This window comes from Micromesistius poutassou (genome assembly GCF_964030765.1).
Source record: "Micromesistius poutassou genome assembly, chromosome: 11".
Taxonomy (NCBI): domain Eukaryota; kingdom Metazoa; phylum Chordata; class Actinopteri; order Gadiformes; family Gadidae; genus Micromesistius; species Micromesistius poutassou.
This window is the reverse complement of record NC_140281.1, coordinates 13523727-13594224: the sequence shown is the minus strand read 5'-3', so window position 1 is coordinate 13594224 and position 70498 is coordinate 13523727. Positions and strand designations below refer to the sequence as shown.

General features: G+C 44.3%; 2 protein-coding genes across 3 annotated transcripts; one reads left to right on the top strand and one right to left on the bottom strand.

Moving 5' to 3' along the window:
- Positions 1-11013: 11013 nt before the first annotated feature.
- shha (sonic hedgehog signaling molecule a) lies at positions 11014-16865 on the top strand (the record flags this gene model as incomplete). The annotated part of the gene is made up of 3 exons (XM_084475249.1): positions 11014-11313; positions 14223-14484; positions 16183-16865. 3 exons carry the CDS (start codon positions 11014-11016, stop codon positions 16863-16865), a joined length of 1245 nt encoding a protein of 414 aa, XP_084331375.1.
- A 4345-nt stretch (positions 16866-21210) lies between these two features.
- Positions 21211-53556, bottom strand: rbm33a (RNA binding motif protein 33a). 2 transcript variants are annotated; one of them, XM_084475344.1, is made up of 19 exons: positions 53416-53556; positions 51515-51590; positions 48159-48207; positions 47095-47171; positions 46727-46976; positions 42199-42387; positions 41674-41836; positions 41292-41500; positions 39515-39842; positions 38908-38969; positions 36357-36480; positions 35377-35729; positions 34283-34696; positions 31741-32031; positions 29774-30538; positions 27720-27854; positions 27382-27552; positions 26508-26596; positions 21211-25938 (listed from the first exon to the last, which is right to left on the bottom strand). In XM_084475344.1, the coding sequence occupies exons 1-19, from the start codon at positions 53432-53434 to the stop codon at positions 25890-25892; spliced, it is 3813 nt and encodes a 1270-aa protein (XP_084331470.1). In that variant the 5' UTR covers positions 53435-53556; the 3' UTR covers positions 21211-25889. The 2 variants fall into 2 exon arrangements, with proteins under 2 accessions (XP_084331470.1, XP_084331471.1); XM_084475345.1 differs by having other exon boundaries at positions 29801-30538.
- Positions 53557-70498: the final 16942 nt, after the last annotated feature.

Genomic DNA, 70498 nt, shown 5'->3' with positions numbered 1-70498 from the left:
GAGGCCCAGTTTTGTTACAGTGATGAAGACGCTGCAGCGCATCTGTCACGCTGCACTAAATCTAGAGCTCTGTTTACCTACTGGCGTCCTTGAGCAGGAAGGTGAACACGACTGGCCTCATTCACACCACAGGGAATACATACACACGACTCGGCCCACAGACACACACGCACACACCCGCACACGCACACATATGCATAAATACATACACACACACCCACACACACACACGTTCACATACATACATACACATACACACACACACGCGCGCGCACACACACATACATAGATACATACACACACACACACACACGCACGCACATGCACACACACACACACACACACACACACACACACACACACACACACACACACATACATAGATACATACCCAAACACACACACTCATCCAATTACAGGACACAAAACAATTTGGACAGGGCTCTATGTGTATTGTAAACCACTGGTATGTAGTTCTCATGGCTGTTCGGGGTTCCTGTGTGTACGTGGAGTTAGTGTGTAGTGTGGAGCAGGTATGGGCTCAGGGACTCCAGGGTCACTGGATCTCTGTAGAGCTCAATCCTGTCCTGTTAACATTCCAGATGGCGTGGCCACGCCCCCTGCTTCTTGCTCCCCTCCCCCCTGCTGGGTGACACACGGCTGCTTGCCAATCAATCAGCTAATGGGCCTTATTCACCTGGCGGCCGTCTTGGCTCCATCTTCCCCCACCGAGCTAGTTTTTAGAACCAAGATGGCCGCCTGCTAATCAATCAGCTAATTGGTGTCTTATTTTAGGGTCGACTGTTGGAACATTCCTCTGGCCAATACACCAAGTAATCCTGCTGTAGGCCTCTCTCTCTCTCTCTCTCTCTCTCTCTCTCTCTCTCTCTGCCTCCATGTCTCTCTTTGTACCTCTCTCTCTCTCTCTCTGTCTCTATGTCTCTCTTTGTACCTCTCTCTCTCTCTCTTTAACACTCTGTCTCACTATCATTCTACATCTCTCTTTCTCTATTTCTTTCTCACTCCCTCTCTATCTCACTCTCTCTTTCTCTCTCATGTTCTCTGTGTTTGATGCGTGTTGGTCTGTTACCATGGGTAACCGCTGCCTGACAACCCCAGCCTGAGATCTGACCACAGGAGTTTGAAGAGAACCAAGAGAATACAGTCCAGACCCAGGACAGAGTCCAGTCCAGACCCAGAGCAGAGTCCAGTCCAGACCCAGGACAGAGTCCAGTCCAGTCCAGATCCAGAACAGAGTCCAGTCCAGACCCAGAACAAAGTCCAGCCCAGATCTAGAACAAAATCCAATCCCGATCAAGGACAGCGCCAACCAAATTATTATTATTTTTATTATATGATAAGATAATATGCATCAAACACTAGAAGTTATCTGAATCTATTCATAACAGATGATATACTCCAGGTACACTTTGTGATATTTATATATGCTCTATATTTATCTGTACTGTTTCCCCCTGATAGCTTCTGTAATAAGCCTTCTGTGAGGCTGTTGCGAGGCTGTTGTGAGGCTGTTGCGAGGCTGTTGTGAGCCTGTTGTGAGCCTGTTGTGGCTGTTGTGGGGCTGTTTAAACCTGCTGTTTGACAGGCACCTCTGGAGGCAAACTGCACTGAAGATGGATTTGAGGAAACGGGTTCAGGGATAAATGCTCCACAGCCATAATGGAGGTTCGCTGTTTCGGGCCCTCACTGCCCCCTGTTGGCCCCCAGGCCACCTGTTGGTCCCGGAACCCAGAACTCAAGTTACTGGAGTTACTTATGTTACTACTAGGAACTAACAGTACTGGACTAAATACCAAGAAGATCATCATAGATTGTGGATATTACACACACATACATTAATATATACACACTGACATGCATGCACGCACACACACACACACACACACACACACACACACACACACACACACACACACACACACACACACACACACACACACACACATACACACACACACACATACACACATACACACATATGCACATGCATGTGGAGATGGAGGAGATGTGGGAGGAGGTGGTGGAGGAAGATGAGGAAGAAGAGGAGGCAGGAGATGGAGCGAGGTGGAAGAGGAGAAGGACACGGTGCAGCAGGAGGAGGAAGAGGAGGCAGAGGAGGATGAGGAGCAGGAGGAATAGTTGGAGGAGGAGCTGGAAGTGGAGGAGGTGGTGGAGGAGGGTGTTGGATGGAGACCAGAAACTCTGTAGAGAATGTGTCATCCTGGAGGGTTGTGTGGTTCTGTCAGATGTTCTGATGTGATGTTTACCTTCTGGTTCACCTGTCGGAGCCCAGAGCGAGAGGTGGACCTCAGACTGATATCTTGAAGTTATAAAAAGCATCAGGAGACCTGATGAAGCACGGCTGGGAGCGCCCGCTCAGGTCATCAGCCTGATGACACTAATGAGGTCAAGGGCCGTCTGGTCGGGCCATCTCATAGGTCAAGTTCAGACAGACGTAAAGACAGACTGCGAGAGAGAAAGAGATACAGAGAGAGACACAGAGACAGGCAGATAGAGAGAGAGACAGGGCTACAGAGAGGGACACAGAGATAGACAGACAGAAAGACAGACAAACAGACAGACAGAGACAGACTTACAGACCGACGGAGAGAGAGAGAGAGTGAGAGGGAGACAGAGAGAGAATGAAAGAGAGAGAGAGAGAAACAGGGTGAGAGAGAGAGAGAGACAGACAGAGAGAGAGAGAGAGATCAGGGCAGGTGACTGAGGTCACCGGGGGTGGTCAGTCCCGTTTGGTAGTCTGGCGTGTGCGTGTGTTTTTACACACTGCTCCGTCACTTTTCATGATGCTCTGTGGAAACACCTCCGCACCGCCCATGACCCCTGACCCAGGAAGCGGAAAGCGCTCCTCATATGGAGCTCCGTGGAAACAAAAATCATCCGGTGCAATGACTCAACAGCTAGGCTCGGAACTGCGTCGGTTTGGGGGAGTTTATTGATCGAGGTGCGGTGTTGAGGCTGGACATGACGTGGGAACTCAATATCATAGAACTGGGAGGCAGTGCAGAAGTTCACTAGCAACCAAAGGTAACACAGAGAACAACACGGGCAGAAACGGGACATAGACTCACGAGACCCAGGGAGGACTAGCAGCTCATGGGGCCAGACTGATGACGGTCCTGATCTAGAAGTCAGGAGACAGGGATACATGTGAGGAACTGAGGATGGACGTCAGGACCAAGGACATGAGGAAGGATGTGAGGATATATGTCAGGTTGCGACATTAAAGAGCTCATTAAAGGCTGCACCTGCATCCTTCACCTGTGATCCGATGTCTCTGATCCCTCCCCCCCTACTCCAGCACCACACCCCCCTCCTCCCCCTCTTCCCCAGCACACACTAAAGATAAAGGCATGGGGGGGGGGAGTTGGGGGAGTGGCCCAGCTAGGAAGGGGAAGTTGGCAGTGGTTAAGTGAACTGCTAGGCAGCGTGGTTTCCGAGTCGGCTTGAAAGCTGGTCAAGTCTGGTCAGGTTTGGTCCGGTCTGGTCCGGTCTGGTCCAGTCTAGCCCAGGTTTCAACCAGGGGCACTCAGAGCCAACGCTGTTGCAGGAGTGTCCGTCACTCAGGGAGGATTCAGGCGGTGGTGGGCTAACGCTGGGTCTTATATGTACACAGATAAATCCACTGATTGAAACGTCTGGAACGGCAGGATGCGTTCCAACATGTCCCTCACACGTGTGTTCTTCCCGCGCTGTCTGACAACACTGGGATTCGGAGGGCTGAAGTCATCTGGATTTACACTAGCTGGTCTGTGTCTGTGAGGGTCGGCCAATAGGAAGAGTTAAAAACGTGCAGAGCTCTAAAGAGCAGCCAATAGGAAGGGCCGAAGTCAGGCTGAGCTGTGAGGAGCAGCAAATAGGAATGGTTGAACCCGCGATGAAGGTAAAGGAGCAGCCAATGGGAACGGTCGCTGCAATCTCGGACTATGACCCCTTGCAAAGCGGGAAACAATGTACTGCCTTCTGTTCACTGTAGACAGATAATAACACCTATATATATATATATATATATATATATATACGTATGTAAGTATTTACCTAACAATACAAGCATAGTATATATTAGTAGTGCTATCTCTCTATCTACCAATGGAACGTACACTGGCAGGGCCGGCCCAGCACTACACTCACTAAGCAAATAACCATAAACCGCTCGGGGACTTCAGCGGCTCAATGTTTGACTGTTTATACGGAATGGAATAAAGGCAGCCTCACCGCTATGTTTCATGTCAACTTTTAAAGGTTTTGTGAGAGTTTCAAAGTGTTTTAAAAGGCCTCTTCAAAGGAAGGTGACAGAGGCTAAACTCTGCCAATAGGTTGGATAAGATTGTGTTTTGGCCGAGAGTCAGTGGGTCGCTAGAGGTTCTAAGGTGTGAGGGAGAAAGGTGCATTCTCGGTAACAATCAACCCAGCTACATAGCGAACACAGGCTAACAATGGCTATCTAACACTGGCCTAACATTTACTAACACTGGCCTGACGTTGGCTAACACTGGCAGGCTAGCAGACCCAGGCTAGCTAAGACAGATCCCTCATCACTCAATAACCTCTTTAAAAGCTGTTAGCATGACTGCTACAATGTATGCACACATGCCATCACATGCACACACGCTTACATCGCTACGTCTGCTCTGAGCTCAATGTTTCTCCCGCAGCTTGTTTGGAAAAAGTAGATACTTCACTTTCTATACAGCAGAACATTCACGTTTGTCTATATTATTTTTATCCTAAAAGAAATTGCAAAGTGTTTGACATAATTCTTTGTCTCAAGACAGAGAAATGCTTCTGAAAAAATAGAAAATAACATATAATATATGACACAAAAATACAGTCAGGAACGTACAAATCATAATTTACAAAACAATATTCATTTACAAAAACATGATCATAATAAAATGAACATATACATACAAATATATATACCTAACTAAACTACGTATAAAGTGACTCAAACTCTGTATTGATATTCTTGTGGTGGTAGTCTGGGGTTGGATCCTCTAAGAGAATATACAGAACAGGTTTATAGATTTATTCAAATTAATATTGAACTCCATATTTAACTGAACCAGAGTCTTGGTGTAATGTGTAGGACGGAGAGGAGGAGATCTGCAGGAATCTCCTGAGACACGCCCGTCTGACTGAGAAGAAGCCATTAAACGATCGTGCAGACAGATATTCACGTGCCATAAAAAGGTGTTGTTGCTGTAGCTGGTGTCGGGACTGTGTTTTGATGCTACCCGTGTGATTACAGAATCACAGTTCTTGAAGTACTCTATAAGTACAGTTCATTCTGAAGCATGTTGTTGTCAAGTGACAAATATAGAGCAGACGGACGTTAAACATAATCCAGACGAAGGGGTTTGATATGAAAGAACCAAACAAGTCAATAAGGAAAAGGAACTGATCCATAGATGGATGAGTGATTATTGGTACTTACTGGTAGTGGTTAGGGTGGAACTAGGCTGCTAAATGCTGAGTAACAGCAGGGACTGTTTCCTGGATGTTCCCACATTAGGTGAGGGGATGGCTAAGAGGGTCTGAGTGAGTAGGTCTCTAACATTACACTTGGCCAAGCAGTGTATTGTGTGCGGTGGGCTTGGCTAACATAGTCTAGCCTGCCAGTAGCACAGGATGTAGCATTGCCAGTGGTTGTTGTGTTACTTACTGCTCCTCTCCACCCATGGGAGTTATAAGAGACATTTTCTCCCTGGCAATGAGGTTGACAGACATAGCACTTGGGCCTGATTAGAAACTGAAGCATTGCCCTTGGTTTTCACAGAACACCAACCAAACGGGTCTCAGAACGAAGGTCCTCGCTGAACGTCAGGATATTAGCATATCCAATACTGCATCTCGTTACCCGGTCGGCTCTCAGGGTGACCTGCTCCGCAGAGGACATAGATCAGAAGAGTGCCTGCTTTCAAACCTTTGAAATAATAATCTTGGTGAAACGTGAGCACTCGGGGAGGATGATATGGATGGTAATTAAGAGTAATTGAAGAGGTGTTGTGTGTAATAATCAGGTGGACAGGGCAGGGCCTGTCTGGACTCCACCATCAAACGAACAAATCCCCATAGTTCCAGGATGCATGGTTCTTAGTCCAGGTACTGGATATGGATAAATCCCCAAGCACCTGGCTTTAAATAAACTATCACTACACTTTCATCAGCCTTCAGGACCATAGACATAATAAAGAGTAGACGCCGCATCGACCACTACTGCCTACTGGCGCTGACGAGCCGTGGGGCCGCCATCTTGGACCTGATTTTCACGCAGTTTTTTTTGCTGCAAAGGTCATACATGTAGCCATGATACAGGACACATGGTTTGGCTTGTTTTAATATTCATAGTGGGCTTAACAGTAATAGAATATTCTGCTATATGATATAAATCAAAACTGGGAACATAATCCCCGAAAAGGGGGAAAAACTGAGACATTTGACTAGCAATCTGATTTAAAAACATAATGTGTCTTCAAAAACAAAACTGGGACAGGTAGTTTTTTCTGTATTTAGCCAGGGACAGGCAACCAAAACCGAGACGTCTGGTCACCCAATGATATGTGATGTAGGCTATGATAGGTATTTTGCAAATCACACACTATAAATATGATAGAGAAACAGGGGCAGTAAATTCAGCTATTTTAATAAGTTGAAGAAACAATTAATATATGATTAGGCTATATATAGATATATACATAGCCTACATAAACACAGATATATATATATATATATATATATATATATATATATATATATATATATATATATATATCTGTGTTTATGTAGGCTATGTATATATTTATATATAGCCTAATCATATATTAATTGTATATATATAATTGTAATTGTATATTCATCGTATATATTAATTGTATAATTGTATATGTATATATATATATATATATACATATATATATATATATATATATATAAGCACATAAAAGCTTTTGTATGAGCTAAAACCCCTGAAAGTTTGGCAATGTGGTGCAGCCTTAACTTGTGAAACACAGACACAACCAATGACAACAAGTCTGGTTGTAGATGCCAAAACGTGTCTCCTCCTGAAAAGTAAGGCCCTGTTTGCGATGGTCCGCCGATTTGAGCAGTAATATACTGCACAGTGCTCTGGCATCTTGTGTCTTCTGCTGCTACGCAACTCTGAGTATGACCGGTCCAGGATGGCGGCCACATTTCATGCGTCCAAGCAGCCAATGCAGCGTCTACTCTTCATAATGTCTATGTTCAGGACCACCATGAGGAACCTTTGTAATGAGTGGTGTGGTCCAATAGGAACTTGTAGAATGAGACTGTGGTCCAATATAAACATTTAGAATGAGGATTTGGTCCAATAGGAACCTTTTTAATGAGGCTGTGGTCCAATAGGGACCTTTATACTGAGGTTCTGGTCCAATAGGAACTGTTATTCTGAGGCTGAGGTCAAATAGGAACCTTTATACTGAGGCCGTGGTCTAATAGGACACCTTTAGGAGGATGTCTGTGAGATTGAAATGTGTGGCTAACCATCAGGAGAAACCCGCTATACCAACACAATGTCTGTTGGAAGGGATTGCTTGAGAGAAAGGAAAAGCAGTCTTGTAGCAGCTGAGCCAGTGTGTGATTGTTCTGTCGCTCTAATCCACCCAACAAGGTTACAAAACAACAGGGACATGAGAATTACTGCAGAGATTGGAGGTCTGATGTGAAGGTTTGAAAGTATGGTGTTTAGGAGGTTTGGTGTTTTGAAGGTATGTAGATGTAGTAGTCTGTTTATCTTAAATGCAGTTGAGGGTTTGGGTCTGGCTGTCAGCCCTGTGTAGGTATGAGGGTAGTGGTGGCTATTAGAACTTCTGGGGGTTTGTGGTTCAGGAGGTTTGGGGGTCCCTGGGACTGGAGGGTTGGTGGTGTAGTGGTTTGAATGTCTGCTGGGTTGAGGTCTGGAGGTCTGGTTGCCATAGTGACATACTGGGAGCAGAACACCAATGACTCATGAACCGTTGTTGTGCCTTGGAATGGATTAGCCGTCACATGCAGCTAGCTGCTAATATGTTTATTTGTAATTCCTTCAATCCGGCCCTAAGCCATTGCACAAAATTAGCCGCTGTGACGCTTCGTTAGACTAGCATAGAAGAGAGAGCTATGCTGGCAACAATGTGTTGATACTAATGATTAAATGTGGTTCAGATTTTGTCTTGGGTAGGAAAGAGGTGGTGGTTGATATCAGGGTAAACTGGTCCTAGGAGCCATATTCACCTAGTGGCCATCTTGGTTCCATCTTGGTTCCATCTCCATCTAAATGCAAGCTGGGTGGAACTGAATGAGGAATTCTGCAATCAGTTCTCCCACCAAGCTGCATTTAGATCCAAGATGGAGCCAAGATGGCAGCAAGGTGAACAAGGCCCAAGTTGGCTCTCAGTGCAGTGTACCTGGTCTACTGCGGAGGTTTAGCTCCAAGTCATGTGAGGTCAAGGTGTTTACCTTATTTCGTGTCAGGGATCAAGACTTTGATAACAAAAGTTCAAATTATCATGTTGCAGTACCCTGCTTCATCGCAGACTGCATTAGTAATCACATGAATATATTATTTATTCCCCTCCTCAGCACATCACCCACTCTTTATTCTCCATCTAGAGCACCTGCAGCCAGGTGTCCTCATCCTTCTCCCCCATATACAGTATCTCCTGCTTTCTTTCCTCCTCCTCCTTCTCCCTCCTCCTCATTCTCTATCTCTCCCTGTTCTCTGGACCACAGGTGTGTTTCTGCTAGCACAGCTGGGGGCCGGGAGTAATCAGGTGTATACTTGTGTAAAAGCAAACAGTAGCATTTAGACGCTTTCATGGTTCACTTATTACCAACACTAATTGGCATCTTGATGGCGCCATTAGTATAATAATTGCCCACATTTTGCTGAATCAATGCGTACACTAAATCGACTAATCGTGACGGCGGATAGCGAGACTGAGAGGACAGAGAGAGAGAGAGAGAGAGAGAGAGAGAGAGAGAGAGAGGGGGGGGGGGGGGCAGAGAGACAGACAGAGGAGGAGAGAGAACCCGTGTTCATATGTCTGTCGACGAGCCAACTTTAGAGTCGCTCCTACGAAGACGGAGGACTATAGGGGAAAGTCAGACAATGACGCGCATACCTCCCCGCTGCTAGGGGCCGAAGGACCGGGCTGACCAGACTTAATCTGTCAGTGGAGTGGACTCTGGGAGGGAAGGGGTCTCGGGTAATCCCCCTGACCCAACACACCACCCTCCATCTGTGTACACTAACCCGCCGCATGCTTCCAGCCCGCTACAAGTTGCTCCGTGGTGGATGGTTTGAACCTAACGAGCACCACAGTGCTTTCTGGAGTTTTGGAGTTGGAGGGACGGCATGTCTTTACTTTTCCTTTAAATCGGTTTTTAATTGTGAATTCGATGTATTGATCCGCATTAGTCAGAAAACCGAGGTTATGGAACAGGAGCACAAGAAAGATGCACAGCGCGAGGAACCCATGAGGGATGTGTTGGATGTCAGCACATTTTGTTAGGCCTACTTCACGTTTTACTTTTGGTAGTTTTTTTGCTCCCAATTTCGAAAACTTAAATTTGATTAAGTGTAAAATTAATGAAGAGCGATGTTTTGTCTCCTTCCGTGTGATTGTAAATAAATAACTCATACTTATTGATGAAAGACCGATTTAGATTTAGATTCAGAAATAAAAAATAATTGATCTGGCTTTCGTTACTATAAAGACAGGACAAAAGAGTCAGAAAAAGAAAAATCATATTAAATATAGCCTAATATTATTAAGGAATGTAGTGTAGGCCTATTGCTTTTTTCGTTAAAAGTAAGACTCCAATTCGTACAAGTGGACAACTTTTTTCCTTGACAATCAGCATATTCCTTATTGGAGTTTATTCAAACTCATCTAATTATTTAATGAGAAACACATCCGGCTGCTCTGAACCAACTTAATTAAATACTCCAATAAAGCGCTGTGCTGTAAACTAACTGCATTTAGTTGAGCTTATATTGTGTAAAGTGTGTTCTGGTGGGGTTAACACTGTTTAAAGTGAACTCTTTACACTGTAGCAGTGTACTTGGGAGGTGTGTAGGCCTGCTGTATGAAACACTTATATCGGGCTCACACTGTAGGCCTACAAAGACTATTCCAGGCGGCGGAGTGTATAAATTGTACTTTGGTCGGTGTAGGACTGTAGAAAGTGTATACTCGGGGGCGGGCAGTACTGTATAAAATACTCGCGTCGGGGTAATACTGTGTAAAGTGCGGTACTAAGTGGTCTGGAAGCCGGCGTGTAGCTGATGTTTCCCAGGGTCGCTCCTCCCCTCCTCCCCCCTCAGGTGGAAGAAATCTTTTCACATTTTTTTTTTTTCACTCTTTTGTGGGATAACATCTGAAGGGTTGGTCCGCCGGGCCAATCACATGCCTCCGCGGCTATAGATCGCTGCTATAACACACAGCGCTGCGGCCGCTCGCCTCACAAGCAGCGGAGGCGCGACGAGACGTTCCGAGGCTATTTTTCTCCCCCCCCACCCCTCACACTTTCCTCGCACCGGATCGGAGCCTCGCTCTCGATGCGCCCCGTTATCCTCTGGCTCACGCGATCATCGTTTCCGCACCTGCCGCCACGCTACAAGGAGCCTTAGAGGAGGAGAAGGAGCCGTAGAGGAGGAGACAAGGACAACGAGGACCCGCGACATCTGGGAGAGAGACGAGAGAGAGGGAGAGAGGGAGAGAGAGAGAGAGAGAGAGAGAGAGAGAGAGAGAGAGAGAGAGAGAGAGAGAGAGAGAGAGTGTGTGTGTGTGTGTGTGTGTGTGTGTGTGTGAGAGAGAGAGAGAGAGAGAGAGAGAGAGAGAGAGAGAGAGAGAGAGAGAGAGAGAGAGAGAGAGAGAGAGAGAGAGAGAGAGACGCTGAGCCGCCGGTATTCCCACTCAGCCGTCACAACATCACCGACCCGCGGACGCGATGCTCGTGCTGAGCAGAATGCTGCTGGTGGTCCTGGTGTGTCTGGGGCTCGCGTCGCCCGGCGCGGGCTGCGGACCTGGAAGGGGCTACGGGAGGCGGCGACATCCCAAGAAGCTGACGCCTCTCTCGTACAAGCAGTTCATACCGAACGTGGCGGAGAAGACGCTGGGCGCGAGCGGAAGATACGAGGGCAAGATCACGCGCAGCTCGGAGCGCTTCAAGGAGCTCACCCCCAACTACAACACGGACATCATGTTCAAGGACGAGGAGAACACCGGGGCGGACCGCCTCATGACTCAGGTAAACAGCCCGAGCTGGACGCACCATCACTGCGCACCTCCACCTCCTCCACCACCTCCTCCACCACCACCCCATTAGCTTGAGTCTCGTTTAGCGGCTCGCGTGGGTTAAAGTTTAGAGATGATAGAGATGCGTTATGAAATAATAGGATAATGTGGTGGCGGGGTTTAGCGGTGTGTGTGTGTGTGTGTGTGTGTGTGTGTGTGTGTGTGTGTGTGTGTGTGTGTGTGTGTGTGTGTGTGTGTGTGTGTGTGTGTGTGTGTGTGTGCGTCTGCGTGTGCGTGTGCGTGTGTGCGTGTGCGTGTGCGTGTGTGTGTGTGTGTGTGTGTGTGTGTGTGTGTGTGTGTGTGTGTGTGTGTGTTTGAGCATGCGCGCGTGTGTGTGTGTGTGTGTGTGTGTGTGTGTGTGTGTGTGTGTGTGTGTGTGTGTGTGTGTGTGAGTGTGTGAGTGAGGCGGACAGTCGGGATGTTCGCTCGTCTTTACTGTGCGGAATATTTGAAATATTCATGCCGCTCTCTCCTCATGTCTATATTTGTACCGGAGGAGCGACTCTGCTGCCGGTGCCGCCCGCGCGGGACAGGGATGCCGGTGAAACGGAAGGTGTTCAGAACACCATATTGTAACATCCAAGCTTATCCGCTTCTTCAGAGTGTAAAAGAGGAACCCGGGGGGGTTCAGACCTCCTGAGGGTCTGGCCGTGCGCACCGGAGGATGGGAATAGGAACACATGAACATGTGACTAAATCAACATTTTACGGTTGTTAAGGGGTCGGTGTTGGATGCGTGGCTGCATGGTTGATTTTAGTTTTTATTGGTATTTGATGTTACTTGATTTCTCGTGTGTTGGACTCGGAATGGGTCTCCGAGCTTCTCTGATTTCTTGGCGCCCCGGGTGTCATGTCCGCTAAGCAGGGTCTCAGCACTCAGCGCGTGTCAATTATTCAGCGGCTCGCGGTGCCGCGGAGCGAAGCGGCCACCGCCGCGAAGACACGCCGGTTTGAGGGGGGAGGGGGGGAGTGCGCGGCGAGAAGTCCCTCGGTTCGTATACCTCGCGCGATGGGCACGAGCACCGATTAAATATTCACTCCGCCGCGTGCAGTGCTCACCTGCGTGACCCTTCTGCGGTCGCGTGAACCACTGGAGCACGCGCGCACGGGAGCCGACCGCTCCATCGCCTTTTAGAACCACCGCGTGGTGGGAAAGCCCGGAGCACCGGGAGGGAAGTTGTCTGGCACCGGGAGAGACTTTGGCACCGTGCCGGTGGAGACCGTACCCGTCTGAACTCCTGACCTCTGCTGCCGACATATCTGATAATGGATATAGATCTACTATTATGTTATAGATCTATATCTATATATCTATATATATATCTATCTATCTATCTATCTATCTATCTATCTATATATATATATATATAATACCCAGATCTACTTTACATAGGTCGATTATATATATATATATAGATCTATACATATGTCTGTATAATATAGGTCTACCTACTGGGCAATAACTGGCTGTACAGGAGTAATAAACTAGGATATATCTGGTGATATGTTTATCATTACATATTATATTATTATACATTAGGCCTACGTATATGAAGTTATTATACATTCTGTTGTATTCCACAGTGTATTCCACCTCCAGATGTGGTAGTAAGCAGCAGAAAGTTAATTGGTTAAAAGCGATATGTTGTTTTGAGTGACAGGTGTGGTTGTGAATGACAGGTCGCTGTTTTTTTTGCGACACACGACCTGATGAATAAATAAATAATTGAGTCTTTACGGTCCTTGACTCCGACAACGCAGGGTGAGCGCGTGGACTCCTCGGTTCCACATTCTACAAGTGCGTGCGGGATCAGGAGCGTGTCAGGCCCGGCAGGACCGCTGCTGAGCCCGTGATCGATCCTATAGTGTGATCATCCACAGATTGGATTGGATACTATATCCATTCCTGGACGGATAAGGGTCAAAACAGTCCAGAGAATAGCGGGATGTGAGAATGGAGGGAATGTTCTGGATGTTGAAGTGCATCCGTTTGGAAGCTGCAGATGCGCTTCAGTCCCGAAAGAGTAGAGAGAGAGAGAGAGAATAGAGAGATAATAAAGAGAGTTTAGATGGTGATAGAGAGAGAATAGAATGAGATATATTAGAGAGAGAGAATATAGAGAGAGAACAGAGAGAGGTATTAGGCGTGTTGTCCCGGAGAGTAAAGACCAAGCCTCCTCGGACGGGATTTTCTGACCGTAGAGCAGGTGCTGCTGATGCTATGAAGCCGCCTATGAATTATTGAGCCAAAGAAAACACACAGCTTGCCGCGATCAGGCCTCGCGCAATGTTTATGGCCTAATTTATCCTCATGAATATGCAAATGTTTAAATTCTTGCGCTGCGGTGCTTTGGGATGGGAGGCGGGGCTTGCACCTTTCAACCGCCACACATCCGCACGTCCGCGGCCAGTGAAGCGAAGCGGCGACTTATTAATATTTCATAACCGAAAAGCTCTCTCTCTCTCTCTCTCTCTCTCTCTCTCTCTCTCTCTCTCTCTCTCTCCCCGTCCCTTTCTCTCGCTCTTTTGCTCTCTCTCTCCCATCCCTCTGTCTCTCTCTCTCTCCCTGTCTCTGTCGCTCTCTCTCTCTCTCCCCATCCCATTTTCACACTCTCCCAATCCCTCTCTCCCTCTCCCTTGCTCTCTCCTCTCCCTCTCTAGATCTCCCCCTCTCTCCCTATCTCTCTCCCTCTCCCTCCCTATCTCTCCCTCTCTATTCCCTCTCCCTCTCTCTCCCTCTCGCTCACCCTCTCTCAGAACGCATCCATTCCACATCCTCCGACGCGCCTCAATAAAAAAAGCATCATATCTATAGATAAGTATAGAATATAACCTATCCTTTCCCTCTCTGTTCCCCGACAGAGGTGTAAAGACAAGCTGAACTCCCTCGCCATCTCGGTGATGAACCAGTGGCCGGGGTTGAAGCTGCGGGTGACGGAGGGCTGGGATGAGGACGGCCACCACTTCGAGGAGTCCCTACACTACGAGGGCCGCGCGGTGGACATCACCACGTCCGACCGCGACAAGAGCAAGTACGGCACGCTGTCCCGCCTGGCGGTGGAGGCGGGCTTCGACTGGGTCTATTATGAGTCCAAAGCCCACATCCACTGCTCCGTGAAAGCAGGTAAGAGCACCCATGCATATCATGATATATATCAATACATAAACATATGTCTTATTAAACAATGCCCACATTCAGGAGCACAAACACAATGGTCTGTGTATATATATATATATAAACATGTATGCATGTGTGTGTGTGTGTGTGTGTGTGTGTGTGTGTGTGTGTGTGTGTGTGTGTGTGTTAACGTATTTATTATCATAGAATTGAACCACAAATAACGGAAATAATAAAAACGTAGGCCTATCAAAAAAAAAAATATATGTATATATTAAAACAAATTATTTGTAGATATGTTTTATATATATATATATATAGGATCGAATAAAGATGATAATAGGCCTCATATTATAATAATATTAATAAGATCATATTTAGGCCTTAACCATAATCGAAAAAGGACATTGATCAAGTGAATAATTAATTATTAAGTATTTTGTTAGGCTTAATAGTTAGTGGGGTGTGGTAGTTCTGTAGGCCTAGTTATTGTATAGAATGAATATGCAACCATATTTACACGTAAAAAAAAAACGGCGGTTTTTAACGAATGAAAAGCCGGAAAACGAAATAAATGTCACACTATAAGAAAATAAGTCCGACGCGTGGAATTATAATATTTGAACTTAAGAATAATATATCATAATTATTCATTTCGATGTTATAATAGAAAGAAGTGTTCAGACTATAGTGTTGAGTCGCAGGTGTCTTATGATGGTATATCGCCCCACTCTGACTCTTCCAGGTAATACCAAACATATAAATGCACACGTTATTAAAGTATAACACTTAACATGGGATCTTTGTAGAAAATATTGCTTTGAGGTATTGGGTCACTATTTATCAAAGAACTGTTGATAGGAGTTCCCATTTTAAATAGGCTACGTTTTTAATCGCTGTTTAATTAATTCAGTTAATACTTTAAGGGTCGATTTTCCCTGGATTAAACAGTCCTTAAAACAACCATTGTCCCTCGTGAACGTCCACTCAGAGAGTCTGCCTCCTCCGTCCTCGTGAAGAACCTCAGTGCGCGTCAAATCCCCACGTTCTGATTCCACGCACACTTTAGTTAAGATGCGTGTCATGGGGGTCACGTGGACAAAGTTCAGCTCGTTCAGACCAAATCTGTTTTTCCACTCCTCACCCTATTTCATGCTCGGGAATGCTCAATGAAGATTAAAGGCGCACCGCCCACCCACTCACACACCCATACACAAACACACACGCACCCGCACGGAACACACAAACGAGCGCGCGCGGGGGCTCCCGGAGACAGGAATGCGGAGGGCAGCGCAGAGACAAGGGGACGAGGAGAGGAGCAGAGGGGCTGAGGGGCATATTGAAAGTATTTAAAGAGTCTGGGCTCCTCATTTAAATTCTAATCTAGCGAAAGCTTTGCAAAAGGCCCGCGCTGCGCAAACAGCCTCGCTCCTTGTCCGCGCGCCCCGGCGCCTCGTTTGTGTGACTTGTCACATGGAGGATTGTGTGCACCTGAGCAAACAGCGTGGCTGGGAACCGAGTGGCTTTTGAATAACAAAGCCCTCATTTTATTGGTTTTTAATTAAGATTTGACGAGCCAAGGCGAGGCTCCAATACGCATCCAAGTGGCTTCAGCACCGTGCGAAAAGCATACGGCGGCCCCCAGAGGGCAAACAACACGACGCGCCATTCAGCCGCTAACCGCCTCATCTTTTATCCCCACAGAAAACTCAGTGGCGGCAAAATCCGGGGGCTGTTTCCCGGGCTTGGCGTCCGTGTCCCTCGCCGACGGTGGCCGGAAGTACGTCAGAGACCTCACGCCAGGGGACAGTGTGCTGGCGGTGGACGACCAGGGGACTCTGACGGTCACGGACTTCATCATGTTCCTGGACAAGGACTCGGCCACCACGAGACTCTTCTACGTCATCGAAACGGAGACCGGCGAGCGGCTCACGCTGACGGCGGCGCACCTGCTCTTCGTGGAGAGCAACGCGACGGACGCGCGCGGCCAGATGACGGCGATGTTCGCGAGCGCCGTGACCGCGGGCCAGAAGGTGTTCGTGGTGCACGAGCCCCACGACGTCCTCACACCTGTGACCGTTAAGAGGATTTACCGGCAGGAGCACGAGGGCTCATTCGCCCCGCTGACGGCGCACGGCTCCCTAGTGGTGGACCACGTGCTCGCGTCGTGCTACGCCGTCGTCGAAGACCAACAGCTCGCGCACTGGGCCTTCGCGCCCGTGCGCTTCTCCTATTGGCTGTCCGGGCTGCTTCACCTGCACGTGAAGGGCGCCGCCGCGCACGCGGACGGCGTGCACTGGTACTCAGACGTCATGTACCGGCTGGGGAGGTGGGTGCTGAACGAGCACGCGATGCACCCGCTGGGGGTGTCGAGACCCTCGAGCTGAGCGGGGGGACAGAGACCTCGCGGAAGCTGGGATATTTATTTGTAAGACTTGACGAGACGTGTCCCTTCATCGAGATGAACGGAGCCTTAAAAAGTTTTCTTTGAATAATTTATTCTCATGTGAACTGAAGCCGGGCGCGCGCACACGTGGACAGAGCAGCGGCGTCGCCGGCGCGTTGTGCATAATCTATTTTTGTATATCAACTACAACTGTTCCCACATGTTCTCCCGCACGTCCGCAGCTGACTGTTATATTTTAGGAAGATCTCGGAGCTCGACTGCGCCGCGGTTGATAAATTATATTTTTATACAGAATTGTAAATTAGATTTTGACAGATCGTTACCGAATCACATTTCGTTATTTGAAATAGTGTAAAATATGAGAATATATTTTAATTTAAGTACAGTAGTTGGGTACTGCTCTGTTTATTATTAAGAATTTATTATTTTGTGTTTTTTCCTGCTTCTCTTCTTCTTCTTCTGAAAAACTATGAAATGCACATTCTGACAGTTCAGTAACCGTAAACGTAGAACATAAAGCGTTTTGTTGAATAAATTAATGAGTAACTCCTGTAAATTTACTAAAATGTATTTTTCTTTTCATATTTTGTAATAGGGAGATAGTTTTATAGAGACGACAGTGTGGGGGGAGGGGGCGACGTGTCAAAATGTCTAGAGTTTATTATTTATATGTTTATTACAAAATGAGATAAAGAAAATATTCAAACTTGCAGTTCGTACATGTTTTTGTCTCTCAGGAAATCCACCATGACTATAAAATATACATCTAAACCGAAACAGGTGTTTTTGGAAATGTATTTCCTGATCTACTTATCCCTTAACTTAAAGGGATCCTATTCTAACCAAATAGCTATTATCTCCACAATCATCAGACCTAGTGTAAATTTCCCATTTAATAAGCTCTTATGTATCCCACGCATCTTCGGTCGGAGATACACTAGAAAATAAAAGTTCCATTTAGGAATGGGGATTTGGCGTCTGAGCGGACAGCAGCGGCCCCAGTGTTTGATGGCGGGAACTAAACGGAGGATTCCTGCTTTGAAGCGCCTGTTGCAGGCCCGTGAAATTTCGAGTCTCTCCGTTAAATTAAACAAAGTTTGCTCTAAGTAAATAGGCCTAACTTGAGAAAAATGTTGCAGACAGATTAAACAGGAGTGTGTGCGTGCTATAGTTCACATCTCACCCACGGGCTCTTGGAAGGCCTACACGGTGGGAACTGTAAGAACGTGTAGACACAGTGGATTCTAATTGCAGCTGTTAATAATATAGGCTATTTGTGAGAAGGACTTCACAACTGCATTCACGTTTATCTATTGGTAAACGCCGACGAAGCAGCTGTAATTTAAAACAATGATTTATAAAGAGCCATAGTTGGTAGGGTAGTGATTAGGGAAACGAACCATCGCCTGATTAAACTTTATACGAGCCTTTGTACTCGCCGAGGCGGATTAAATTGGTCGCGAGCGACATCTAGCGGCCAACAGTTGGTTTCGCAGGGTGGTCTGCGTTACAGCTTGTAGCCTGAAATTCACTCAAAAAAACAATTTGAAGATTCAAACTTTGCAATTTGGACCAGTAGTCCTACTTTAGAGGGGCTTGCTGCAGACAACTGTATCCACCACCAAGTTATTGTATATAGAAGATCGAATATACAATATAAACACACACACACACACACACACACACACACACACACACACACACACACACACACACACACACACACACACACACACACACACACACACACACACACACACACACACACACACACACACACACACACTAAAAGGACAGCAGATGTTCGGCCTCAGAAATAAAGTTTGCCTAACTGGTGCAGCGAGCTATTGGGCAGGGCTGTATAAAAGGCAATATAATATCACAGGGTCGTTTGAACTATAATCTGTTGGTTAAATACAATTAGGCTGTTGGACATCATCATCATTCAAATATCACTTAATATAATTCATAAAATATAACTTCTTTAATATTACATAACAGAGTAGTCATACTAGATTATAAATATCAATCTTAAACTAGCCCTACTGGTGTATAACATCATGAATATCATTCATAAAGTAGTCCTTCTAGAGTATAACATGAATATCATTCATAAAGTAGTCCTACAAGAGTATAACATGAATAACATTCATAAAGTATTCCTACAAGAGTATAACATGAATATCATTCAGAAAGTAATCCTACTAGAGTATAACATCAAGAATATCACTCATAAAGTAGTCCTACTGGGATATAACATCATGAATATCATTCATAAAGTAGTCCTACTAGAGTTAAGATCAAGAATTAATTCATAAAGTAGTCCTACTACAGTATAACACCATGCATATCATTCCTAAAGTAGTCCTAGGGTATAACATCATGCATATCATTGATAAAGTAGTCCTACTGAGGTATAACACCATACATCTCATTCATAAAGTAGTCCTACTGAGGTATAACACCATACATCTCATTCATAAAGTAGGCCTACTGAGGTATAACACCATGCATCTCATTCATAAAGTAGGCCTACTGGGGTATAACACCATGCATATCATTCATAAAGTAGGCCTACTGAGGTATAACACCGTGCATCTCATTCATAAAGTAGTCCTACTGAGGTATAACACCATGCATCTCATTCATAAAGTAGGCCTACTGGGGTATAACACCATGCATATCATTCATAAAGTAGTCATACGGGGGTATAACATCAACAATATCATTCATAATGGGGTTTGACAGCGGACCCAGCGGTCGGGTCGGGGCTCGGCGGGGTGTTGCAACACGACCAGGAATTCCACTTCCTGGAGAGCGGCGGTTTCCACATTGTGTTTGGTTGTTGATATTGTGAGATGGAAACTCCGGGAGGACAAAGCGCCCCGTCTCCCCAGCTCTCATGACCCGGGCCCGGGGTACAAAGAGCATTCCATCGGCAGGTAAACACCGCCCTGCTAATCCCTATAGCGGCCTCCACGCCGCCCCAGCCCAAGAAACGGCTTTTTACAAACCCTTGACATCTGCAAACATGGAGAGTCTGGAGCTCTGGAAACTAAACACAAACCCGACGTTTCGAGGCCCGTTCCCCCCTCGCCCCTTCTCCCTCCCCTCAGAGCGCCTGTCGCAACAAACCCTGCTTCAATAACCCCCGCCTCAAGGCCTAGTGACGACTTAGTTTGATCTAAAACCAATTTAATCTAGGCAAAAGCAATCTAGAGACATCATGTTTAATCTAGAAAGTAGTTTTATCTAGACTAGGTCAATGTGACGCAGTTTCATCTTGACTAGTTTCGTCTATTTACGCCTACATCAAAACAACCAGTTTCATTTAAACCCGTTTAATCAAATACAAGCGTAATCTCGAAATAGTTAGATAAATAAATAAAAAATAGTTAGATTAAATCAATTTAACTTAAAGAGTACCTTGATCCAAAGACAATTTTCATCTAACCCAGTTTAATCTAAACTAGATTAATTTAAACCTGTTGAATCTAGCAATAGTTTAATCCAAAATATTTTTTTAATCTTGAACAGTTTCCTCCAATCCAGTGTAATCAAAAGACCAGTTGAATCTGGACTTAGAAAAAACAATTGTTGTGGTTTTATCTTATAACCACTTTAATCAATCATCTAATTTCATCTAAAGACTAGTTTCATTTAAACTGGTTTCATCTACATTTTATCTTAAACTGGTTTCATCTACATTTTATCTTAAACTAACGTCATCAAGCCCAGCGTCATGTGTGTAAAATATTTTTTTTTCTGTTTTTATCAGATGAAGAATATACATTAGGTTTGAGCTGAACAGGCTGACTATATGCAATCATTATGTTTGAATATCTAAGGTTCGTTTGATATGCCACGTGACAACTTTTGGATGAACTAAAGATCCTGCCCTCTAACGATTAGATACGTTGATTGATTAGATATGTTGACTGATGTGATATCAGAGGCCTTACACAGATCAGACGTGTATTGAACACAGTTGGCCACACTTTACTGCACAAGTCTTTTACAGAAAACCTTTTGTTCCTAAAGCCCACGTGTCCCAGCCTGCCACTGAAAAAAAAAAAAAAAAAAACACATTCAGAAGGAGAAGCAGTTCAATAAAGACTGCGGGATAGTCCCAGCTGAAAGGTTCTGGGTTCGATTCCCAATGTCCACAGCCTAGCATTCTAGATCAAGATGAGCCCTAACCACTACTTGCTCCTCAATCACATGGCTCTGAATTCATTGTAAGGCACTTTGGATGAATGTGTCTGCTCAATGACTACATAATAGGGAACAATTTTTTCCATGAATGAAAGGACGGACAAAAGGACTGTCTTCAAAAGTTTATTTAGACAAATATCTTGTAGCGATGGTCAACATTTAAACACGTTTCTGTAGTTTGGATCGATCACATGGACATGATTGATGACACAATACAGAAGTAGAAATAGTAACATTTGTAAACATATGGATCTTTGAAACATACGTCATATTAAGCATTGACATCTCAAGACAGTACAAGATAGTGCATAGATACAGGACAGGTTCAAAAGGTCCACGTGTGGACTAGTCATTTGTTTGCTTCATTCTTGATTTTAGAGCACAACAGGTAGTGTCTTTTTTTACACCCAAAAAGGCAAAGTAGCTGCTTTGATTCAGGGAGTGCCTTTATTTTGAAAGCATCTGCTGTGTGAGCGATGTTCCCCTCTGAGAGGAGCCGCCGTCTGATTGGCTAAAACAATCCAGGAAGAGAACCTGCTGGAGGGAGGGGTTAAGGGTTAATCCCATTGGCAACAGCCGGCCTGTGATTGGTCACTGTCAAAGGGAGGGTGTAACAGCAGAAGAATTAAGCAAAAATAATTCAGTACAGATACATAGCATACATACTAGTATATAGTACACATTAAAGAATATAGTGCACATACTAGTATATATACAATACACTATAGTACTAGCAGTTAACAAAAGTATTATAAACACTCTTAAACTAGTATTTAACACACCCAAGTATTTAGCATATATACTTCAGTTAACATTGTATTACATGCTAGTATAGTATATGCCATAGTACATACTAGTATAGTACACACCATAGTACATTAGATAATTCCATACAATATTAGTTTAGTTTATACTGAAGTCTTTAAGCACTTTAATAAAGTACATAGTACGCTATTGTATACCAGAATAGTTTATAGTCCATTCTAGGATACAATATCCCAGCTTGGCATATTATGTTAGGATGTATTACCCTTGTATGCACTATGGTGTTTAACCCACTATACAGCAGTATTGACTAGTATGTACTACAATATATACTGGACTGCAGTATTCCCAGTAAGAACGTGTTCTCCTCCCAGCGATCTGGAGAATTTAAAAGGTAAAGGTTTCATGAACAGCAAACACAGGAACACTACATTAAGGGAAGGAAATTCGGAAAATACATAAGTTAAGGTAAGTTAGAATAAGGTGAGGTGGACAAATAAGGTATGAGGAAAGGTAAGCAAGGCAATAAGGTAGATTGAAAGGTAAGGTAGTATACGGCAAGGTTAGGTAGGGCGCTAAGGTAAGAGGAAAGGTAGGTTAAGTGATACGGTAAAGGAAGTTAGGGAAAAGGTAAGGTAATGTGCTCAGGTAAGGTATGGTAGTCAAGGAAGTTTATAAAGTAAGGTAGGTAAGGGAGGGACTAAAGATTAGGAAATCAACTTAAAAGGGGACGGCCATGCTGGGCTAATTTAAAATATAAAAGTATTACTCCAAACACGTGTTGTGAACAAATTGTTATCTGTAAGATCAACTCAGATTCTGTGGAAAGGAATCTCAGAAAAGTAATTGGTCCGAATCACATCAGTGACCTAATGGTCCGTCTTTCAGGAGGAAACTGAGTTGGTGTTGAAGACCATGATTTTTGCACAACACGCATATGAAGCAGTACATTTAGTTTAGAAAATGTTAGAAAAAATAGTTTTGCTTGAAGTGCCGCTTAAAAATGAAGTTAGTGAGGGAAATGGCTCCACCCAGCGACAACTGGACCTGGAGGGGAAACAGAGTTAATCTGGACCTGTAAGGAAATACTTAAACACACGTTCTGCCGTCGGAACCTGTTGAGATGGAGAAGTGGGAGTTTAGGGTTAGGTGTTGTGTGTGTGTGTGTGTAAAACAAAGTCAGAACTTCATACCATGAATAACATAGCACCAGTAATAACCATGAGGCTGTTATAGAAACACAATCAAAACTCTTGGAAGTGTAAACTTTGGAAATCCCAAATATTCTCATACCTTTAAACAACAACGATCATTATTTAAAAAAGACCCATGGGACTTGAGATTAATACTAACTGTATAATAAAATCCACGTCTTAAAGTTAAGGTACCAAGAGGTCCAATATGAACCGGTTCTGAATGACGAGACAGTGTGAATAACCGATAACTCACCAGTTACAAACACTAGTTATACTTAACTAAACCATCGTCTATAATAACTTAACATAAGTCAGCATTAACATTGTCGGCATGGCCGATACCGGTACGCACTCCTTAGGAGCGACCCAAATAAAGAACTACGGGAACCATGTTTCTGGAAACAACAACTTCATCCGTATGAGTTCAACTCAAAAACATGGAAAGAAAAGTACAAAAAAAACAAACATGGAACACATTAGCACCCGGGAACCACAACCTTCAACCTGCTAGCTCCACGCTGGCGACGGCTCTACGTCTATGTAGTTGTAGAGCTCTATGTACCTCTACAGAGTTAATGAACTCTAAAGACCTAGATATTCTACAGGTCCATATATCCTGAGGCTCTATGTACTGGCTAACTGGCTATACCACTTAAAATGATATCCGAGTATAAATTCTCTATGTAAGATAAGGAAAACTACGGGTATTTAAAAAGTCATAAAAAGAGTGAATTCTACAGGATTGTCGTAAAGTGCAGATGACCATGTTCATCCTAAACAGGAAGTTAGAACAGGTCAGAGTGACAACTTCCTGTATTTCAAGAACATATTATGGAGCTGACTTAAAAGGACTAGAAAACGATTTTGGTTTGCAGAGTGGCAAATAATGTGGGACAAATCACAAATGGCACAATTCAACGGTATTCCCCTCTGAGCTAACCGCTACCAACCGTTGATCTTGTTAAAAACAACTGGTAACTGGGATCCTGTGGACCATCAGTGGTTTGTAAAAAAATGTTAATACTGAGATTTAGTGCAACGTAAATGTGTCAAATGTTAAAAAATAAAAAACTACTAGAACACATCCTCCTCACACAACAAACACACGATTTCAGAACATCGGACATCACTGGCGTCACATACCTCAGTGTCAACGGTATATCGGCCATATTTTATTTTTCCCATAAAACGTTTTTTCAAATACCTTCAACAGAAACAACGATCAGATCTCAGCTGTTGGTTTTTACAAGTCAACTCCAATCAGATGATTTCCCGCTGGAAACCGCATCATACTCATACATATATATACACACACACACACACACAATGAAAACAGCTCATTTTGTGTACGTAGACTCGTTAATGTGACTAGGGTTGAGTTGATGTACATGATCTGGACCAGGTAATGGCTGCCCCCTCTCGCTGGCTAAAGGATGGGCTGAGTACTGGCTAGAGCAGAACGGACACAAAGAGCATTATCTCCACCTCCAATCATATCTAGAAGAGCAGCTGATAACAGCCGACAACAAATTATGTGGGAAACGCACAGCGATGTTTTGACAAACATTAAAGTTGTTCGGTTCTCTCTTCATGTATCTTGGAGGGCTAATAAAGAAATGTAGTCATAGAAAGTGGACACGTAGCCACACATTAAGTAGACGAGTTTGGGCATGCAATATGCTGATTAGTGCTATCAGAGTTATATTCAAGAATGTTTTAAACTTCACCAAATCAGTCTAGGACATTTATTTTGAAATTATTTTATGGATTTATTAAAGGGCTCCAAACTTAAGGGTTTTTTGAAAGATAAAAATAAACATAGTTTTCCGCCTGGTATTAGAGTTGGAGGATGTTTAAGGGGTAAGATTATTATGGCATCATGTAATCTGGGACCAAACAAAGGCAACGTGTCATGTTCGCCTGTTAATCCAAGTCCCATTGAGAAGGTTGAGCAACTAAAGACCTAATTATTAAAATGTGTACGAGCTCGCCTTAGTTATACTTTAAATTAATGAAATAGAAAGGAGCTACTCCAAATAAAGACTTAACTTCTAAAAATATTAAGATTTTTCAATCATCACAAAAACAAAATTTTCTAATTCTTATTCCACAGATAAAATAATATTGTAGTTCAGTGATAGTTAAAGTTCTGTTGGGTAATGGCCATTTCTTATGGATTCACGTGGAAATTAATAATAAAGCCACCAGTTCCAGATTATTTGTGTAGCGTAAACTAATGCCAGCACTATGTCTCCCAATAGAGGGCGCTATGCAACAAAAAATATGGCGAAAAGCAACCAATACCTACTGAAAAAAACAAAATAAAGTGTGCAATACTTAATGTACACTGCCCTCTAAAGGAAGAAAAATACACTGCAAACAAAAAGTGCAGACAGGAGTCACTAGATGGCACTGTTCTCCCAGGCTACCAACACCAAGATGAACGCTTTGCACTCCGCCAACAACCTCCCTCCAGCTACAGGTTAGAGTCCGATCTGCTCATTATCGACATGTTTTATCCGTTAATGTGTTTAATCTGCTCTTAACATGTTATATCTGTTATGCACATGGTTTATCTGTGGAGGGGAGCAACCACTATCTGACCAGTCCTTAATGAGTGTCCCTAGTACTGACAGTACATCACAGTAGAGTCCCAATGTTTATAAGCCATAAACCTGGCCTTGGTTTCAGTCTGTCTCTGTTCTGTCCAAGACCCCAGCAAGGTCAGGGATTGACTGAGCCCAGCTAGAGTAGAGCATGGGAACTGTCCACATCACAATGACTTCTTCTTCCCAACGTCTTCTGATTGGAGGGCTAGGGTTCTCTCCTCATCCGTCAATCAACGACACGTCAATGTGGGACAAATCAATCATGTGCCTGTGTGACAGCAGTGGTATGGTCATGGTACAGTAAGGGTATGGTCATGATCACCATTAACACCATGCAAGCTGGCTTCTCTCAGACCAACTGACCTGCTAGCTTTAGCGTGTATAGCAATCTTGCACTATGGAGCAGCTTATCACTAGGCTATTGTATGTCTGTAAATCGCTATCTATAGTGTGTATATTCCAAATGTGTACCTACTCACAGCTGGCTGTCTAGTCTGTGCATAAGTGTAGCACGTTATCATTGTAGCACGTATCTATCTTGTAGTGTGGACCAGCAAACGGCTAGCTCGTCGGTGTGTCATATGCATATGTATAACTTGTAGTGTGGAGGCCATCAGTTAGGCTAGCATGTGTATCTGCAACATCTGCAATGTGTAAATCTGCAATGGTCAAGCTAGCAGCTAGGCTAGCGTGTGTATATCTTTAGTGTACTGGCTTACAGCTAGGCTAGAATGGGTATATCTTTAGCATGCAGGCTAGCAGCTAGGCTAGATTGAGTATAGCTTTAGAGTGCAGGCTAAAAGCCATGCTAATGTGTGCTTTTCTTCAGGGTCCTACCTGTTGAAGCTCTTCTGGAAGCTGGATGCGTGCTGGGGGTTGGCGAACTTGGCCAGGGCCTTCCTCTGCTGTGGGAGCATCTTGAACATCTGCAGGGGTAACACACACACACACACACACACACACACACACACACACACACACACACACACACACACACACACACACACACACACACACACACACACACACACACACACACACACACACACACACACACACCAAGCTGAGCACCAGGCGTCAACACCATGGGAATTGGGTTTAAAGATAGGGTTGGGTTTAGAGAGTAGGCCTTCACAGGTAGGGTTGGGTTAAAAAGGTTAGTGTTTACAAGTCGGGTTGGGTTAAAAAGGATAGTGTTTACAAGTCGGGTTGGATTTAAAGGTAAGGTTTGGTTTAGTGGTTAGGGATTAGAGGTAGGGTTGGGTTTAGAAGTTAGGATTTAGAAGTAGGGTTGTGTTAAAGGCTAGGGATTAGAGGTAGGGTTGGTGTTGCAGGTTAGGGATTAGAGGTAGGGTTGTGTTAAAGGCTAGGGATTAGAGGTAGGGTTGCGTTTAGAGGTTAGGGATTAGAGGCACGGTTAGGTTTAGAGGTTAGGGATTAGAGCTAGGGTTGGGTTTAAAGAGTAACGATTAGAGGTAGGGTTGTGTTAAAGGCTAGGGATTAGAGGTAGGGTTGTGTTAAAGGCTAGGGATTAGAGGTAGGGTTGTGTTAAAGAGTAACGATTAGAGGTAGGGTTGTGTTAAAGGCTAGGGATTAGAGGTAGGGTTGTGTTTAGAGGTAGGGTTGGATTTAGAGGTTAGGGTCTAGAGGTAGGGTAGGTTTTAAGGTTGGTTGGCTGGCTGGGGTTTTTATGCCGTGCTGGGTGTTGTACCTGGATGGGTCCGATAGAGTGCAGCAGGTTTCTGAGCTGGGCGTCGGTGGTAGACGAGGAGAGGCCCTCGATGGACACGGTGCAGGCCTGGCTCTCCATCCCCTGCTGGGCCGGGGCGGCTCTCCCACGACCAGGACCCCACCTGGCTCGACCACGCCCGGCCACCATCACCTAGAGAGAGAGTGTCTCATTCATGCATCCAGTAGGGTCGTACCATCTACTCTAGGCAACATGTTTAAACAGTTTCAGGCAGTAGTTGTGCCTCTGCAGAGTTGGGTCTGGAAACCCTTATTAGGGCCTCACGTGGTTGATGATGACCGACCTAGGTGATGACCTACCCTATTGGCTCCGCCCCCACGGCCGGGTTGCATTGCCATGGCGCCGGCGTGCATCACCTTCCTGTGGGCCCCCTGGGTGAGGGAGGGGATGGTCAGGGGCTCGGGGCTGCCTGGGGGCTCTGAACCCCGGCCATGCTGCGGAGGAGAGGAGAGGAGACACGGTTCAATCATCACTTCACCTGATGGAGTTAACACACAGGTGACACCGCGCAACAGACAGCTGAGATTGTGATACGCTATCCTGGCCACAACCCTAAATACCTAAACAGTTGTTTGTGCGCCTCTACGCATATGGATGTGTATCTCTATGCATGTTTCTATGTGTGTGTATGCGTGCGTGCGTATAGATCTGTGTGTGTGTGCGCGCGTGTGTATTTAACAAGGCGGTGGTCTTGTTATCAGATGAAGTGTCGAAGGCTCGGCGGACTTGAAGGTCGCCCGACGTCCTCTGGCGACGAGATGCGACAGATCAATACAGAGGAAGAGGAGCACCACACACACACCCACTCTCAGCTCCCAGAACCACCGCCCCCCCCCGACCGCTAAACGGATTAATCTTCCTATAGAAATCACCACCGCTGATTGCATCCATCACACGCTAAACTGCATCCCAACGGCTGCAGCCCCCATCCAACAGCGGCGGATGGAAATATCAGGAGCCAGAGAATAATCCTCTGGGTATAGTGCGTCTAACCCAGGTATTAATGCAGGTATTAACACCACACTGACGCCAGGTATTAATATAGGTATTAACACCACACAGCCACCAGATGAGCCATTACACATGCTTAGATCCACTCCGCTCACACCTGGCAGAGGACTGGAGGGAGGCAGTCAAGGACAGAGAGAGAGATGTGTGATGGAGAGAATAGAGAACTGATAACATTCTCCCGCTGCAGGTGATGACAGCAGAACAATGAGCGGGAGAGCGTCTCCGCACCACTGGTTGTCCCCCCCCCCCACAACTGACATGTGATTACCTCTATCTCGGCGGAGACGTGTGTGCCAATCCTCGGGGAAGGTCACGGAGAAGAGCCGCTCACGCGCCGACACGCTATCGCATCTTGGCAACACGCAAACCAACCCGTTAATATCCACCGCGACACACGCGCCTTTTGTGCTCCGTCAATAGAGATTAGGGTGTAATTAGGGCTGAAGCTGTCCCTTGCCGGATCACACTTCATAACTATCACACACGCTTTCCTGGTGTTCATTTCCCACAATGCACTGCTTTCCCACATATATACATCCACCTCTGACCCGTTATCTACCAGCTTTCTATATATCCCACATTAAAAAGTACTATCCATGCATTTCATTATTACGTCCTCCTCATTCAAGCTTTGGTGAACATTTCATGGCAAACGATGCACTTTATCCAAAAACCAAGTACTTCTTTTATTTATTTTAATGGCTGCAAAAGAGTGGAAGATTTGAGCTGTCCAATCAAGCTCAAGTTCTTCCTGTCCTGACCAACAACTTAACCATCCACATTTACACCAGCACGCCCACCACCAGAAAGGTTAGTGTGAGTGGTGCATGGTTGAGACGTGTCTAGGTATCTCCCTAATAACACTGTTGTACCTTAAGAGATGACACCACTTTAAAGAGCAGCGATGAAGCGGGAAACCTTACCTCTAAATGTCACATGCTCCCTTTACTAACTACAACCCTTAAACCTGAAAAACACTGAAGCTGCTATATGGATCACTCGTGGAACAGCGACAGATGTCCTCCCAAGCCGTCAGTCTTATAGGTTACTGAGATCTCTCTCTCTGGGTGGATAAATACACCAGACACTAGGGCCTGCACTGACATTTACCAACCAAAACGTTTTGCTGGTGCCACTGGTCTGACTGGTGGCTTTGTTAGTAAAGCTATGGCGGGAGGAGAAGAGGGAGATGGACATGAGGAGGAAATGAAGAAAGAGGAAGGAGTACATCAGAGATCAGAGATGAGAGAGGAGAGGAAGAGAGGGGAAAGGAAGGGAAGAGAGGAAAGGTGAGGTAGAGAAGGGAGAGGAATGGCGACAGGAAAGGAGAAGGAGTGCTTACTGCTCCCGGTAGTTTGACGATGCGGACCTTTTCTGGGAGCTGTTGCTCGTCTTCAGCCAGACTCCTGCTACGCTGCATCACTGTTCTCTTCACTCCTACTTTAGGCCCCATAGCCAGGGACTGGAGTGGACTGGGTCCAGCCGCTGACACACCCTGGATGGGCATGATCCTCTGAGGTGGCTGGGGCTGCTGGAAGGACTGGGCGCTGTTCCTCCTCTGTGGTATCTGTTGGGGTGGTGGTTGTTGTTGTTGTTGCTGCTGTTGTTGTTGTTGTTGTTGGATCTGTCTCTGTGAGTTGGGACCAGCACCGCCCATACCAGTCTGGAGGCGGGGCCTGACCGGCGTGCGTAGCTGGGGGACCTGCAGGACACCGTTGGGGGGAAAGCCTTGGCCTGGGTTTGGGGGGAAGACTGGGCCCTGGTGGGGGGGGAAGACTGGGCCCTGGTTGGGGGGCACATGCACCTGCTGCTGCTGCTGCTTGAAAGGGAACTGTCTCTGGGCCTGCGGCGGGGCTATCTGCTGCTGTGGAGGGCCTTGGTACTGACCCTGGATCAGAGCCTGGTTCTGACCCGGGGCCTGGTCGGGGTTCTGTCCAGGGAGCTGGGCGGGGCTCTGGGCATTGAGGCGGTCCAGGAGCTCCTTCTTGCGGACGCCCGCCTGCATCTGCCTCCTGATCTCCTTCCTCCTCAGAATCTGCTCCCTCAGACACTTCTGTTCCTCGATCTTCATCCTGTACTGCCTCGTCTCCTCATCTTCCTCGGGGTCCTGAGACACAGGACACCATGTGTTCTTAGACACACTTGGACAATGCTACATGCCAAGATACTGCTGGACACACAAAGACACTGCAACATATGCTAAGATACTGCTGGACACACTAATGCCGCTTTTCCACCGACAGTATCAGCTCGACTCGACTCCAGGCGCGTTTCCATCTAAAAAAGTACCTCTTCAATGTGGGCGGGTCGTAGAAAAGAACCTCTCCACCATGGGCGGGTCGTCATTAGGTTTTAATCACGGGTTCCCGGGAAATCTGAATCTGATCAAGACTATTTCCTGATTCCCGGGAAAGGTTATGATGGGAAATAAAATAAAATAAAAAGTGCAATGACTGCGCGTCTATTGTTGTCATACAGTAACATTGATGGAGGCGAAACTCGAGCCCTAGGAAAGGAACGACACTAAAACGAAACAGCGAAACGCTGATCCTCCGGAGCCGGTCCGTGGACTCCAGCCACGCCGGACACACACAACCAAGCGCAGCCTAACTCTAGCCCCGGGAAAGGAGCGACACACACGGCGAAACGCTGATCAGTGTCCCCCTCGGGAGCGGGTTTGTGGACTCCAACCACGCCGGACACAACTTAACTTAAGAGTGATTATTCCCATTTACAGCCGCTGGCCAATCAGTTACCAGCAGCCTGTTTACGTCACACAAAAGTACCTACTCCGCTCGCTTGGAACCTCGACGGAGGTAGTACTAAAAAAAAGTACCCGGTACTAGGTACCAGGTACTTTTTTTGCCAATGGAAACGCAAAAAAGGCGTGGCGAGTCGAGTCAAGCTGGTACTGGCGGTGGAAAAGCGGCATAAGACACTGTTATACATGCCAAGATACTGCTGGACACACAAAGACACTGCAACATATGCTAAGATACTGCTGGACACACTAAGACAGTTATACATGCCAAGATACTGCTGGACACACAAAGACACTGCAACATATGCCAAGATACTGCAAGACATGGCTTTACATGCCAACAGTACAGCTAGACACTAAGAAACTGTTATATATGTGAATATACTGCTAGACACAGAGGCATTGCTTTACAAATGTTAACAGTAACACATCAGTAAACATGCCAACAAGACACCTACAGATTCTTTAGGACAGCGCTAGAAACTCTAGCCTCCGTCCATTGAGTTGAGCTGTGCCCTCAGTCTCAGACATACATCTTCATCACTGACCTGTGGGACCTCCTTCCTGACCACCGTTCTGCCCATGGAAGCAGGGTCTCCTGTTGCCAAACCTACGGGAGGCCTGCCCCTCCCTAGGCCCACGACCGCGGCTGCCGGTCGGGGCCCTGGCGTCGCCCTGGCAACTGGCCTGATGTTGGAGCCAGGGACGGGGCCGGGCCGGTTGAAGTTGCCGGCGGTGCTAGTGGTGGTGATGTTGTTGCCAGGGGCAACGGGGAGCTCTCGCAGGTTGCTGTTGCGCTGCGGCAGGATCTGCATGTGTTGTTTTCCAGTGGGGGTGTTCTGTGGAGACATAGCTCAGTCAGGTAACAGACTCACAACTACCACAGCTCACAGTGAGATAACAGACTCACAACTACCACAGCTCACAGTGAGATAACAGACTCACAACTACCACAGCTCACAGTGAGATAACAGACTCACAACTACCACAGCTCACAGTGAGATAACAGACTCACAACTACCACAGCTCACAGTGAGATAACAGACTCACAACTACCACAGCTAAGTGAGATAACAGACTCACAACTACCACAGCTCACAGCCAGGTAACAGACACAACTACCCCAGCTCACAGTGAGATAACAGAATACAACTACTATCTACTAGATCAGTGTTTTTCCACCTGTGATATGCCTTTAACTGATGGTTCGCAAGGGTACTGCAGGTGATACATGCGTTTTTTTCTTTTGTAATATTCATTTATGATAGCATAAGAATTACATAGATCATTGCAAATGAATACAAAAAAAATATTGTTAGGTAAATATTTTCTTATGGCTTAGTATTAGAAGTGCCAACCATTTTGCATTCCATTTGCAATTTTTTCCATGATATTTTGTATTCATTTGTGTAAATAAACACACCAAGCATAAGCAGAGTTTCTGACAATTCCTCCCACTGGCCATGGCCTTGCAGTAATAATTGTACACACACACACACACACACACACACGTGTATTAATCAAATTCTTAGTGTTTGCACATGAGGTGGTCCGCGAAATGGTCTTGAAGACAATTGAGTTGTACACCTTAAGTTTTGTAAACACTGTTCTAGATTTTGTATGTTTGCCAATACATCTTCTCCACGAATTAGCATGTTAATTTATTCTCCTTGAATCAGCCCCAGAAACAGCATGGGCACCCCCTAAAGCGCTGGTTACACTTCTACAACTGCGTAATGCGCTATCCAACTGCGTAACCACGGAGACCCCTCGAGCCCTCATAGTTCTCCATCGTGGTGCCGGATACGCAATACAATTTCCCGCCCAATCAGTAGGTAATAAGTAAGTAATTCCGGAAATGATGTTTTTAGAGGACCAATCGCAGCCCTTGCCATCTCTGTTGTCGCTTGACGGAGTGACGGACACTTAAAAAATATTTCATGCAGCCGGAGACGACGGAGATGCTCTCCGACAGGCTTTCCGGCGACGTAGAGGGCTCTCCGTAACCAACGTACAGCACTTTACGCAGGAGTAAAAATTAGGCTTAAGTGGTTAGCAGAGATATCTGCAAATAAGTGTTTTCCTGTCTAACCAGATTCAAACGAATTGTTTGATTTAAAAGTCATGATTGTGAGCTCAAAAGGGGGGTTCGCCGAGTTAGTCACTTCAATTGACACCCAGTTAGAGTAGCTTACAGCCTACTTAATGCATCACTAAAAGGTTACCCTCCGAGTTGACTACTAAGCCAGAAGCAGCTGATATTATAGTCGCTGCAATGGAGCATTACAGGTAGCCTAACAATCACAGTGCTGAAAATGGTGCAGAATGATCTGTGTGTTTGAGAAAAAATGATCTGTGTGTCGAGAAAAAAATACTAGCACTACTAGGGGTGGGAATCTCTTTGCACCTCACGATTTGATTCAGAGGTTGTTTTTTTATGTACATTTCCATGCAAGATTTTCAAAAATATATATGTATACATCCGAGTTTGCTACTCAAGTTTGCTAATCACTTCCTATTTGTGCGATGATCATTAAAGACAATCAACAGATTAATTACCTTATCCAATATTTTATATTAGATAAAGTCGGTTATCTGTGCAGAGAACCCGCAGGCAGAAAGGAGTTTTCTGTAGCACTCAGCAGCAGGCGAACAAATTGAATAAAAAAAATAATAAATGTATTTTATTATTTTTTAATCAAATTTGTTTCTGATTATAAATTTTTCTGCATTGAGACGGAATCATTCTGAGAGAATCACGATGCATCGAAGAATCGATTATTTTTCCCAACCCTAAGCACCACTATTCTGAACACATTATAAATCTTTGGAAAATAACTAACTCTGCAAGTCAATGGAAGCGGCTAACAAAAAAGCACACATACCCAGCGAACCCCCCTTCTAGACACACACACAATGTAAATTTGAATAACAATTAGTTTGACTCTGCATACGCCAATTTACAGATATCCCGGAGTATCCCTTCAATCATCTCCAGAGTTAGCATGCTAATATCTTTGATGAATTATCTCCAGAGTTAGCATGGTCTCATCAGTATAAGCCCACAGGGTTAGCTTGCAAGTAGCTCACCATGTGCTGCCTGGGCGGGCCGTTGCGCTGTGGGGGGTTCTGGTGGCGGGGCGTCATCTGGCGGGGGCCGCCCTGGAAGGGGTTCTGACCCTGGTGAATCATGGGACGATGGTCACTCAGAGCTAGCTGATGCTGCTGCTGCTGCTGCTGCTGGTGGTGCTGTTGGTGGTGATGCTGCTGCTGTTGTTGATGCTGCTGTTGTTGATGATTATGTTGCTGTTGTTGGTGATGGTGCTGTTGGTGGTGGTGATGGTGGGGGGGGAGGTCTTGTCTGTGCTGCTGCTGCTGCTGTTGTTGTTGGTGGTTCTGCTGCTGCTGCTGTTGATGGTGGTGCTGGGACTGGTGGTGTTGTGACTGGTGGTGCTGGGGTGGGTGGGAGGCCATGTGGTCATGGTGGGACAGCTGCATGACACCCTGAAAGACCAGAAAGAACGTACGCAACACACATGAACACAATGTCAACATACAAACAACATACAGACATACCAACAAAAACACACCAACATAACAAACAGCTACAATGCATACATCAGAATATAACACGACAACAAACCAACAAACATCCCAACAAAAAAAGTACACCAACAACACATGCGTTGCTGAAACATTGTGTGCATGGCTCTTTCTAAAGGAGATCTGCATAACATTAACCTCCATCTGTGTCCTCATTTAGCCGCATAGTAAGAGTAACAACTATCACCACTAGGGGGAGCTCTTGCCTATGCCTATTGCCTGCTTTCCTTCAGCTCGTTAGCATAAACGTCAGGCTGACACCAACCAATATAAACCACTCTCATTTATTTATATGTGCATTACTCTCTCTCCACCATTTTAATAATCTAAAGCAGTGAATTTCATGAATTCACAATAAAACAGAGCCTGGCTCTTTTTCATCTGAAGGCTGCACACACGCTACAAGACACTAGACCTGATCGACAACAGCGGAAATATAATTTGATAGAGAACAGATTTTACAATTCACGCAGCACGCTCTGAAACCAAACAATAAAATAAACAGAAGAACCCTGAGAACACCACATAGTCCAAACAAAATAACCCAGAGGCTGATACATCAGCCCTACTCTTGGACATACCTGCATCCCAAACGGAGGGGGGGTGAAGAGGTTCTGGTTCTGCTGCTGGCCAAAGGGCTGCCTGGGCCCCATGAAGGGCCGGGGCTGGTTGGGGGGGCCCCCATGCTGGTTCAGGCCCCCCAGGCCCTGGGGAGGAATGCCAGCCCTGGGGGGCTCCCTCTGGAACAGTCCCAGGGGCCCGGGGCCCGTCTGGTTAAAGACAGGGGCCGGCTGGCCGAAGCTCACGTGGCCCTGGGGCGGAGGCTGCTGCTGCTGCTCCTGGGGGGGGCGGTGGGAGGGCTGGGGGCCTCCGCCTCCCATCAGTATGTTGGTCATCTGTTGGTCGAACATCGGCTGGCCCTGAAACCTCGGCTCTGTTCCAGCAGAGAGGAGATAAGGAGAATATAGAAGGAAAGGATGTTGAGAGAGGAGATGATGAGTGAGGGAGGAGGAGGAGGGAATGTGAGGAGAAGAGGCGGACAAGAGGAGGAGATGGAGAGAGTGTAACAGAGACACAGATCAGCCTAGCACTTGCGACCTTGAGGAGCACTTTTCTCTGCATCAGCCTAAGTGCTGGTGTACAAGATGCTAACAGCATTCAAACAGACTGCTAACAGAATCAGACATCTTACATTTTTTATTCATGTTGTCAACCCAAAGCCAAGGCCAAACAGTCTTTCATTTATTATGTGCTAAAGCACACAATCAACACATTGCATACCCTGTAAATGCCTATCAGAGTAAAGCATGTTAAGCTAGACTACTCTACAACAGTTTGGTAAGCTAGGCTATGCTTCACGGCTAGCAGACTAGCAGTGCCCGCAGAGGACAGCTTGTTACGCTAGGCTACACTACACTGATTGCAGTAAAGGACAGCATGTTAAGCTAGGCTACACTACACCAGCAGTGGTGAAGGACAGCATGTTAAGCTAGGCTACGCCAGGCTAACACTTTCCCCATTCAGGGCAGGTTCAGCAAGACCGGTGGGCCTTGCATCTTACCTCCGATGAAGAAGGGCTCACGCTCCTGCGGGGGAGGTGCAACGGGGCTCCTGAAGGGCTCCAGGAAGGGAGGGGGGCGCTGGGGCTGGCCGAAGGGCCCTGTCTGCTGGAAGTCCCCGGGCCCCTGAAAACACACACAGAGCACCAGAAGTTAGACACAATGTCGGGGCTCCCTTGTCAACTTCACTGGAGCCGTCCAGCGTGGGGTTTAATGAGTGTCCAGTCAGCTTTTGTTATAGGCTGGGAAACTCCGCCATAATAATCGATGAAAGGTGCTCCACTGGCTGTGTTGCAGCCTGTCCGTTGGCTCGGTCTAAGCTGGAGAAAATATTTGGCAAGCTACTATTTACAAGAGGATCCAGACATTCGGACTCATACATCACAAATGGTTTCGCTCAGTGGTCCCGGGGGGCCAGGGTTTGGGGGTGGTTTGGGTCTATTGCGAGAATATTGAACGGAGTGGAAGACATCAATACACATGGTAACAACAACCCGAAGCCAAGCCGGGGCTGTGAGCCGCACAACCACTGATGGAGGATCTGTTGGTACGACTGGTTTATAGAGACAGTCTACATGCAGTCAGAGACATGGAGCAGGCCGTGGAGAAATAAAAAAAAAACACAGAGACGAGGAGACAGAGGGAGCAGAGTCTACGTTTAATAGAGAGAAAACCCACAGAGAGAAGAAACATGGAGATAGTGACCGAAAAAGGAAAGTGAAAAGAGACTGATTGAAAAAGAAAAACCTGAAAAGATAGACCGCAAAAGACAGGAGTCTATGTCTAGTAATGAACGGATCAGGGTTGCTCTCATTGTTTCCAGCTGGTTGTTTTAAAGCAGCTTTCCACCTCTCCGTCTTGCTTCTAATACAACCAGATACTGGAGCGGTAAGCTCTTGTGTCTCCACACTTACTTCCACATCTGCCTGGCGACACATTAACCTGCTATTCAACACCTAGCCTCTGACGTCCTCCGAGCCCATTGTAAATGACTTAAGATCTTATCTTAAACGCTAATACAACGCTAGTACCGCGCTGCCTGTCTGCCACTTAAGAGGGGGAGTCAGGTGTGTTGACACCAGAGCCAATTGTTTCTGGAAAAGTTACTAAACAGAAAGTTAATCAAAGGGGCTTAAACACAGAGGAACGTATTGTTGTTGCTGGGATGGAAAGGTCAGGTTTGGTGTCCACATAAAAGCGGTGAAATCTCAGCTCATCTGGAGCTAATCCTCCAGGCTGCGGCAGCCCAGTGTGTACCCAGACACAGATAGTCTTCTGGGGGGACGGGAGAGTGGCTGCTGAGGGGGGGAAGCCTAGAAAAAATCCATATAATGGAGCAGGGGCAGAGGTCAAACTATTCAACAAGAAATGGAAATGTAGGATTTGAGAATAGGAGCACAGTGATGTCACTAGCAGGTTCCGTTAACTTCATAGACCTCCCACTAAATACAGAAAGAAAAAGGCAAAAAAAAACACCTTGCTCAATATATTATCATTATCAATTTATATCAACAATATTATTGATCAAATGTACCAGAGCTGTACATAATAGAATACAGAGCCAATCAGAAGATCCAGGCAAATATCATAATTTATTTAATTTCCAAAATAGGAATATTAAATGCATAATGCTAGCATTATGCATTTAGTCCTATCATTATTAATTGAATATTCCTTGTCGAATTGGCAGGGAGATAAATTAATATTTCAGCACCATTCTCCACTGGTGGATGAGGTGCATTCATTCCGGATAGGATGTGACCTTCGACCCCATCGTATTCTAACCATTAAACATGAAGCAGTCGTTAACGTGTCGTCCGTGGCACTGGAACGCCCTCATTTGCATGTCTAATGGTGTCCATGGCAACCATAGTCTGGTGGTGATTGACACCTGGGGAGCTCAGCACTGTATGCGTTAAAAACCCCACCCCCAACTTCCTGGTGTGAGGTCAGACAGCTCTGAGTGACAGCATTATCAGCGTCCAATCAAAGGGAGGAGCAGACACAGAGGAGGTGGGGGGAGGGGTGTTTGGCTTCCTTCCACCACACAGAACCCTGATTGGATGGGGATATTTTCCAGTGGGCTAATTTGCATAAGCACAGATGAAACGCTGTTTACTGTGTCTGTCTGTCCCACCTGAGGCCAGCCTATTATGGGATAGGGGCATTCCCTCACATGCTGTAATCACGTTAAAGGACACTCCTCATGGAACCGTATTCTACCAGACAGGCTACTCTGTGTCTGACTGCCTCCATATACTGCCACTATAATCTCATCACACTCGAATAACAGTGTGGTCAGAGAGCTGTGCGTGTCCGAGTGGAGAGGTAAATCCTGCGTTCAGGACTCCATTTCGGATCCAGCAGGGTCCTTGTCCTTGCATGGAGAGCAGCTGAATAAGAACAGCCATGACGGCTCTGAGCCGGAGTGGTTTCCTGCTTTAAGCTGCTATCACAGGCGGCCAGTGTGCTATCTGGCGCCACAGCCTGTTAATGGCACTGGCCTCGCCCAGACACACTGCATGATGGGTAATAGCAGGAGGAAGTACTTACTGGGAACCTCTGAGGTGCACCTCCCGGTCTGGGCTGCATCTGGACTGATGGTGTCAAGGGTGCTGTAGAGAGAGGGAGAGAACACACGACACACACACACACACACACACACACACACACACACACACACACACACACACACACACACACACACACACACACACACACACACACACACACACACACACACACACACACACACACACACACACACACACACAGTCAGATAGAGACACAGTCAGAGAGACACATTTGGACATAGCCACACAGTTAGACAGAGAGTCAGAGTGAGAAACTCAAGTCAGTATGAGAAAAAGAGCAAGAGAGAAACCAGTCCAAAACATCAACCTCTTTGGTAAAATAGGGTAAGCTTTGGTGTGCCATGCTATGAACCCAGGGGCATGTTGCACCCCTCCCACATCACTGGACACTTTACTAAATGCACGCATGCTGTGACAGTAATGTAGCCCAAATATTGCCTTTGAAAAATCCCAGTAAGTTAAATATTTAATCAGGAATAAGTGTTTATGTACATTTTGTGCATGTGTGAGTACATTTCATAGAGTGTGTGTGTGCTGTAGAGCGTGTGTAGACGTGTGGTACCCACCCTGCTGTGCGGGCTGCGTGGAGGCGGGGCCTCTGAAGTGGGGATTGATGTGGATGTTCTTGGACTGCGGGGCGGGGCCCGGCGGGGGCGGGGCGTTCTGGGGAAAGCTGGACGGGGGGGAAACCAAGAGGCGCTGCTGCAGGGAGTCCAGCTGGGGGCGCTGCGGAGGAGGGGACCGGTGCGCTAGGTGGGGGGGCATGAGGGGCTGCAGGCTGGGCGAGTGGCCGAGGGGCCCTCCCCGGTGCTCCTGGAAGGACATCTGCCCCCGGGAGCCCCCCTGTGTGTGGTGGGGGTGGGGCCGCATAGGAGCCGGCAGCCGCGCAGAGTGCTGGAGGAGAACACGACACAATGTCACCTCATGGACACGGCTATGGTCATGTCACCGCTGATCACACGGATCACATCATCTCACAGCTGCTGGTTTTATACACGTCATGTTGAAACGTTGTTTCATGTAAATTTTATGTCAATATTACTATTCTGTTTGTATTTCATACTTTATTTCATATTCTTTACATAGGCCACCCGGGCCATGTCCCAACAATGTGATTGTCCAGAATGACGCTGTGTTGTACAGTGCCTTTGTTCAATTAAACATTTTTACTTTGCAATACTGTCTGCTGCTTGCCAGTCTGCTAGCCTCTGTTGCTAGCTCATCTACTAACATGTCTGCTTCTGCTGCTAGCTTGTTCGCGGCTAGCTCGTCTGCTACTGCTGTAAGCCTTTCTGGAGCTAGCTCGTCTGCTACGGCTGTTAGCCTGTCTGTGGCTAGCTTTTCTCCTAGCATGCAGCTATGCGCTGTCAAGTCAACATGTCAATCCACTCCAATGCTGTGAAATAATCTCCAACACGCTTGTTTGTATGTTGGGAAAGAAGCGCATGAATGAAGACCGCAACCCAGACTGTATACGTATCACTCAGCTCAGGACTACCATGAGCTGTTGACGTATCGGCTGGATTCCTTTGTGGTTGAATCCAGTGAGTTGAATTAATTCATTACACATTAGTGAACACTGAATTCATGATATATTTTATGGTCATACATTGAAAATAGATAATAAATGTTTAACTTTTCATTTCCGAGAGGTCGTAATCCAGAGAAGGAGCAGGGTTACTAGTGTTCCAGGTATTCAATCATTATTAAAAGTATTATTATTAAAAGAGACTTTTGGTCTCCAGACACAAACACCTTCAGGCATGCCTGTGCTCATGATCAGTGGAAACGAAGGGATTACACGCTTGGAGAGAATCTCCCAATATCAAAAACCCACAAACGCTAAATCCCCGGCAATGAGCATGTTTAATTTGGTGGAGGCTGTGTAAATGGAGCAAGGCTGATTCTGTATAATCCGTCTATCAACAGTGATAAGAGGAGCAGACGAGGGATTTAATGACCTTCACACCTCTCAGGACATTAACTCTCTTTAACACTCAGTGTGACATCCACCTGCCCACCTGTGTCACAACTTCCCCCCCATTCACCTGGGAAATAGCAGCAAGAATCCACGCGTGTTTAAATAGAATACAGGCATTTATTTGGATTACCTGTGTTTACATAGGCCGTTTATAAAAACTTGGTTTATACAGACTGCCTCCGTTTATATCGACTACCGGTGTTAAGATAAACGTAACCATGTTAATAGACTATGGTGTTCATATAGACTACCGTGTTCATAGACTACCTGTGTTTATATAGACTGTACGCACACCTACACTTGTCCAGGTGTGTGTACATACATGCCCAGATGAGTGTACCAGTATGTCATGGTGTTTTTACCTGCATGCCCATGTGTCCCATCAGCGGGGTCCTCTGATCGTTCATCCGTCCTCTCCCTCTGAAGTTCTGCCCGCCAAAGCCCTGGAGGTTACCTCGGCCGTAGCCACGCCCCCCACCCCTCCCCCAGCCGCCACCGAAGCGGCTCTCTCTCCGCTGGCGATCCTGCACCTCGAACTCCATCAGGTCCGCCTTGGCCTTCTCCGACAGCTCTGAGAAGAGGAGAACACACCACGTCAGTGGACCTACTATAGCTGCGGGAGTCATCAATATGCTAAATCAATATTAACCTAGGCTGGTTTTGTTGCCGATGATGAAGCTACCCTGTTGTTCTTTCATCAACATGAGATCAATTCCCCTTTGGGACTGTAACTGAAGGCCATACCGAGGGTTTCTGGGATGTTTCTCCTCTTGCTAGCGGCGTCCGCTATCCGCACCACAGTTGCGTCCTTCCTCTCAGACTTGAAGCGCAGACGCCCAGACCCTTCATCGTCCTCATCCTCCTCGTCAGACTCCTCCTTGATATCTTCTCCCATCTCAGTCTCCCCCTGAAGCACACTTTCAGTTAAAACCTGTCTCCTTTGATGGTGGCAAATACAGAGTCATCTCGTATATATATATATATACAATATCAATCTACATCATTGTAAAAAAATAAAAAAATAAAAAGAATCGCTAAATCTAAATAAAATATAGTGTCATTTGTTATTTCGCTTCAGAGATACAAAATACACGTACTATTGTGTCGGCTGTTTACTGGTTCATACTTATTACTGTATTTATATGTTCTATTCTTTTTTTGCTGGGAGGGGAGACAATAATGTAGGCGACAACAAGAAGCATGATGTATATGTACATCTACTGTTCATAATAATTCAAATTTATTAATCAATTTATATTATTCTCCTACCTCCTCTTGGTCAAGCAGGTGGGAGCTATCAGCCAGGTCCTCTTCTTCGTGAGTCTCCTGCTCCCCAACTCCTCTCTCCTCCTCTTCCTGCTCCTGGAGCTCCTCCTCTTCCGGGGCGCCCTGGTGGTAGAGGGCCTCGTCCCCGCCCGAAGGCCCCGTCTGGTGGTAGGCTGCAGGGTAGTCCTCGTCCTGATGAACACATTCAGAGCTCTAGAGACCCACCACACCACGCTCTAGAGACCCACCACAGCACGCTCTAGAGACCCACCACACCACGCTCTAGAGACCCACCACACCACGCTCTAGAGACCCACCACACCACGCTCTAGAGACCCACCACACCCAGGTCTAGAGACCCACCACACCACGCTCTAGAGACCCACCACACCACGCTCTAGAGACCCACCACACCACGCTCTAGAGACCCACCACACCACGCTCTAGAGACCCACCACACCCAGGTCTAGAGACCCACCACACCCAGGTCTAGAGATAGACACCACTCTATGTAAAGCGTTGCGGCTCAGGAGGAGCACTATGGAACTACTACCAAATAATCATTCATATTTACATTATTTAGACATACTGAAACACATCAATTCCCTTTTTTTCTTGATTATTGATTTGGACAGTAATATATACAGTAGTTATTAATATTTATTTGTATTCTTGAATTATTTATATCTATCTATCTATCTATCTATCGAGAGAGAGAGAGAGAGAGAGAGAGATCTCTTTCAATATAGATCTTCTGCATTATAAAATATGTGACAGTGGACAAATATGGACAGCAAGTAAGGGTGAGTTAATCTAAACTAAACTCAAGAGCAGGCAGGGTACGGCAGAGTGGTGGAAACGCTAGCTAATACGATGGGGGAGGGGTTTAGGGGACTCCCCACCGCCCCCCAACCCTGGAATTACCATAACAGTAGGAGTGGGCTTCATTAATATTCCTGCCGACATTTGAAATTCAATGAGATGTAGATGTTTGACAAGATGCACAGAAATACAGGGCCAGATAGGAACAGCTCAATAATGGTGGAGATATCCGACTGCCTTTCTATCATTCGAGGCTAAGGTTGTAAGTTCACGCCCTAGTGCCGACAACATCGCAAACAAGAGAGCATTCTGGGAAAACGAATGACTTGCCCGTTTGCGCACTTCAAGATCGCAGCCAAACAACAAGATAAAAGTCACCTGACGAATGCATAAATGGATGAATGCCTTTTGTAAATATTGGCTATTACTAACAGGGTATCATCTGTATAGAAAGGGCAGTGGTATTTACCTTGAAGACTGGTGTTGATTGTAATGCGCCTTAATGAGATGTGTCTCTAGCTAAGTAAGGTCAGGGGGTCGAACAGACAACACCGTTCCATGTAGCGCACCATTAACCTGCAACGCACCAACACAGCCTCAGCACAGGGGAAAGGTATCCCTCCGCCACCACAGCCCTCAGTACAGAGATGATGTATCCCTCCACCAGGACACAGGAGTACAAGGATAACATATCCTTTCAATTAGACACACCTCACTACAAAAATACGATGTCCTTTCACCATGAGACATTTCATTACATGGACCCTCAACCAACATACGCCACAGCACTAAGATAATGTATCCATCAACCAAGACAGACCCGATCAGTACAGAGATAATATATACCTCCAACAAGACACGCCCTCGGTACAGAGAAAACAGATCCCTACTGGGAGTAAATAGTTGGTGGACAGGACCGGCCCAGGGCTACAGACAGCTTTAATCCTCTCTGCTCCACTCTTCCACGCCTCGACTCACAATGAATACTGAACAGCGGGGCCAGCCACTACAGAAACCTTGTAAATATAGTAGTTACACCTGTGAATACTTTCCAAGGACCACGAACATGCGGGTGTGGAAATAAACCTGTCAGAACAGTCACCTGGGATGCCCTTAAAGGAAAACCAAATGATCACAGACTGTTAAGCCCTTACGGACAAACCAAAACAAACACAGAAGGCTAACCTCGTTAGCTTGTAGCACTAACGTCTGTTCAACAGCGAATGCAAAAACACAACATAGTACTCTGTATTCCGTATGTCACAGTTACATTAGAATAGAACCGGATCAACTTCATTAAAACCCTTTGTGATGGTGGTAGGCACTGGTAGCTACTTCCAATCACTATCCAATTCCTGAATGATCCAATTACATCTCTTCCTGGCCTTCTCCCGCCCTAAAATGCTGTATTCCTTGTGAATAACTACCGTTATTCTGAATGCTGCCTTGAATAAAATAGAGGGAGCAAAAACACATGAGTCTCTGCTTTCTCCCTTAAAACAGATCTCACACACACACACACACACACACACACACACACACACACACACACACACACACACACACACACACACACACACACACACACACACACACACACACACACACACACACACACACACACACACAAGGCTGCAGGTTGCTCCAGGACATGCTGGGCAGCATAATCTCCTCCTTGGGCCATGTCACCTTTAAAACCACCAGGGGAAGGTCTTTAAACAAGTTGGAGAATATCTTAAAACCATCTGAGGGAGGCCTTTGAAACACATTTCAGTTTCAGGGGGGCGGCAAGGGTGTTCCACTGCAAACCAAAAGGTTCTGGGTTCGATTCCCAATGCCCCTGTCATAGAGCAAGAGGTGCCGTTACCCCTACCGGCTCATGTAATCTGAATTCACTGTAGGAGGCGTCAAAGTGTTGAATTGGTTTCTGTTGTTATCGTTCAGATTGTTTTCATGAGGTCTGAAGTCATAGTGTCCCATTGACCTTTAAATCCAAACAGTGTGTCCCTGTGTGGCAGGCAGGCCCAGAGGCACAGCGGCGGATAATACCTCTTCACGCGTCACCTCTCAACAAACATGGGATGGTGGGTGTCGTCAGTGGTTAAAAGCTAGACAGCTCATTTCCAAAAGAGATACTTTTTTATGGGAGCTGACATGCATTCACCATGCTGGTGTTTATTTCAAGGATGATGCTTTAAAATGGGCTCCCACCAGATCTCAGGGAATTAAAGCCGCAGATATCACACCCTGGAATCTGCATGCCTCTACGCGCTAAACACGCCAGGAGCAACAAAAACACAGCTTTGAGCATCAACAAGAAGGTCGACGTCTTATCTGGGCATGAGGGAGAGGAAGAGGCAGGCTAATACATCTCTGTCAAGTGCCAGGCCCCATCACACCTGGCTAAAAAGACCACAGCGCTCCCTTATCTCCCATCCTCTTAATTCAGACTTAACAGGGGAGTGGTGGCGGTGAAAGGCAAACTCGCATCAATCATTACACCACTGTATGGGGCGTCCTGCCGAAGGTCAATAAACTGTCCGCCTATGCGAGACGTTATCAGATCCAGTCGAGGGCCCTGATAAAAGCCCCTCACATTAACCCCCGTCGAGTGGCAGCACATCCGCACACAATGAGCACCCGACACAATGATGGCCCGAAACGGCTCCAAGGTCACAATGGACCCAGGGATGGGGTTGGACCGTCAGCCGATGACTCTCACCAAACAAGCTGTCAACAGCAGCTCTGTCAGCAGGGCAGGAAAATTAGCTGTAGGGACGTGATAATGAAGCTAATCCGCGGCCATCGCAGTGGCGCTCGACTCAATACGCTTCAATCCCCCGATGTGACACTATCTCCATCTCCCCGCGCAGAGAGGACAAGAGGAGGGGGATCTGCCCATGCACGGGCCCCATGCACGGGCCCCATGCACGTTGTCTTCACATGCACAGAATATAAGAGGCAAGTTGTGTAGGAATGTGCACTGTGTTTATGTGTGATGCTGTGTGTGGTGTGGGCCTGGGTTTATAAAGGGTGAACAAAAATATAGTACGGAACAAAAAACAGAAAAAAAAAAAAAACATGAACTGATACGTCTCACCCTAACCAGAAAATTGAAGCTTATAAGTAAAAAATATATAAAATAAAATAAGTGTAATGTATTAAAGAGGATATATACTGAGGATGGGAAGAGCATCTGTACATGCATGCATGTCTTTGTGACCGTTGAAGTGAAGTTGTCGTAAACACTTGTAAAGTGTAAAGAGAAAAGCTGAGAGTACAAGCTAAACTATTAGCAGGACACATTGTATGTGCGTGTGCACAGTGCCGTGTAGGTGTGCACATGTTGTGTAGGTAAGCATGTGGTCAGAAGGTGTGTACATGTGGTGCATAGCTGTGTATGTGTAATTGTGCATGTGGTCTGAAGGTGTGCACTTGTTGTGTAAGTGTGCATGTGGTGCATAGGTGTGCACGTGTTGTTTAAGCATGCATGTGGTCTGAAGGTGTGCATGTGTTGTTTAAGCGTGCATGTGGTCTGAAGGTGTGCACGTGTTGTTTAAGCGTGCATGTGGTCTGAAGGTGTGCACGTGTTGTTTAAGCGTACATGTGGTCTGAAGGTGTGCACGTGTTGTTTAAGCGTACATGTGGTCTGAAGGTGTGCACGTGTTGTTTAAGCGTACATAGGTGTGTACGTGCGACGACGACTGACCTGAAAGTCCCCGTCCAGGGGCTCAGTGATCTGCAGGTCTAGAACTTCACCCTGGAGGCCGTCGTTCATCTCTGCTCCATAGTCCACCTGGTCTGAACTGAACTCATCCACGTACTCCCCTTCTGCGGCCTCCTCCTGGAAGACCTTGCCCCCCAGGTCAACCACGTCATCAGCATAGTCCTCCTGCGGCTCCTGCTGGTTGTAGGTCGTCCCCAGACTGAAGGTAGCGTTCAGACTCACCTGCTGAGCGCTGGAATTAAAACAAAAACATGTGTTTTTTTGTTGTTTTCAGTTCTCAGGCCGGCTCAATTAAACAGCTGATAGAAAACCAGTGGGTTTGGGGTCCGTCATCAACATCCTCCTCATACCTCAGGTGTGGAATGTCCTCATCATCACTTTGCAGAAGGTCGTCATTCAGTTCCTCGTCAGACGCCTCAGAGGCATTCTGGGGGGAAAGGAAGACAAAATATATATATTTTAAAAGAGCTGGAAAGCCAGGGAAAGAAAGACAGTGAGAAATAGAGTCAAAGTGAAATGGTAGAAGAAAATGTGCTGAGAGAGAGAATGGTAAAGAACCCACAGGAAAGAGAGGGTTATGAGGGAGAGCAACTCATGAAGAGAAAGGGGTTGCTTTATTCCCATATGGTGAGGACAATCTGGAGAGGTTAAAAGCCACTTCCAGTTGGTCCACTGCACTTCCACCTCCTGGTTCACAGCGATACCCCCCCTCCTGCTGGGAGGACAGCTGTCTGTCCTTTTCCTCTGATTATGATGATGATGAGGCCCAAACACCTGACTTACACCCCCATGAGGTCTGTACCTTTACTGTACCTAGGTCACTGATACAAGGTGTTTTAAAATAACTCTAATTTGAATGTTATACGTCACAGATGGCCATGCCATAGCCTTCCATCAGCTTCTGGTCAGTGAAATGCTCTGAAAGAATCTGTTCTTCAATTTGTTAAGTGAGCCTGCCTAGAGTCAATTTATATTTTTTAATTTAAATGACTAATTACTGACCAATCAGAGAATTGCCTCACTGATTGTTTTGGGGAATCCATCTTCAAAACCAATCACATTGCATTAAATACAACACTACCCAATGGTGGAGAAACGCAGGGAGGGAGCAGATGTTTTTTGGGTCGTTTATTTTCCAAAATCTTTCTATATTCTGCTACTTCTCTCTTTACAGCTCTCTGATCGTACCTACACCACCTTTAACCTGACATCTCTATTTAGCTTTATTTCCTGTCTGGCAAAAATCACCTAAAAATCACCTCCGAGCCATCTCTGGAAGAAAAGATCCGTCCCCTGTTCCATATCCTTCTGAAGCTTTTGGGTCAACAGTTGTGCCCTAGCGTCTAGCCTGTGAATACCCATGAAAGTGTAAATGTGATTGACAACTGCTCCAGAGGAGGAGGCGGGTTCTTACCTTTTTGGCAGAAAGCCAGTCTTCCTCCAGCAGGTCCTCCTCCAGGTCACTGTGGAAGCAGAGCAGACCGTGTGTTTAAAGAGCTTCTACTCACCACCAGCTGGGAGACCATCAGACCCCTCTGAATATCGACCATGTATTCACTACATCACATCACAAGTGAGTGTGTAACATCCAAATACAAGATGATATGATACTACTTCATTATATCAGCCAGCAAATAAGGGTGTCACAGCAGAAAGTACAGGACAGTAATCAGAAGACAAATGATTAAAATAAAAATACCAAACATATGTGGTAGAAATAATGTTATGTACAAATGATGTAGGGATTGATCTATCAACTCCCATGATGAACTGTATCAGCTGATAGGCCGAGATATCCATCCATCTTACAGCTCGGTTGACACTTAATGGAAGCCCCTATTACACAAGTGATAGGGCTAAATAAGGAAATGCCTTCAGAATTTTATATTCTCTCTCATGCCTTATGCAACATGGGTACCCGTTTTGTGTAGAAGTCCTTGGACTTGTGTTATACCATCTGCTAGAACCATATGTCCTTTATTGTCGGGTCATAACACAGTTCATCCCACGGTCTGTCATATTTAAAACACGTTTGGTTTTATGAAGAATACACATGCTAAATCATAAAGGGAGGAATCTGGCTTCCTGACCATTAGCTCCATAGATTCTCATACCGCTATTTGGAATGGACTTATATGCTGGATGTTTATAAAATAAAAGTCCCATGGGGTAAGACTACATGTCTGGTTTGTTGGATTGCACCGTCCTGTGATTTAGCTGGTCTGGAAGCCCACACAACACTGCCGTTGGCACAGCAGCATTGGAGTTCAACGGGTCATGAATTAGTGAAATCTGAGCGGGAAATGAAGAGGAGTAACCTTACAGCCGGGTCTCTGCTGCCTGTTGGCATACAACCAAATTTTCTAAGTTCCATCCGAACACTTTGATGACCCGGTCAAGTGTGGATAACTTTTTTCTTTCCTGAGTGAAATTAAATGAAACATATGTAACTTTTATTGGCGTAATTTAAATGGATACAGCCGTTTCCAAAGATTGTGTTTAGAAGTGTTTGGAAAACTTATTCAAAACTACTGTTTGACTACTGGCCTGGAGCACCGTCCAAGAAGAGAGCAATCTCTTGAACTGCACAACACTGGACTCATTTCACACATTGATGCACGGTCATCAATGATCAGGTCAGGAAAAGTATACTAGTAAAGTAAAAAATTTTGAGGATATAATGAAGACAAAGACGGTTGTTTCAGATGAAATACCTAAACAGAACCAATAAAATGGTTAATTATTGATTTAATAACTGGATCAAGTCTGAAATTAAGGAGCTTTTTAAGACTAAGCCACAGTGTTAAACTAGCTGTCGAAACAGTCACAACATACCACCTGAATACACCAAACATCACAACATCCAGTCTAGTCAATGTTGGTCAAAGTCTTACATTATAACACACCTCACCTAACACAACTCATCCTTACATCAGTGCAAACATTTATATAAACGATATTCACCTCTAATTACTTGAATCCATCACATACCAAAATAAATCAAACACCATATAATTCAACAAGACAATGAATTAACAGCCAGACAGGAAATTAGTAGGGCTGTAGCCAATCAAAGAACATCTTGGCCAACTGAAATTAGTCCAACTCTACAACCAATCGATTGGTCGATCAGGGAAATGAATACTAAAAACATATGAATGTTATCTCAAGATGATCTCAATTGACCACGGAGCACTCAAATCTACCTGCTAGCCTAAATATCACACAAGTGCTTTTTTGAGAGAGTGAGGGGTTTTCAGATCCACTCTTGGACTTAGTTACAGCATAGCTTCAATGTTAAGCAGGTCACACAAGCCTCACGTAGTAGATAGAAAACACACATAGGAAGTATCAATACTTTTTTTTTTCTGTGTTTAAAATAATGGTTCCCAATGGATGGTGCTGCGAATCTTGCTATGGTGAGCATCGCAGACGTGAAAAAAATAACATGCCCAACGCTTTTAGATTATAGGTCTGCATACGTTTTTTTGGGGTTCTTAAAAAAAATTATATATATATATATATATATATATATATATATATATGCTGCCACACCATTAATCACAGTTTGGCGTCAAGGACCAATAAGGTCCGTCGAGATAGATTTTGCTGTATCTTGAACGTTTTGGAAAACCTTGAAAACCGACCTGTAAGCCCAAGTGGCCCAATATTTGGTCCACATACTCCTCAATTAGATTGAAAACATGACATGTTATGAGAAAACATGATTATGCAACTGAGACACCATTGTTCAATCAATCACAAATTTGCATCAGAGAATCCCAAGGACCTATAACTTGGCACAGCAAGGACATCTCCCTTAGATAATGTGGAAAGTTTTGTAATCGTAGCTCAAAAAATGACATCACATGGTCCATTTCAAATTAGCACTGTTGCATGTGCTCACCAAACTATTTTTTTAGAATGGAAGTCAGGGGGTAAAAGTTGGTACATGAATAGACACAGCGCATCAGCAGGTCTCCAAAAAGTAAAGTACCGCTTTGGTGTCAGGAGGGCGCCACAACTTGCAATCAAACAAAAACCATCAGCCTCATTGTTCAATCAATCACAAGTCCATGTCAAAGCGTCCCAGGGACTACAAATTTGGCTTGTTTGTTCATTAGCCTTGGTAGCATTAGCATGCTCACGGAATACTGCGCACACACAACCAGACAAACTTTCTTCAGAAAATGCACATGCAGCGACATGTCTAGTTAATAAATAATGTTACTCCTAACACAATATAGCCTTTCACTAAAATATTTAATGCATCAATCTGCATTTGTCCCTTATGAAAGAAACACCAGCGTTTGTACGACCAATGAGAACTGCATACCAATCAACCGACTGACAAGAACTTGACAGCCCTAGATATTAGAGACAATACACTAAAGCCGAAAAAATTACCCAGATCTTTTAGCCCCAGGAACTACATTTCATGGGACGAAAAGCTTTCCTTGAGCCCCTTGTAGTCTGCGTTTCCACCATGGTCTAAAGACCAGCAAAGGGCCTTTTACATGAGGGACACAACGAAGAAATGTGACAAATTCAAGAAATATTGAGAGAAACATCTAACCAATCAAATCACATGAACTATCAGTTACTACGTGATTGTAACTGATTCAACCCTTAAACTCATATAGCAATTGAATAATGGTGTATGCTCTGTACTTTCATCAAAATACCCTATGTATTTATATAATTCAATTAATTATAAGACACCACAACCCTCACACAATAAACATCATAATTGCATCAAGCATCCTGTACCTGTCCAGGTCGTCGTCCTCTCCTCTCCTGCGGCGAGACCTCTCTGCACCAGGCTTTTGATACTGCAGGTCCTCACCTGCAGAACATACACGGTTAATACAGGCTGAATATCATGGGACCTATTACACAGGTGTAATTACAATGACATATGTATGTGTACTACCGACAAGTAATTTAAAATATTGGTACCAATATTGCTACCAATAAGCAGGTGGTCTGTATGACATGCATTATTTACGATTGGAGAAGAAACCAAAAGACAACAGGGTTCATCTTTTAGGTTATAGGTTCTGACTTGATCAATTACATTGACCAATTGGAGCAAACATTGATTAGGTGTAGGGCTGAATGATTAATCAATTTAAAATTGAAATTACGATGTAATAGAACGTGATATGCAAATCTCTAAGGCTGTGATTAAAAATATATATTTTTTTTTTTTTTTTGTGATTTGTTACCGTTTCTGACTGGAGCTCAGTTAGATTTAGATTTATTTTACAATTCGATAGTTCAATAAAGATGTTATAATATCAATTCATCGGCCTGGCCTAAAGGAAAGAGCAGTTAACATGTTGACTGCTTCCAATGTTGTGTTGGTCATACTTAAGAACGATTTATTGTTATTTTGAGTGAATAATACAGAACATAAGAAACTTAATAAATTTAAAAAAAAATCACATATTATCGCAATATTGGTCAAAATAATAAAGCATTTCGATTAATTCCCCAAATCGTTCAGCCATAATTAGGCGTTCCACTCAAAGGAGAGGCAATACAACAATAACTCACTTCTCTTGATTGCAAGGATTGAGTGAGTTAATATAGCTGAATGAATCTAAGTAGATGACATCGTTAACTGGAAACTAAATCGAATTTAGTTTCCAGTTAAAGCTGAAATAGATTATGCAACATGGATATAGTGGACCTGGTGAAGGTGTTCATTTAGATTATAGATAGATAGATGATAACCAAAATGACACCTTCAAATTTAGTGTTACAACAGGGACCCCGACAGGTAGGAGATAACTAAGCCTGCCTATTTGGCATTACATCAGGGACCCAAACACCACCAGTAGGTAACTTGCGTCTTCACACTCATTACATGAGGGGCGGCAACACCACCAGTTATGAAGTTAACTACGCCTTCATGAGTGGTATTACATCAGGGGCCCCGACATCACCAGGTAGGAAGTTAACTAACTACGCCTTCTTGTGTAGCACAACATCAGGGGCCCTGACAACACCAGGTAGAAAGTTAACTACGCCTTCATGTGTAGGATACCATCAGGGGCCCCGACACAACCAGCTAGAACGTTACTTACGCCTTCATATTTAAATTATACATCAGGTGCCGAAACTACCAAGCAGTAGGTTGACTAACGTTACGCCTTCATGTTTACCATTACATCAAGGGCCCCGACACAGGTAGGTAGGTTAACTACACCTTCATATTTAGTATTTAATCAGGGCCGACACCAACAAGTAGGCTGTTAACAACGCCCTCATAGTCCGATACAAAGGTGTGTGTGTATATATATATATATATATATATATATATATATATAGGCCGTTTAAGTCGACCGTGTCAATCAATATTATATAACGCACGAATACCGAGCTGTAGCAGCGGCGGGGACCTAGCATGCTAATGCTAGCTGATACTGGATGCGGAAAGGCTCCTACAGCTCTCAAGCAGACCATTCTCCTCGTACACTCGACAATGATGATGAATGTATCTCTCCCACTCGGTTAAGATACATAAATATACGTATGAGTGGAATTTGGGCTGTTTTCTCCTCGCTATCTGTGTACAACAAAGCCTGGCATTATCGCGCGAGCTTAGCAGTGCTAGCGAGCATTCATGAATGATTCATTAAAGACATATAAACAACTGCACATACCTTGGCCGTTGGCAGCCATGTCTTGAGACGCGGTCCAAACAGATGTCCTATTTGTAAAACTGAAGATGCATTAATTTGTAGTGTTTGGACTTGGAAGTGAATGAGGACGCGAAGCTAAGTGGCAGCAGCAGCGATGCTAAGCTCAACCTGCTGCAGACTCTGCACTACGGTGCATTATGGGTAAGAAAATATCCCAGCTTCTGATGCTGTGCTGCGGCGACAACACGGGTCATAGATAATAACCATCACCATAAATAGTATGAATAATAAAATACTAATGATAAAAATGATATACAATAAAATACTACTAAATATATGAGGCGCATTAAGTTGTGGAGGTTAAACAAATAATTACAACAATAATTACAACAATAATTACAACAAAAGTGTAATGTGTAATGATGTTATAAGGTAGAAGTCATTTTATGTTTCAAATATATGACCATCTTTATAGAAGGGTTATGTGCTTATTTGTCGGTTTCAACTACTTACTCTAACAGTAGGCCTAATGTTATATCATGTCATAAACACATTAATTTGTTTTAATCATATTTTATTAAATTTGTGTTATTATTTATTTATTTATATTTTGTACATAAGTGGATATTATTCTATATATTGTTGGCGTGAATTCCTTCCAAGATTAATAAACTGCTATTATATACTATTATATACTATACTTAATATACTGCTATTAGATTATGAAAATGATCAATATGTAAAATGTAAACATATAGGACTAAATCAAATCAATCAAAGATAAACATCTGATCTCACTGTAGAGTGGCTGGTCTATGGTCAATGAGAGTTGAACATGATGCATTGAGTTGTATATGAGTCAATATGATATGTGTTGATATATATAGTGTATATATACCAGTGCTGGCACTATGTATATCACAGTGGCAAAGGATATGTTACAAACCAATTGTAGTTGTAGTCCTGTGTGGCTCCAGTCTGTCCTCATTTGCTGTAGGCTGGGTTGTGTGTGCTGTGTGTGAGATTAAATATGAATGTTTACTACTGTGATTTAGGCCGGATATAAATGATGTACTGCATAATCCAGACTCAAAAGTCCACAGCATATTCCTTCCTATTTGGGCTGGTTGCATGGTTAATGAGATTGTAACTCCAGTACCTGTGTGTGGGTTACAGTAAGAGAAACCAAGGTTAATTTAATTTACTTTCCTGCTCTCGTCAAGCTCACGTCCAAGTTCCCCCCCGCCTAAGAGTAACTGACACTCTTGTTGAAATTCAAAATGGTGGTTAATCTTTTTTCAAGGCACTCCATTGAATTTCCTTTCCCCTGTAAGGTCAAATCCTTTTTTTAATCTGTTGGTGACTTTGTGGTCCGTGTCGGTGCTTAAGTCTGGGAGTAGCCCCGTTGCAGTCAGACTCAGGAGTGGGCCTATAGCGCCTTTCAGACACACAGATTCTTCCAAGGCTGACAAATGTCAACAAAGAGGCCGGAAGACGCGGCACAGCGGTGTGCAGTGGACTGGAGCGTCATTATGGGCCCTGCTGCGAGGCAGAAGAACAAGGTCAATATCTGAGAGCCCGGCCAGGGAGGGGCTTTTAATTTGTGAAAGCGTAAAGGGACTCGGTGGCTGAGAGTGTCAGTGAATTCTAATGAACTGGGGGGATTGTACAGATTAAATCTAAAACTGTTCAATATTTTCACTTTTCAGATGTAAAACGATGCAAAGTCAAATGAGAAATGTATAATTATGTTTGAGAAAATGCTGCTTTTGAATGTTTATAGCAACCACATATCAGACTTTAAGACTGTATTAATCTATCATTGCCAATATCAATGCCAACCACATGATTTTATATTAGGATTTATTTTCTATGTATGCAGTGTAGTTTGTTGAGGTGAAGCACCTCACATTTTAACATGGGAGATCGCCCTGTACTTTATTCAGTAAACAACATACATTAACCAGAGGACTCTGGGCTAAATAAACCATTCTATGCCAGAAACAGGCCAGACACAAGACAATTGGGTAAAATACATCTAACTAGGGCCATAGAGGGCCAAACAGACATTCATAAGATAAACTTTAATAACTATTTATGTTTGTTTTCCAAAGGCCTCTTGCTCAAGGATGCCTAGGTAGACTGCACACATTGGGGTTGAACCAATTCCCCCTTGGTTGGGAGTTCTCTTCCTGGAAACCTCTAGGTTTTCCCCCCCATCGGAGGAGGAAAATCAAGCAGTTATAATCTAGTTGTGTGGCTCTGATTCGACCTGTCCCCAGTTCACTCTTTTCCATAACAATGTCAATTAGGTTGAAGGACTGGGGGAGGAGAGAGTTTTAATATGAAGCCAGGTCTTAACAGATCATGGATTTATGTTTTAAGTATTTTAATGCTATCTTTGACTTGCTGACGACCCCCCAAAAAATAAAAAAATTAATAATGAACTTATTTCAGCTCAAAACCGTAAAATGGTAAGGAGAAACAGAATAGAATAGCATGCAGGCATACAGTTATATATTTTCAATACCAAGCTAATATCAGTGAACTCAAGAAATAATTTTGACTAGGCATTTTAAGTGAAATGTCAACCTTTTTTTTAGAATGAGAATGTTTAGATAACAAACTTGTACAAGCTAATTACTAATGTGGTAGACTATTTTAAAGTAAATCAAAATGTTTTAGATATATGCCAATCGACTGAAGGTTAAGCGATAGTTTAGAGTTAATAATACAATGACTCCTCATTTTCTCCTTTATCCAGCCGGTGACCCACAACTGTCTGTATCAACTATTATTTTAGTCGCATTTGCGTCAGCAACTGGGCGGGAAGTTATCAAAACGGCACAGTTCATTGGATGCTTGATTCTTACTCGCGAGGTGATTGGCGAGGCGGATGTCACTCAGGAACGTTTGGCTTCCCGCGCCATTCAACGTGCACGCGCAATTCAGCTAGGCACGTCCCCGCCAGGAGACTGTCTGGACTCTGTCTGAAACTGATAAAACACAACATGGACTTTAACTCCCTCTATATTCGCCCCCACTAGAGAAATACAACGAAAGGATGGATTTTACGTCTCGCTGGAAGCGCCGCCATCACCCTAGCTTTCCAGTCAACCAGAGTGACGAAACGAAAGTTTATTGTCAGTCTACAATTGTCAGCAGACAGTTCTTTATGACCAGGTAAGATACAACTGCGTTTGATATCCAAGCCGTGGGCAGGCATTCAGTTGCCATAGTACCGTGGCATATTTGTATAACGTATAAAATGTGTCAACGGTTTGTTGTCAACCGGAGGCGGCCCGTGCTGCTGTCCCGTGTCCGCGCAGAGGTTTTAATGGCCAGCCTGATGCTCACCTGCTTCACGCTCCGGTCCGCGAGGATGCGCAGGTGACGCACCTTTGCTCACGTGAATGACGTCATTATAACCGGTGCGCGCCAAACATAAGCACACGTGAGCATCCATGCGGTCAGCAAATTTTACATCAATAAAACACACAGCAACATACAAGATGACTCGTCGCATTCATTATTCTACTGAATATATAGCAGTGTACGAGCCTTACTCACCAGACTGAAAGGCGTGAAACTTTTGGAGGTGTAGTGACGAGATAAGAAAGTAAGAAATGAACCTCCTCTAGTACTGACTATTACATCCTCTACTACTGTATCACCTCCTCTACTGCTGTCTCACCTCCTCTACTACTGTCTCACCTCCTCTACTACTGTATCACCTCCTCTACTACTGTCTCACCTCCAATACTGCTGTATCACCTCCAATACTACTGTATCACCTCCTCTACTACTGTCTCACCTCCTCTACTACTGTATCACCTCCTCTCATACTGTATCACCTCCTCTACTACTGTATCACCTCCAATACTACTGTCTCACCTCCAATACTACTGTATCACCTCCAATACTACTGTATCACCTCCTCTCCTACTGTATCACCTCCTCTACTACTGTATCACCTCCTCTACTACTGTATCACCTCCTCTACTACTGTATCACCTCCTCTATTACTGTCTCACCTCCTCTACTACTGTATCACCTCCTCTATTACTGTCTCACCTCCTCTACTACTGTATCACCTCCTCTACTACTGTCTCACCTCCTCTCCTACTGTTATCACCTCTACTACTGTATCACCTCCAATACTACTGTATCACCTCCTCTACTACTGTATCACCTCTACTACTGTATCACCTCCAATACTACTGTATCACCTCCTCTACTACTGTCTCACCTCCTCTACTACTGTATCACCTCCTCTCCTACTGTATCACCTCCAATACTACTGTATCACCTCCTCTACTACTGTCTCACCTCCTCTCCTACTGTATCACCTCCTCTACTACTGTATCACCTCCAATACTACTGTATCACCTCCTCTACTACTGTCTCACCTCCTCTCCTACTGTATCACCTCCAATACTACTGTATCACCTCCTCTACTACTGTATCACCTCCTCTACTACTGTATCACCTCCAATACTACTGTATCACCTCCTCTACTACTGTATCACCTCTTATACTACTGTATCACCTCCTCTCCTACTATATCACCTCCTCTACTACTGTCTCACCTCCTCTACTACTGTATCACCTCCTCTACTACTGTATCACCTCCTCTACTACTGTCTCACCTCCAATACTACTGTATCACCTCTTATACTACTGTATCACCTCCTCTCCTACTATATCACCTCCTCTACTACTGTTTCACCTCCAATACTACTGTATCACCTCCTCTACTACTGTATCACCTCCAATACTACTGTATCACCTCCTCTACTACTGTCTCACCTCCTTACTGTCTCACCTCCTCTACTACTGTATCACCTCCAATACTACTGTATCACCTCCTCTCCTACTGTCTCACCTCCTCTCCTACTGTATCACCTCCTCTACTACTGTATCACCTCCAATACTACTGTATCACCTCCTCTACTACTGTATCACCTCCAATACTACTGTATCACCTCCTCTACTACTGTCTCACCTCCTCTCCTACTGTATCACCTCCTCTACTACTGTATCACCTCCTCTACTACTGTCTCACCTCCTCTACTACTGTATCACCTCCTCTACTACTGTATCACCTCTTATACTACTGTATCACCTCCTCTACTACTGTATCACCTCCTCTACTACTGTCTCACCTCCAATACTACTGTATCACCTCTTATACTACTGTATCACCTCCTCTACTACTGTCTCACCTCCAATACTACTGTATCACCTCCAATACTACTGTATCACCTCCTCTACTACTGTATCACCTCCTCTATTACTGTCTCACCTCCAATACTACTGTATCACCTCCTCTACTACTGTATCACCTCCAATACTACTGTATCACCTCCTCTACTACTGTATCACCTCCAATACTACTGTATCACCTCCTCTCCTACTGTATCACCTCCAATACTACTGTCTCACCTCCTCTCCTACTGTATCACCTCCAATACTACTGTATCACCTCCTCTCCTACTGTATCACCTCCTCTCCTACTATATCACCTCCTCTACTACTGTATCACCTCCAATACTACTGTATCACCTCCTCTCCTACTGTATCACCTCTACTACTGTATCACCTCCAATACTACTGTATCACCTCCTCTCCTACTGTATCACCTCCAATACTACTGTATCACCTCCTCTACTACTGTATCACCTCCAATACTACTGTATCACCTCCTCTACTACTGTCTCACCTCCTCTACTACTGTATCACCTCCTCTCCTACTGTATCACCTCCAATACTACTGTATCACCTCCTCTACTACTGTATCACCTCCTCTACTGCTGTCTCACCTCCTCTACTACTGTCTCACCTCCTCTACTACTGTATCACCTCCAATACTACTGTATCACCTCCTCTCCTACTGTATCACCTCCTCTACTACTGTACCACCTCCAATACTACTGTATCACCTCCTCTACTACTGTATCACCTCCAATACTACTGTATCACCTCCTCTCCTACTGTATCACCTCCTCTACTACTGTATCACCTCCTCTCCTACTGTATCACCTCCTCTACTACTGTATCACCTCCTCTCCTACTGTATCACCTCCTCTACTACTGTATCACCTCCAATACTACTGTATCACCTCCTCTACTACTGTCTCACCTCCTCTACTACTGTATCACCTCCTCTCCTACTGTATCACCTCCTCTACTACTGTATCACCTCCTCTACTACTGTATCACCTCTTATACTACTGTATCACCTCCTCTACTACTGTATCACCTCCAATACTACTGTATCACCTCCTCTACTACTGTATCACCTCCTCTACTACTGTATCACCTCCTCTACTGCTGTCTCACCTCCTCTACTACTGTATCACCTCCAATACTACTGTATCACCTCCTCTACTACTGTATCACCTCCTCTACTGCTGTCTCACCTCCTCTACTACTGTATCACCTCCTCTACTACTGTATCACCTCCTTACTGTCTCACCTCCTCTACTACTGTATCACCTCCTTACTGTCTCACCTCCTCTACTACTGTCTCACCTCCTTACTGTCTCACCTCCTCTACTACTGTATCACCTCCTCTACTACTGTCTCACCTCCTCTACTACTGTCTCACCTCCTCTACTACTGTATCACCTCCTCTACTACTGTCTCACCTCCTTACTGTCTCACCTCCTCTACTACTGTCTCACCTACTCTACTACTGTATCTCCTCCTTTACTACTGTATCACCTTACTGTCTCACCTCCTACTGTCTCACCTCCTTACTGGCTCACCTCTACTACTAATGTATCAACTCCTCTACTACTGTCTGACCTCCTCTACTACTGTATCACTTCCTCTACTACTGTCTCACCTCCTCAACTGCTGTATCACCTCTACTACTGTCTCACTTCCTCTACTACTGTATCACCTCCTCTACTACTGTATCACCCCCTCTACTACTGTCTCACCTCCTCTACTACTATTTCACATCTAATACAGACCATGACAGAGGTATGTGACAGTCAGCCACACCATCCTCTACTATCTATCACCTCTACTACGTAGGGGATAATGTATAGAATGCCAGTCATTATCGGGAAATAAGCCCCGACAGGGCGAACCGGTCTTGCTTCACCCTGAAGGGGCTTATTTTAGATAATGACCGGCAACGTTCTATACATTATCATGCTTATTACTACTGTGTATCACCTCCTCTACTGTTGTCTCACCTCCTCTACTACAGACTGTCTCACCTCCTCTACTACAGACTGTCTCCCCTCCTCTACTACAGATTGTCTCCCCACCTCTACTACTGACTGTCTCACCTCCTCTACTACAGACTGTCTCACCTCTACGACTACTGTCTATCACCTTCTCTACTACTGTATCACCTCCTCTACTACTATCCACCTCCTCCTCTACTACTGTATCACCTCCTCACCTACTGTCTACCAGAGATTGTCTTACCTCCTCTACTACAGACCCCCTGTCTGTCACCTCCTCTGCTACAGAAGGTATATCGACTCCTCTAATACAGTGTCTCACCTCCTCTACTACAGACTATCTCACCTCCTCTAATACAGAGTGTCTCACCTACTCTAATACAGACTGTCTCACCTACTCTAATACAGACTGTCTATCCTTGTCCTCTACAGACTGTGTTTCACCTCTACAACAGACTGTCTCACCTCCTCTATTCCAATCTGTCTTACCTCCTCTATTACATACTGTAACCCCTTCTTGTCACTGCAGTCTTCTACAGACAGTTTGGTCATGTGACTATATGGCCTCTCTAACATTTCAGTCCCTGCCCCCTGTCCCTGAGTCTCTACTGGTTTCTCCTGATCTCTACTTGTTTCTCCTGGCCTGTACTTTCTCCTGGGCTCCCCCCCCCCTCTAATGGTCTCTTCTGTCTCTACTGGTCTCTCCTGGTGTGAGGATCTTCTCTTAGGTCTGGGGTGAAGTAAGCTGTGTAGTTGTATCCTGTGAGGTGTTATTTCAGGATGTGTGTAATCAGAGCCTTAATTATTAACACATATTTCCATATCTATATATATAATCATATATAATTTCCAATCTATTTGACCAACATTATACGAGCCATATTACCAATATAATGCCCAATATTACCTATGTTTATTTTCTATATTATATGTATTACAAAACATTACGTATATTAATGATTTTACCAAAATCACCAGAATTACAATATCCCCTGTACTACTTATTTGACCTATATTATGTTTATTACCGTATAACGTATATAACCTATGCTACCTATAATTACCGATAGGACATCGATTACCAATGTAACTTTTATTACCATATATTTACAATATAACCTAAATTACCTTTTGTATATTACCTACACTGCCGATCATTACCAATATTACCTAATGCCATTAACCTACACTACCGATCATTACCAATATTACCATATTACATATATTACCAATATTAATACGATAAGCTAGGAAAGACAAATTTACCAACTGATGATTTTATAAACTATTGTTCTTCAACTTCTCTATATAATTTAGCTGTTAATGACTGATTCAAAGGTTTTATGTAAATAATACCGTAATACTTTCACAAAGTATGTTTTTCCATGATCTTCATATTTCACTGTTTTCTTACTCTAAGCAATACTTTCCTTTCCGAAAATAGTTTCCCACAAAATGTATTATATCGTATTGTATGTATTATATGTATTCATATTGTTATGAATACATATACATAGAAATACATTTAATACATATTTTTAACAACGCATCTTCAAAATATTCTCCTGTTTTCTGTAACTAAAAGTTGATTTCAGTATTGTGATTAATACTGTTAGCATATAAAATACTGAAATGACTCTATTTTTTCGTTATCACGGTTTATAGACATGTCATTTGATCGCTGTATTGCGATTATTTTAACTCAATAGTGTAAAATATTATATTGGATATAACAAGCTTGCCGCACACATGTTCGTACTAACCAGTTGATAGCAGTATTGCAGTACTTAGCATTAGGCTAAGGAGTGTTAAAGTGTATAGTGGAAGTGACCAGGGCTGTGAAATGACCAGCGGAGGGCTGATAATGGCTGGGATAGTGTTAACACATCCTCTGTTTGATCAGGGTTTCCATACACACGGTTAGCCATGGTTACACTCAGTTCACACCATGCCCAGCGATATTCAAAAGCCAGGAACTGTAAAACAGAATACTACTGAAACTTTTTTCACGGCCCACCATTTTGGAGTGCTTTGTGTGTGTGTGTGTGTGTGTGTGTGTGTGTGTGTGTGTGTGTGTGTGTGTGTGTGTGTTTCGATTGGGTGGTGTTGGTAATATTCATCAGTGACCAGCCAAGACAGTTCATTCACTTAATTTTATCCAGATCCTATATTTACCTGTAGCATTTATACATCCTTAACATTTTGGACTAAAGTCAAAGTTATGTTAGGATTCCTACAGCAGTCATAGTTTTTAGCGTGTTAGACCTAGTGGAGTAATAGTCCACTAGCTCTAGTCTTTAACGTGTTAGTAGTCGAACTGGAGCCATAGTCCCTAACGTGTGAGTACTACTAGAGTCAAAGTCCTTAACCTATTAGACCAACAAGAGGCATAGTCGTTTACGTGTTAGTCTTACTGGACTCATAGTCCTTAACCTGTTAGACCTACAAGAGGCATAGTCCTTAACGTCTTAGACCCACAGGAGTCAAGGTTCTTAACCTGTTTGACCCACAGGAGTCATAGTCCTTAATGAGTTAGACCCACAGGAGTTATAGTTGTTAACATGTCTTACCGGAGTCATTTACCTGTTAGATCCACAGGAGTCAAAGTCCTTAACGTCTTAGTCCCACAGGAGTCAAAGTCCTTAACCTGTTAGACCCACAGGAGTCAAAGTCCTTAACGTCTTAGTCCCACAGGAGTCAAAGTCCTTAACCTGTTAGACCCACAAGAGTCAAAGTCCTTAATGAGTTAGACCCACAGGAGTCATAGACCTTAACGTGTCTTACTGGAGTCATTAACCTGTTAGACCCACAGGAGTCATAGACCTTAACGTGTCTTACTGGAGTCATTAACCTGTTAGACCCACAGGAGTCATAGTCCACAACCTGTTAGACCCACAGGAGTCATAGTCCACAACCTGTTAGACCCACAGGAGTCATAGTCCACAACCTGTTAGACCCACAGGAGTCATAGTCGTTAACGTGTCTTAATGGAGTCAAAGTCGGTAACGTGTCTTACTGATGTCATAGTACTTAACCTGTTAGACCTACTGGTGTCACATTGTTGTTTACTTGCTGTTCCAACTGGAGTTATAGTCCTTAATGTGTTAGTCTTAGTGCTGCTAACCCACAAAGTCTAACCCAGCATACTCCCTTTTCTGGATGCACAATGAGGAATTTGATATTAAACAACTTGTGGAACTCGTTGAATCTGGGTTCGTTGAAAAGACAAATGCCACTATCAGCATCTTTAGGGTGTTAGGGTAAGAATCCTACTCGGGTGGTAATAGTTCTACTTGAGTCATAATCCTTCGGGTGTTGATGATACTAGTCCTACTGGAGTGGTAGTAGTCCAACTGAAGGCCTTATCCTTAATATGTTTGGGTTAGTAAGTGTTATCTTTCCAACCTATACATTAAAAAAAATACATAAAAAATGGTTAATCAAATATCTATAGCTTACATCTCCCACAACCCCATCTACATATCATGTGACCCCAAGTGAGCTAAACCAACAGGTTTGAAACCCTGCCTTAACATGTAAGGAGACCTGGGTGGACATTTTACTGCAGAATACAGACAACATGTTCTTATCCTTTCAGATATGTCCCACACCTCAGTTCCTCTGCGACAAAATTACCAGAACTAAAGCTGTAGGGGAAGAAACATTTCAGACTCATTGAAACTTAAACTATAGTTATTGGTTGGATTGTATATATATATATATTATTATATATATATTATTGTACATTATTGTACAGAAATCATTATTGTACAGAAATCAATTATTTCCGATCAGTACATTTGATTATTTTTAGGTATGGGGGGAAGAAATCGATTCACTTAAGAGGCAAGATTCTTATGTGTTATGACTTCCATCAGTTGTTTCGATTTTTTATTTTGTCTTTAGTTTGTCTTTGTGTGTTTACATTATTGCAATCAGTTGATACAACTTTTTCAGATGTAAAAAACTACATCAACCTAAACACATTTTACTCTGCTCTCATGCCATAATCTTCTACTTTGCCTCTCTTGGTGCACAACGGACTGGAGTAGATCCGAAAATGATCCTTTTAAATTGGGAATCGTTTTGAATCCAGAATCGCTGACATAATTATTTTATATAAATAGATTTTATATCAATAGATTCCATTAGATAATTGATTTGACATTTGTTATAACTCGATTTTATCAGTAGATTATATCAGTGTCTCACATATTAATATTTATATGTATCAGGACCTTTTATATAAATAATCATAATTAGATTTATAAATATTCCATATTTTACAGCAGAGTATCTTATAACATGAGTATCCATGTTTACAAGATGTTCCATATACATCACAAAATTATGTCATCTGTGTTAGTGTTATGTTTACATCTTCCTCTCTCTCTGCAGCTGTAGTCTTCCTCATCGAGCATCTTAGCCCTAATTATTTGATAGAAATAGATTTTATATAGATAGATTCTATCAGATAACTATATTGACATTTGTTTATCAGTAGATTATATCATTTTATTACATATTCATATTTATATGTATCATAAACATCTATATAAATAATCATAATTTGTTTGATAAATATTCCATATTTTACAGCAGTAGCTTATAACATCCATGTTTAGAAGATTTACATCTTTATTTTTCTTTGCAGCTGTGGTCTTCCTTATCCGAGTCAAAAGAGCACCAAGACCTAGCCGAAGATCTGGTCCTACCTAGCCCAGGACCTGGCCCAGGCCTTGGCCCATGGTAAGACCAGTGTTGACCTGTTCCCTGTGGATGTCTATAGTGGAGAGGTGGAAGGCTTTGTATAATGCTAGGAATGCATTAAGGTGAAGCAGTGAGCGCGTCCTAGCGCCTTAGGGAAGGATGAGTGTGTATTTACAAACCTCTGTGTTTAATTGAAATGATGGCACCCATCACACAGATTTCTGCCATTCATTCTAAGTAACATTGAGTTATGATCTCTTCATAGCATAGACATGTGGGTTGTGGATGCCCCAGCGCTCACTGGAAGATTAGCCAAAATGTGCTGATGCAAGGAGGGCGTCTGAATCTCCATGCTGCGTTTCTATTGGTGGACGGTCCCCCATGCAGCCTGGCTACAGCATCACGGGGATGTCTGCTCGTAAGAAGCTTCCATCTTGGCTCCAACGCTGCCATGGCGATCAAACACACCATGCTTTATATCGTGTAGCGTGTGGTCGTATAGCATTAGAGATGGGCATGATTCAGACCTTCATTATGCCATTGTCTATTGTGAGCTATGTTTGGTGGTTTCGTGTTGACAGTGGTGGTGGTGCAGTGGTGGAAGTGTTATTGGTGGGTGGTGCAGTGGTGGTGGTGCAGTGATAGTGGTGGTGGTACAGTGATAGTGTGATGATACAGGTATAGTGGTGGAGGTACAGTGGTGGTGGTGCAGTGATAGTGGTGGCAGTGCAGTGGTGGTGGTGCAGTGATAGTGGTGGTGGTGTAGTGATAGTGGTGGTGGTGCAGTGATAGTGGGGGTGGTGTAGAGTTAGTGGTGGTGGTGCAATGATAGTGGTGATGGTGCAGTGATAGTGGTGGTGGTGGTGTTGCCAGGCAGAAGGGTGTTGTCTGACAGTAGTGTGGCGTGTATGAAACCAACAGTGTGTTTTAAGGGCTCTGCTGGCTCTGTGCCACAGCGCCTGATCCATTAGCTCCATTCCCTCATGCTAGCGCAAAGCCCATCTGCACAGCTGGGAGGACTGCTAGCCAGACCCAGCCATCCATCTCAAGGCCAACCGCCTCCATTTTAGGTTTCAGAACCGCAGATCCACTTACGGAGGCTTTCAGTTTGCTGTACACTGCGATAGAAAAAATGGACATATTAAAGTGAGAAAAATGCTCGATGGCGCGTTAAAATATTTTTTATTGTGCTGAATTTGTGTGCTTTGCAATTGGATGCAAAATACTTGCCGTTCTTTTGTTTTTTGGAAAATATATTTTTCGTTGCATTTGTTTTTACGAAATGTGTTGAATGCTTGGGAGGATAACAGTTATGAACGACAAAACAGAACGTGTATAAATCAATTAACTATATTCATACATTTAGAAAACAGTTATTACATTTTAGCCCTTCCAAATCCAACATATACTGTTAAATATTAACGTCGCTAAATATTATGTGTGTTTGTTATATTTTTTATAATGTATATCGTGATTAGTGTTTTAAGATTTTTCTTTTACATTTATTTTTATACCAAAATATTCAGTTAAAAACACTATCTAAATATTTTTTCTCAGAAGAGGTGAATAATTACGCTCCAAATTAAAAAAATGGAATCAGCAAAAGCACAAAAGGATAATGTAACGGTAATTTGTTGTCATTTGTAATAATATAATTTATATAATAATTGAATTATTCGCAAATAAACAGGCCTAGATGTCATAATACCTAGCATTGATATCATTTGTATTCAATTGGTTAATCGCTGCAGTAGTTATTTTACCACACAATACTTTTCCAATATTAAATCATAAATTGCGTACAATGTATTCTTATGTAAATCAGGGCCGTCCTGCCGTTCATGTCAATTTCTTTTTTTGAAAAATTGCTTTTTCATATTTTTGAGCTTTGGTCTATGCATACATGTTGAGTAAATAAAAGCAAATATAATATCTAGGATATATAATATCGTTAAAAATATATACGTAGACATTTTTTATCGTGGTTACTATACGTAGAAACCTTATGTTTTCGCAAACAATTTCTAATTCATCATTTGTAGATAATATCTATAATATGCCTGTGCTGTAAAATAAAGCACTGGCATAAAATATTATTCACTTTCTAACATTAGCATTGTATTCTTGAAAACGTTAATCGGGACCATTTGTAATACACTTCCAATATGTACTTTTTATTTAGTTTAGTTTAAGTTCTATCCCTTTTAAACTCCTCGTAGTTGCATGGTATAGTTGGGAATCTGGAAAGTTTAGTGGAATATACTGTACCTGCTGTCTTTGTCAAGTACTGAAAAGGGCTTGGTAAAAAGTACTGTACTCCTGTCTTTGTTTGTGAGTGAAAGGAGATTGGTTAAAGTACTGTACCTGCTGTCTATAAGTGTGTCTATAAGTGGAGGTTAGCCCTCTAAAGTCTGGTGATCCGCTTTGAAAGGCAGCCTGTGTTCCTACGCCAGCCGACACAACAGCCAGTGAGGAACATATTAAGCTGGGCTGTGCCCTGCCATGAAAACTCATCTTTTACACTACACCTACCCTCCCTGTCCCCATGCAAACTCATCATGTACACTACACCTACCCTCCCTGTCCTGATGAAAACTAATCTTGTCCCCTAAACCTAACCTCCCTGTCCCCATGAAAACTCATCATATATACTACACCTAACCTCCCTGTCCCCATGAAAACTCATAAAGTACACTACACCTATCCTTCCTGTCCTGATGAAAACTCATCATATATACTACACCTAACCTCCCTGTCCCCATGAAAACTCATCTTGTCCCCTACACCTAACCTCCCTGTCCCCATGAAAACTCATTTTGTACAAAACACCTACCTTCCGGTCCCCACCACTACAAGTTGACTCTGAACCTTTTTCCACCACTAAGTTAGGTTTGAAAGGTTAGATAAGGTTAGGGTTAGGTTATATCTGTTATACTAACTGTGGTCTATGATTATATAATCAAGTCAATATGTGCTGAATGGTTCTGGTGTATGCGTGCTTGCTTGGGTTTTTTCATGCTATTGCAATTGGTTTTAGCTAGCTTTAAAAATATGTCATCGTATTGACATGGGCCATTCATTTGTTCCAAATGATACTGCTACTATGTTACTTTACAGGACTGTAACCTAGTACTTAATATAAGTTGTATCAGTGTATGAGTAGTAGCAGCAGCAGTACTTTACGTTCCATACTGAAGTTACGTAAACTGAGTGGTTGAATGTTCCTGGTGTGTGTATTGTTGAACTCCAGTAGAGCAGTAATTGTTTTGACTCTAAAGACAATAACTTGCTAGCCCAATAGCTCTCTGTATTTTGCCAACAGTCACATAGCATGACTCTGCAGCATGTGAGTGAATCACCAACCCCCCCTGCCCAGCGAATCAAAACAAAGCACCTCGTAGGGAACATCCTTATTTGTGTGTGGTTTGAAAGACGGGAAAACGCATGTTGTAGTGTAGTGTAGTGCAGAGAATGAGTGTTTGAAAGGCGAGAGAACTCATGTTGTAGTCTAGTGTAGAGAATGAGTGTTTGAAAGACCGGAGAATGCATTTTGTAGTGTAGTGTAGTATAGAAGGGCTGTTTCGTCTCATGATGTGCACACGTTGCATGTCCTCTCCCAGTTTGCTGCGTTACACTGACAGCTCCAACAATCCTTCCTGCTTTCAGTTGACTGCAAATCCTCCAGCCGCCTGCTCTTTAAATGGGACGGTGCTGGTCCATAGAAGCATCATGAAAGGTACGGGGGGGCGGCGAGACATGGCTGACCACAGTTTGATTGTACTGCAAAGCTGCATGCCCACTTCAATGGAACACAAACTTCGAGGGAAGAAGAAGAAACTTCAGCCCAAATTCAACTTCAGCTCTTTTGAGATAGCTCCAAACTTTCTTTGGCTTCCACATTCTCCCATATGCTTCTCAGTATTAATCCCTTTTTTTTTAAAAAAAAGGAGAGGAGATAGAACTTGTGGAAGAGCAGTTGAATGTCCTCCAGAGGAGAGGAACTGGAGAACTCCAGCGTCACTCTGAGAACTGAACTCGCAACTTTCTCATTTAGCACCGAAGGTCTTTATTATCTATCAGATATTTTCAACAAAAATATGTGGTAATCGCAATTAGTGTACATAGCCGCAATCATTGATTACATTTTAAATGTATATTTGTTAACCTTACGTTTCCGGACTTATTTTTGGACAAACTCCTTTTGTAAATCTGTAATATCCATCGATAATTGGGCATGGCTGTGTCATAACCAGATTCACCCTTTTCTGTCATTATATGATTGAAAAGTGGCAAATAGTCGTGACCTTTTATATTCCACTTACACTACGACACCATCAGTAGTGGTTTTCAGGAAACACAGTTCTAGTCCATCAACTCAGCCTCCTCCTAAATGGAAAAGAGATTGGTTGGAGTCGGAACATGACGGATTTTGGCGAAATATACCCTCATGACTTACACAACATTTTCCAGTGCACACATCTTTCCAAAGAACACTTTATATTGAAATGTGCTCTTGTTTGGGTGGCATTTGAGGCTCGCAGGTGTGTTGGGACGCGTTAAACGATTCCACGGCGTGACCTTTAGTGGATTAAGACGGGAGCAGCGGCACCTCCGGTGCTTCATAGCTCGGAGAAACGCCACCACCACCACTAATTAGACTTCCTCTGCCACTCTGGCAGGTGAAAGGAATGGTTTCTGGTGGCTTGATGAGCAAATATCTGCTGCACCAAATAGTGGTAACCTAATAAGTCTCGCAGGACTTTGAAAGTGAATATTTCATACTGCACAGATTTTCACCAGCCCCGCTGCGTGTCAGAGCTACATACTTGACACTCGGCCAGACATTTAATACTGGGCAGCGAGAGCCCAAGGCTGCTGGCTCTCTCTGCTGTCACACCGTGGTGTGGAAAGGTCAGGTCTAATGAAGTTGGGCCTGTGACCCCCAGCATTCACTCACTTTGCATGGCTCTCCTTCCCCCACCGCCCCCCCCAGCCCATAATCCCCTTTTGATCCTAATTGATAGGCATTAAGGCGACCCTGATCCAGGAGTTGCCCCCCACCCCACCTCCTGCTCGCCTCTCTGGGTGTCAGTGACACAAAGTGTGAAAGCGTTAAACCAAATGTGAAATTGATATTTTTCATGTTTGTGTGTTCAGAGAGCCAGGCAGCGTTGTGGAGAGAGGGAGCCTGG

Coding starts and splice junctions, on each gene's coding strand:
- rbm33a (XM_084475344.1), bottom strand. Junction 48,208..51,514: donor GAGGACGACGACCTGGACAG/GTACAGGATGCT, acceptor CTGCTTCCACAG/TGACCTGGAGGAGGACCTGC. Junction 26,597..27,381: donor ACTCTATCGGACCCATCCAG/GTACAACACCCA, acceptor TTACCCCTGCAG/ATGTTCAAGATGCTCCCACA.